This window comes from Hemiscyllium ocellatum, chromosome 35, assembly GCF_020745735.1.
Source record: "Hemiscyllium ocellatum isolate sHemOce1 chromosome 35, sHemOce1.pat.X.cur, whole genome shotgun sequence".
In the NCBI taxonomy this organism is placed as follows: domain Eukaryota; kingdom Metazoa; phylum Chordata; class Chondrichthyes; order Orectolobiformes; family Hemiscylliidae; genus Hemiscyllium; species Hemiscyllium ocellatum.
This window is the reverse complement of record NC_083435.1, coordinates 37,963,637-38,035,725: the sequence shown is the minus strand read 5'-3', so window position 1 is coordinate 38,035,725 and position 72,089 is coordinate 37,963,637. Positions and strand designations below refer to the sequence as shown.

At 43.3% G+C, this 72,089-nt stretch overlaps 1 protein-coding gene, 1 long non-coding RNA gene and 1 other non-coding gene across 7 annotated transcripts; 1 reads left to right on the top strand and 2 right to left on the bottom strand.

The window, feature by feature from the left end:
* Window positions 1-12,118: 12,118 nt before the first annotated feature.
* Window positions 12,119-32,669, bottom strand: LOC132832842 (bromodomain-containing protein 2-like). Of its 5 annotated transcripts, none has more exons than XM_060851025.1 (13): window positions 32,275-32,669; window positions 28,501-28,592; window positions 25,651-25,954; window positions 24,287-24,424; window positions 24,025-24,160; window positions 22,589-22,809; window positions 20,435-20,797; window positions 18,755-18,883; window positions 18,045-18,251; window positions 17,340-17,563; window positions 16,574-16,890; window positions 14,247-14,366; window positions 12,119-13,741 (listed from the first exon to the last, which is right to left on the bottom strand). In XM_060851025.1, the coding sequence occupies exons 3-13, from the start codon at window positions 25,873-25,875 to the stop codon at window positions 13,602-13,604; spliced, it is 2,220 nt and encodes a 739-aa protein (XP_060707008.1). In that variant the 5' UTR covers window positions 25,876-25,954; window positions 28,501-28,592; window positions 32,275-32,669; the 3' UTR covers window positions 12,119-13,601. The 5 variants fall into 5 exon arrangements, with proteins under 5 accessions (XP_060707008.1, XP_060707007.1, XP_060707009.1 ...); XM_060851024.1 differs by lacking the exon at window positions 32,275-32,669 and adding an exon at window positions 30,615-30,704; XM_060851026.1 differs by lacking the exons at window positions 28,501-28,592; window positions 32,275-32,669 and adding exons at window positions 26,337-26,478; window positions 30,615-30,682.
* Window positions 22,959-23,096, bottom strand: LOC132833029 (small nucleolar RNA SNORD10). Its single transcript, XR_009647022.1, has one exon. It is a non-coding gene; the product is annotated as a small nucleolar RNA SNORD10 (small nucleolar RNA).
* Window positions 32,267-38,651, top strand: LOC132832843 (uncharacterized). The gene is made up of 3 exons (XR_009646993.1): window positions 32,267-32,572; window positions 33,513-33,613; window positions 36,374-38,651. It is a non-coding gene; the product is annotated as an uncharacterized LOC132832843 (long non-coding RNA).
* Window positions 38,652-72,089: the final 33,438 nt, after the last annotated feature.

The following is a 72,089-nucleotide window of genomic DNA, read 5'->3' as shown; positions in this document are numbered from 1 at the left end:
GGGCAGGGTAGGTCAGTGAGAGATGCCAATCAGAGGGTTGGTACAAACTTGCTGGGCCAAATGGCCTTTTTCCACATCAAAGGGATTCTATGATTCTGGTTATGATGAAAAGGACATGGCAGAGGAGTTAAACATATATTTTACATTAGTCTTTATGATGGAAGATAGTTTGAGTATTCAAATAATATTGAAAAGATGACGAATGCATTGATTGTAATTTTCCAAAAGTCATTGGATTCTGGAGAAGTACCAGAGGATTGGAAAACTATTAATGTGTCGCTCCTGTTGAAAAAGGGAGGGAGGCAAAAAGTAGGTAACTGTGGTTCGATTAGCCTATTGTTGGAAAAGTATTGGAATCAATTATTAATAATAGCAGAACATTTGGAAAATCATAGTCTAACCATGCAACATCAACAGGCTTCATGACAGGGAAATCATTTCTGACCAACTTATGAGAGTGATTTGAGGAAGTCCCAACCAGAATGGTTAGAGGTGAACCAGTAGGTATGCTGTATTTGGTATTTGAGAAGGCGTTCAACAAGGTACATCACCAAATGTTGTCAAAGGAGCCCACAGCGTTGGAGGTAGCAAATTGGTCTGGATAGAGAATTGGTAAACGGGCAGGAAACAGCAAGTGGGGATAAGGGGTTCTTTTTCAGGTTAGTGACCTGTAATAAGTAGGGTTCCTCAGGGGTCAGCGCTGGCACCATCACTGTTCACAATATTTATTAATAACTTGGAGGAAAGAGAAGGTACTGTCGCCAGTTTTGGAGTTGGTTGTGAGAGGACTACAGTTTACAGAGAGGTATTGGTAGGTTAAGTAAGTGGGCAAAAAGTTGGCAGATGTGGGAAAATATGAAGTTGTTCATTTTGAGAGAATAAAACTGCAGAATGCAGCCAATTGGGGCGTACTTGTACAGAAACACAGAAATCCAGCATACAGGGGCAGCCAGTAATCGGGAAGGCTAATGGAACGTTGGCTCTTATTTCACTGGGGTTGAAGTATAAGAGTAGGGAAGTCTTACTGCAACTGTACAAGGCACTGGGGAGACCGGAGATTATAGTACTGTGAGCAGTTTATTTAAGGAGAGATGTTATTTCATTGAGAGAAGGTTCACTTGGATAATGCCCGGTATGGAGGGAATGTCTTATGAGCAAAGTTTAACGGGCTGGGACTTTACTTCCTGGGAGTTTAGAAACACAAACCGTGGTTCATTGACAGGGCTTGGCAGGGTAAATACTGAGAGCATACTTCCCCTCATGGGAGAGACTCGGACCAGAGGACGCAGATTTAAGGCTGAGATGAGGAGGAATTTCTTCTCTTAGAGGATTGAGTCTTCCTAAATCCTTGGTACAGAGAGCTATCGGGACAAAGTCCTTGTGAATATTGAAGACTGAGATAGATTCGCGAGTGGTCGGGGAATCAGGGGGTTATGGGGAAAGGGCAAGAAAGTGAATGTGAGCAAACCTCAAATCAGCCAATATCCTACTGAATGGCAGAGTAGGCTTTAGGGACCAAACAACCAACTCCTGGTTATATTTTATATGGTCTATGGCCTGAATAGTCCCCCACTGACAGGAAATCGACTAATTCCCAAGAACCAGGTCCAGCAATTAACGGTCAACCAACTAAATTGGCTCCTGCTAAGGTGATAACTGTGATTGTCAGTTAACTATCCAATTCATCATGACCAGTGTTTCTACAATTGTATGGATGGATCTAGGGGAAACTCCAAAATGGTCACAATTTGGTAAGTGAAAACTTGTCACAGAAAAGGAATATTCAAAGTACTTTAAAAGGAGGCAATACGAACTAACAAATTGACTTAATGAATTTGATCAAAGGGAGACAATTGAGAGGTTACTAGAAAGAAAAGGATTTTGTGCAATTTAAACCTGGTACACAACTGTCCAGGAAATAGGAATAAGAGAATGCTAATAAGATATGAATGGGTAGATGAGGCCACTGTTGGAATATTGCGTGCAATTCCGGTCTCCTTCCTGTCGGAAAGATGTCATGAAACTTGAAAGGGTTCAGAAAAGATTTACAAGGATGTTGCCAGGGTTGGAGGATTTGAGCTACAGGGAGAGGCTGAACAGGCTGGGGCTGTTTTCCCTGGAGCATCGGAGGCTGTGGGGTAACTTTATAGAAGTTTACAAAATTATGAGGGGCATGGATAGGAGAAATAGACAAAGTCTTTTCCCTGGGATGGGGGAGTCCAGAACTAGAGGGCATAGGTTTAGGGTGAGAGGGGAAATATATGAAAGAGAGCTAAGGGGCAATTTTTTCAAGCAGAGGTTGGTACGTGTATGGAATCAGCTGCCAGAGGATGTGGTGGAGGCTAGTACAATTGCAACATTTAAGAGACATTTGGATGGGTATAGGAAGGATTGGAGGGATATGGGTCGGGTGCTGGCAGGTGGGACTAGATTGGGTTGGGATATCTGGTCAGCATGGACGGGTTGGACCGAAGGGTCTGTTTCTGTGCTGTACATCTCTATGACTCTAAACCAAGACCAATTACTTGTAATCCCGGTCAGTGTGGGAGTGAGAGGGTGATTCATTATTCTTGGATAGACACACACGCAAGTCAATCTGGGTTTCAGAGGCAGTTGAAGTCACAGCAAGACGTACAGGAAACAAAGAATTTCCTGGTGAGTACTTTTCAGAAGTTTGTGGGTCACTTAAAATATTCTTCAGCATTAATTTTGAGGGAGAAAAGCAGAGTTGAGAAATCAGACATATCAGACAATGAGAGATGCAAAGCAACATAGCGTGCGTTTTAGCGCAAAAGGATGTATGTGAGGCAATGGTAATGATAAACGTAATAGGATGTAGGGGAGTGTTGCAGAACAAAGACATCTTGGGATGCAGGTTCATAGTTCCTTGAAAGTAGAGTCGCAGGTGGATAGGGTAGTGAAGACAGCTTTGTATGCTTGCCTTTATTGGTCAGTGCATCGAGTATAGGAGTTGGAATGTCATGGCACGGCCATATAGGACATTGGTCAGACTCTTGGAATACTCTGTTCAATTCTAGTCTCCCTGCTATCAGAAACTTGAAAGGATGCAGAAATGATTTACAAGGATGTTGCCAGGGTTGGAAGGTTTGAGCTACAGGGAGAGGCTGAATATGCTGGGGCTGTTTCCCCTAGAGCACAGGTTGAGGGGTGATATCATTTAGGTTTATAAAATCAAGGGCGGTATGGATAGGATGAATAGTCAAGGTCTTTTTCCCAGGGTAGGGAATCCAAACCTACAGGCCATAGATTTAAGGTGAGAGGGGAAAAATTTAAAAGGGACGTAAGGGGCAATTTTTTTCAAACAGATATTGGAGTGTGTATGGAATGAGCTACCAGAGGAAGTGGTGGAGGCTGCTACAATGACAGCATTGAAAAGGCATCTGGATAGGTATATGAATAGGAAAGGTTTAGAGGGATATGGCTGAAAATGTGTTGCTGGTTAAAGCACAGCAGGTTAGGCAGCATCCAAGGAGCAGGAAATTCCCCTATAGGGGAGGGGACACGAAGGGAGTGGTCTTTGCGGAACACTGATAGGGGAGGGGAATTTCCGCTACCTCCAAACGGACCCCACCACCAGGGATATATTTCCCTCCCCTCCCCTATCAGCGTTCCGCAAAGACCACTCCCTTCGTGACTCCCTCGTCAGGTCCACACCCCCCACCAACCCAACCTCCACTCCCAGCACCTTCCCCTGCAACCGCAGGAAATGTAAAACTTGCGCCCACACCTCCTCCCTTACTTCCCTCCAGGCCCCAAGGGATCCTTCCATATCCGCCACAAATTCACCTGTACCTCCACACACATCATCTATTGCATCCACTGCACCCGATGTGGCCAACCAACCCAACCACCCCGTGGCTCAACACTTTAACTCTCCCTCCCACTCCACCGAGGACATGCAGGTCCTTGGACTCCTCCATCGCCAGACCATAACAACACGACGGCTGGAGGAGCGCCTCATCTTCCACCTGGGAACCCTCCGACCACAAGGAATGAACTCAGATTTCTCCAGTTTCCTCATTTCCCCTCCCCCCACCTTGTCTCAGTCGGTTCCCTCAACTCAGCACCGCCCTCCTAACCTGCAATCTTCTTCCTGACCTCCCCGCTCCCACCCCACTCCGACCTATCACCCTCACCTTGACCTCCTTCCACCTATCACATCTCCATCGCCCCTCCCCCAAGTCCCTCCTCCCTACCTTTTATCTTAGCCTGCCTGGTACATTCTCCTCATTCCTGATGAAGGGCTCTGGCCCGAAACGTCGAATTTCCTGTTCCTTGGATGCTGCCTGACCTGCTGTGCTTTAACCTGCAACACATTTTCAGCTCTGATCTCCAGCATCTGCAGACCTCACTTTTTATTAGAGGGATATGGGCCAAGTGCTGACAAATGGGACTAGATTGGGTTAGGATATCTGGTCGGCATGCACGGGTTGGACCGAAGGGCCTGTTTCTGTGCTGTACATCTCTATGACTCCATGTAGTATCTTAAAAGGTATGTGCAAGTGATTGAGCAAGGCGCTCGAGTTGACTGAAATATGTAGGAAGTCAGGAATGGTACAAGGGCCCTAGATGACCATGTAAGAAGTGATTCCATAAGACCATAAGGCATAGGAGCAGAAATAAGGCCATTCAGCCCATCTAGTCTGCTTTGCCATTCAATCAAGGCTGATAAGTTTGTCAAACCTATTGTCCTGCTAACCCTTGATACTCAACCTGTCTATCTCAGTCTTAAATATCCTCAATGATCTGGTCTCCACAGCCTTCTGCAGCAATGAATTCCATAGATTCACCACTCACTGGCTAAAGAGGTTTCTCCTTATCTCTGATCTAAAAGGACTTCCCTTTACTCTAAGGCATTGCCCTTGTGTCCTCCTGTCTCCTACCAATGGAAGCATCTTCCCAACATCTACTCTGTCCAGGTCATTCAGTATTCTGTAAGTTTCAATTAGATCCCCCTCATCCTTCTAAACTCTATGTAGGCTCAGAGTCCTCAAACACTGCTCATCTACTAAGCTTTTCCTTCCTGGGACAGTTGTAGTGAACATTCACCAAACACGCTCCAAGGCCAGTACATCTTTCCTGAGATGTGGGGCCCACAACTGCCAAAACTGCCATCATTGCAATTGCCTTCCTAAAACTACTGACTCAACCTGCAAGTTTATCTTAAGAGAATCCTGGACTAGAACTCCCAACTCAATTTGCACTTCAGATTTCTGAATTTTCTCATTTCAAAAGTAGTCCATGCCTCTATTCTTCCTACTAAAAGTACATGATCTCACACTTCCCCATGTTGTACTCCATCTGCCATTTCTTTGCCCACTCTCCTAGCCTGTCCAAATCCTTCTGCAGCCTCCCTGACTCCTCAATACTACCTACCCCTCTACCTATCTTTGTATTGTCTGCAAACTTAACCAGAATGCCCTCAGTTTCTAAATCAGGATCATTAATGTATAAAGTGAAAAGCTGTGGTCCCAACACTGAGCCTTACGGAACACCACTTGGCCGCCATTCTGAGAAGGACCCTTTTATCCCCACTCTCTGCTGTCTGCCTGACAGCCAAGCTTCTGTCCATGCTGGCACCTTGCCTCTAACACCAGGGGGCCTCATCTTACTCAGTAGCCTCCCATGCGGCACCTTGTCAAAGTCCGAACATTTCCTTGGTCTAACTTACTTGATACTTCCTCAAAGAATCCTAGATGTGTCAGGCATGACCTCCCCTTGATGAAACCATGCTGACTTTACTCTATTTTGCCAGACACTTCCAAGTATTCAGAAATTTCACCTTTCACACTTGGTTTCCAGGATCTTATCCATGACTGAGGTTAGGCTAATCGGTCTGTAATTTTCCATCTTTTGCCTTATTCCCTTTTTGAATAGAGGTGTCATATTAGTGATTTTCCAGTTCTCTGGGTCCCTTCCTGACTCTAGCGATTCCTGAATGATCACCACTAATGCCTCCAGTACCTCTTCAGCTATCTCCCTTAGAACACAAGGGCATAGTCCATCTGGTTCAGATGATTTATCCACCTTCAGGCCATTCAGTTTTACTAGCACCTTCTCCTCGGTGATGGCCACCATACTCAGCTCCGCCCCCTCACTGTCTTGAATTTTTGGGATATTACTCATGTCTTTCACCGTGAACACTAACACAAAGTAATTATTCAGTTCCTCAGCCATTTCCTTGTTCCCCATTACTATCTCTCCAGTGTCTCTGCCCAGCAGCCCAATCTCCACTTTTGCCTCTCTTTTGCTCTCTATATTGTGATGGTGCTGCTCCTTTAACATAGTTACGTTCTTGGCATTTTTTTCAAGCGGTCGCAAAAGCAACGATTCCGAAAAGTCTGGCTTGGATGGGTTTTCGGGCCACTTAGATTATAGCTAACAGATACTGCCTCAGGCCAAAGGCTATCAAGTTTTAAAAAGAAACTTATACAATGAAAGGGGAGCGGGCCAGTTCTCCCAGCTCAGCTTTTCTCTGGTTTAGTTTGTTTCTTTTAGCAGTCTGGCTGCTCACTGAAAACAGGCAGTGAGGCTGCTGGTCCAAGAAAAAGCTACACGGAAGATGATGTTCCATGCTGACATCTCCCTTTCTAAGACCCATGTATTTGATTTTAACCTTCTTTTGCCAAGGGGTGTTTATGGGGATTGTTGCAGGAATTTGGAACAGCCTCGGTAAATTGGTATAATCTGTAGGGTTTTTGAATAGATTAAGTTATTCAGGATTTGGTTTTGTTTTATTTGGTAATCTTGTAAATAACTTCTGTTTTGTGTAAAACTAATTGCTTTGACCAGCTGGGATATCCACTTACACCAGCTTAAAACAGCATGCAAAGTTAGGGTCCAGGCTACTGCCTTGAAATGTTTTGAAGACGTCTGGCCTGGTCCATAACCATATATCGAAATAAACTTTTAGTCTTCCATTATATTCCTGGCTAGCTTACCCTCATATTTAACCTTCTCTCCCATTTTTTGTTCATCTTTGTAAGCTTTTCAATCCCCCTGGTTTCCCACTGCCCTTCGCCACATTATATGCTTTGGCTTTTGCTTTTGTGCTATCCCTGATTTCCCTAGTCAGCTGTGGTTGCCTCATCCTCCCTGCACCATGCTTTTTTTCCCTCGGGATGAATCTCTGCTGCGTTTCTTGAATTACTCCCCGAAACTACTGCCATTGCTGTTCCACTGTCCTTCCTGCTAGGCTCCTCTCCCAGTCAATACTACCCAGCTCCCCCCAATGTCTCTAATGGTCTTTATTCAGTTGTAGCTAATGGTCTTTATTCAGTTGTAAAACTGCTACCTCTGATTCTATCTTCTCCCTCTCAAATTGCAGAGTAAGTTCAATCATATTAAAGTCACTGCCTCTGTAGGGTTCCTTCACCTTATCAAGTCTGCTTCATTGTACAATACTAAATCCAGCGTTGCCTGTTCCCTGGTGAACATCACTACAAGCTGCTCTAAAAGGCTATCTCGTAGACATTCCACAAATTCCTTTACTTGTAATCCACTACCAACCTGATTTTCCCAGTCCACCCACATATTGAAATTTCCCCCATGCTCACTATAACTTTGCCTTTCCTAGCTCCTGGTGTTTCTTGTGCCCCAGCTCCTGACTACTGTTTGGAGGCCTGTACGGAACTCCAACTATGGGTTTTGTCCCCCCTTTGCAGTTCCTCATTTCGACCCACACAGATTCTACACCATCTGACCCTACTTCGTTTCTTACTATTGATTTAATTTCATTTCTTACTAATAACATTCAGCTCCCAATCCTGATCCTCCTGCTGCCCCATCTGTGATGCCCACCCTTTATCTGCCAATTTCAATCTGCATCAACTGCAGAAACCTGCATTTTGGAGCTTGATTGATGATGGTGGGCACAGCAACACGTTCAGGAGGCTGAGAGTTACATGGACAGCACATTCAGAAAGGCGGTCACACCATCAGTTGGAGGAAGGAACGGGTGACTGCCATGATGAGGGAGGATCTGCTGAAACTTATAGAACATTGAGATAGCTGGATAGGTTGGACATGGAAATGCTTCTACTTGTAGCAAAGACTGAGATACAACAGCACAGCTTAGAGTGAAGTAACAAACCTTTAGAACGGACATGAGGAGGAATTTCATCAGCCACAGGGTAGTTAATCTGTGGAACGTATTCCCACAGAATGCTGTGGAGGCCAAGTGTATTTAAGACAGAGAAAGATTGGTTATTGACTATAAGGGAAGCAAGGGTTACAGGGAAAAGGCAGGATGGGGCTGAGAAACATATCAGCCACAATGGAATGGTGGACCAGCTTCCATGGGTCAAATGGCCTAATTTTGCTCTTTTATGATTCATGGGCATGTAAATGAATTCACAGAACACTGTACAGGTACATGAGATTGAGATAAAGGAGCATTTTTTAAATTTAAGTTTTTCTAATCTAGCTGTTCAGAGGCGTTATTACACACCTCTGGAGAAGATAGAACTTGAACCAGAGTCACCCAGTCTAGGGCTAGGGGCACTACCACTCTGCCACAAAAGGAGCAGATTGCCATGTGGAATTTTATTATGACTAGAATTTAGAAGCCCCAGTGTGGAAACACACCATTTGGCCTAACAAGTCCAGTCTGACTCCCAAAGAACATCCTATCCAGACTCCCGTCTCTCCCTTATCTCTGTAACCCTGCATTCCCCACGGCTAATCAATCTAACTTAGACATCCCTGGTCACTACTGGCAATTTCAGTCCACTGAATCTGGACATCTTTAAATGGGGGAGCAAACCAGAGTACCTGGAGGAAACCCACACAAAGGGAGCATGTGCAAATTCCTTACTGTATAGACAGCTTACCAACACTGGAATGGAACGAGGCAGCAGTGCTAACCACTGAGTCACCATGCCACCCCAAGTTATGGAATATCAGAGATCTAGCTTAAAGGCGTGCAAGACTGGGTATTAGAGATTCCTGTGTGCTTGGGTGTTCAGAAAAGATGGAGAAAGTAAGTATGAGGTGACATTATAGGTTCATGAGTGCATTACAGAGCTAGAATAAGATGTTTCAAAAGATCCAAGCCGAGAATCAAACAAAAGCTGCAATTTCTGGAGACTGCTTTGCTGAACACCTCCGGCTCCTCATCTTCCCACAGCCGGTCATTTTAACACAGCATCCTGCTTACATGCACACTTGTGCGCGCCCTCAGCATGAGGAGCAATGGATGCAGTCAATGAGGTGGGAGGATGCACAGAATAATTTCTGCTGGATTTGAAATGATCCTTTGGAGTCTTGAATGTAAGTGTGGGGAGGTGGTAGGGGAGAGATGGGATGGGGAAGATAAGAGAAGAGAAAGAAGTGTGGACACAGGTTTTACACCTTGCAAATGCATTGCTCTGCATAGTCTATAGATAACCAGGTGCAAAGGATGTAGAACTACAAATCTGCAAAATAAAAAGATGCCAACATTTTAATAATGATGGGAGACTGCAATTACTTCAAGTATAGACAGATATAGTCAATATACAAGGCAGTGTCATTTGATTGCATGTATGGAGAACTTCCTAAAGCAGTATTCCTTCCAGTCCAACAAGAAAGTGGACCAAGTGTCAGTAGGGAACCATTGACAAGAGATGGTCATGTTTTAGAGTTCAAAATGATGGTGGAGAATGACATGCAACAAACCAGACTAAGGGGGGAAAAGAAAAGAATTAATTGAAGAATAGACTTCAATAGACTAAGAACTGAGCTTTGCAGATTGACTGGAACAAGAGGCTGGCAAGAAAAATCAGTAATGAATAACGGGTTACCTTACAAAAATCAGTTTGGGTGCAGTCAAAGAATATTTCCTCAAATGGGAAACGTAGAACAAGTAAAACCAGAGCTCCTTGGATTACGAAGGAGAGAGGAACTAAGATGAGGAGAAAAAAATAAAAAGTTGCTGGAAAAAAAATCAAGAGAAAGTGGATGAGGTCCTTAATGAATACTTTATATTGGTATTCACAAAAGGAGGACATAGATGGTGACAAGATTAGGGAGAAGTATGTTGATATTCTAGGGTCTGCCAGTATTGAGGTGGTAGTGGAGGTCCTGAAAAACTAAGCTTGGGTGAGTCCCCAGGGCCTGATGTGACCTACCCCACGATATTGAAGGAGGCAAGGGAGGAGATTGCTGGGGCCTTGACAGAGATCTTGAAATCCTCTTTAGCAGCAGGTGAGATCTCAAGACTTGAGAACAGCCAACATTATTCCTTTAAGGAAGGCAAGTGATAATCCAAGAAATTATTGGCTCAGTGAACCTTAAGTCAGTGGTGGGGAGATTACTAGGGGAAGAGTCATGGGGTCAGGATTTACTTGCATGTGGAAAAAACACAGACTTCTTAGTATGGCTTTGTGCAAGGGTCTGGTCTCAAATTTGAATTTTTTTTGGAGGAAGGAAGATTGATGAGGGTAGAGATAAAAACTGGAAGAACGTGGGTTTGTAAATCAAACAAGAATAGTTGGACAAAGGAGTCTATTGTTAGCCACTAGCTCCAATAACAACAAGTAGCACGTAACAGCAGACTGTGATAACAAGGCCTGGTCTGTGGGGTAGGGGACAAGGACAGGGAGGAAGTTTAGACCCTAAAATTATTGAACTGGAGTTTGGATGCAGGTTTGCTTGCTGAGCTGAAAGGTTCACCTCCATTGAACTTGATATTGAGTCCAGAGGGCTGCAGGGTCCCCAAGCAGATGAGATGTTGTCCTTCCAGCTTATGCCGAGCTACGCTGGAACACTGCAGCAAGCCTGAGACAAATGTTGGCCAGGGAGCAGGGTGGCATGTTAAAGTGGCAGACAATGGGAAGCTTGGGTTTTTATGGGGGGCAGACTGTAGATATTCTGCAGTCACCCAGAGGGGACCACATTGTTAGCAGCGAATACAGTAGACTAGATTGTGAGAAGTGCAGGTAAAGCACTGCTTCCAGCTACCAGCTATGTTTCGGCCCTTGGATACTGGGGTGGTGAATGGGCAGGTGCTACACACCAGGCACATGCAGCAGGAAGTGACATGGGGCTGTTGGGGGAGCGGGGAGGAGAGAAAACAAGTTGTTTTCACAAGAGCATTACAGATTAAGGGGCAACCTGCTACAAATAGTTAAAAATTATGAGGCATGGAGAGGGTAAATAAATGAGTCTAGGGATATAGATTTATGGTGAGGGAGAAATTCAAGGAATGAGAAGCAAGTTTGAGTAATAGCTAGCTAAAACATGTTGGTAGGAATAGGTACATTTCAGAGGCATTTAGACATGTACAGGCAGGGAAGAAAGGGCCACAAGCCCACGTTCAGACAAATGAGGCGAGACTAGTTTAAAAATGGCTTCATGGTTGGTACATTGTTGGGGGTGGGGGTGGGGGTGTTGGAAGGGCCTGATCCTGGGTTGCACTGTTCTAAGATCGGGCAGAAATGTCAGATAAATGCTGGTATTAAGTGAGATACCTCCAGAGAAGATGAAGAATGACAATGGAAATTGCAGGGGCAGCAACCATAATCTCTCAAGTCTTCCCTAGACTTGGCGGAACAGAGCCAGAAGGCTGAAAAATCAAATATCATGGCCTTAAAAATTTTAAAGGAAAAGTCCAACAATTACAAGCCAATTTAAACAGTGGCCGTTTAGAAGCTTAAGACAACGATTCAGGGTAGAATTAGTGGAACAGACATTGTCTTGTTTAACTAACTGATTGGCTTTTCAGGGTAACAAAGGCTTGATGAGGGCAACACTTTTGATGCAATACATGTGAACTTTCAGGTTTTTGATAGTATCACAACATATTTGAAAAAGTTAGGAGGAACCTCTGTGGATAGGAGGGGTGTGAAATTCTTCTGTTGGAGGCTGGAACAGGGAGAATGTTAAAGGCCAGTGTCTCAAGCCTTAAATCAAGGGAATTAAGAGTTTGGGGAAAAAGGCAAGAAACAAGTTGATGATTATCAGGCATGGAATAGCAGAATTGACTCAATGCGCCAAATTACGTACTTCTATGTTGTATAGTTTTAACATTTCACATTTCAGCCTCCCACTCAACAGTGCAGATCCAGATCATTAACTCTACATTTCTGACAGGCCCCCAAAAAAATTGTTCAACAAATTTGTTTTAAAGAACACTTTTACTGTACAGGTTTGAGAACTGAAGGTTTAACAAATACACATCGTCACATACAAGTTGTTAACTGCTACATGAGGTCCAATTCTACAAGTAACAAAAAAACGGAGGAACGGACTGTAGAAAAAAACTTTACAGATTAAGATAAAAAATAAAATCACCTTTACATTAAGAAACATGCGTCTCAATTGTGCATCTTCGTATATACAATACTTGTTAAAATCTCACTCTACACTCTCTTGTGACCTGCATCAACAGGCACATTGGTTCAGTCTTTACAATATAAAACATAATTATTTTGTAACAAAATAAATAAAACACCAGGTAACTGGATGAAAAAAAGATTAAATTCAGCTGTCAGCTTTTCCTGTAACCTCTGCAGTAATGAAGACTACAACTAAACTGTACACATTTAAAAACAATCCGTTGCTCCAAGCCAAGTCGTACAACTGAATGAGACAGGGCACCAAGTGAAGGATAATCTAAGACTATCCAATCAGCCTAGTCCAAACCAAAGAGGGAGAGGAAATAAGGTAGGCACATCAAGCAATTGCTTACAGACTGTGCACTGACCAACACTACCATGGTTAAAGCATTACTGCTCTGCATTCAAGTATTGGATGTATCAGAAAAATAAAGCATTGGCAGCACTCAGCATATCTGCTCATGTTCAGCCAGATTAATGCCTTTTCAAAATGCTTCTCAAATTGCCATGCTAACTAGGATCAGTAAACTCAGCAAGAGGAGCCAGTGGCCTCTGGATAGTGGCTGAACAGTGAAGTTGGAGCACAATCCTAATGAACCATCTTCAAGGTGTAACTAAACAAAAATTGTAAAGGAAAGTAGTATTTCCATTGAACATTGCTATTTAACTTGGGTTTCAGAGTGACAGTTCAGAGACCAACAGCTTAAAATGCTTTCAAACTGGGTAAAATAAAATCTTCCAAAACAAAAGTAAGACAGCTTACTGCAACTCTACACATGGGATCAAAGCTGCTCACCCCTCTACAAATATCACATTGGATCCTGCACATGATTTTATGCAACAAAGAGGAGGGTGCTGAGTTTAGAGGCCGATGTCTCTCTTCTTTCCTGACTTTGAGTTGCCTTCCACTACTGAGAACCAGAAAGAACCAATCCTCAGCCTCGAATACCCCTTGGCCCCGGTCTGGCCTTGCACACGGCGTTTTTGGGACAGACGAGTTAAGAGATCTAGCTGATATGTAAGGGAGTGGTGCAATCCTCTACCATGTCTGTCCTTGCGATGCATCGCTTGTGTAGTTTTTTTCTTAAATATAAAAACCAAATCACATCAAACCATGTACACTGCAGTCAGTAATGGCGGGCTATGGGGACAGGCCATCTCCCAACAGTCTGGTTCATACTTCGTCCGACCCCGCAGATTAGTTCGAACCAATCCTACACCAAATTTCCCCCCGCCAGGAACCTGCCAATGATTTTGCCAATTCTAACCAGAGTCAGAATCACTGGTGTCTGATGAACTTGATCCACTGGAAGTGCTACTAGTGTCAGATCCTGAAGAACTGCTGCTGCTGGCGCTGAGGCGTGAAGGGCCTACTGGCTGAACTGGATCTGGCTTCTCAGTTGCTGCAGGAAGAGGGGAAAAATGTTAGTACAGCTATGGATTCGCACTCACTTATTTAAATCCCTTGAATTGCATAAATTAAAAGTTTATTCTGCGTTATTGTGCTCTTCCCAAGACCATCCCCACCAATCTGCATCAATTTACAGCACACTCATTCCTCCCCAAGACCATCTTTTTGACCAGTTAGCTTCTTGTTCCCACCTAAAAAGTAGGTACAAGATCACTTGAGATAGTATTTTCATGTTTGGTTCAGGTCAATTTAAACCAGAGCAATCTTAGAAGGGACTATGCCCACTGCAGCCTGCTCTTCACCTGGCAGTTCACCCCACATTGTGGATCATGGGAGTTTGCAGACCAGACAAATGCAAAAAAAAATTCCATCAAAAGAAACAAGATCTAGTGTATAATCAAGACAAAATCTAACTATAGGTCAAACATCCCAGCATTAACTTCTCCCCAATGCATTTTATGAGAAATTGCTGACAGACATTGGCTAGTGAACAATACCTTTCTTAGGAGGTTTTTTACTAGGATTCAGTTGTCCGCTCACATCCTGCAGCCTTTTTTCTAACTCTTTCTTCTTCTCCAGAGCTAATTCTTCCTTGGTCTTCCCTGCTTGTTTCTTGGCTGGGAGAACAACAGAAATGGCAAATAAAGTTATTTTGCTAAACAGTCAACCGATTGGATGCTAAGAGGACACAAAATCAAAACACTGACATTGAGTTTTATGTTTTACAATTAGTGTCTTCAGAACCACAGCTCAACATTATTTCACACAACTGGCCCATACACTCACTAGGGTCCACCAACTGCTCCCATCCAATACTGTCACCGAGGTACTTAAATGAACTTAGAAGCAGCTGTAGAATTACAGCAACTAAAATAGGTGTTGAGGCCATTGCTGCAAATGGTTAATTACAAGCAGATGTTCTTATGTGAAACAATACCATTGAAATCAATAAACAGTTTTAACTGTCAGATTTCCAAGGGGTTTTTTTCTTAGAAAAATGTGGACATTGACATCTGGCTAGGCCAGCATTCAGTCAGCTCGGGGAAGACTGTAGCGAACACTATTCTTGAGCCTGCAGTGTACATGCAGCCTTACTGACTGCAGTGTACATAGTTTTAGGTGTCGGAAAGGGCAACACTTAAGGAACTCCGGAATTTTGATTAAACGAGTATTGATATGGTTCCAGGTTTGGATGACATGGTTTCGAATCAATTTGCAGTTGGTGTTCCCATGCATCTTTTATCACTACCCTTCTGTGGAGTACAGGCTGCTGGTTTTGAAGATGTTATGAAGAGAGGAACACCAGGAACTGCTGCAGATGATACACACTGCTGCCACTGTTCATTTAATGGTGAACGAGATGCCAATCAACTGGGCTTTGATCTGGCTGAAGTCAAGTCCTAAGGATGAGCAGTATCCAAAGCTAATGGACGTTATTCATTCACATCGACTTGTGCCTTATGATGGAGGACAAGTACTGGGGAGTTGAAGTGAGTTATTCACTGCAGAATATCAACACCTTTGCAGGTCCAGTTCAGATTCTGGGTAACAATAGCTGCCAGGTTACTGGCAGAATGTCAAAGGAGTGATGGTTAGATTCTGATTGAGATGGTCACTACAATTGCCATTTGTCATTTAACAACCCAAGACTGAATGTGTTCTAGGTCTTGCTGCAAATGGATGTGGACTGTTTCAGTGTAAGGATTACAAACAGTGTCAAACATTGTTTGGTGATGATTGCACAAATGGAGAATGATTGAAGCAGTTAACAGTCGGCTCTAGAACACCACTAAGGAACTCCTGCAGTGATGTCCTTGAACTGACATGACTGACTGCCAGCCATAACAGTTTTCCTTTCTTCCAAAGAACCCAGGGTCTCCACCTCCTGCCTAAAACCCATTTCCATCAATTCTAACTACAAAATGGATCATTGATGACACAAATACTGCATTGCTGTGAAAAGCAGTCACTCTCATCTGACCTCAAGTGCAGGCACTTTGTCCTTATTTGAACAACGGCTAAAATGAGATCAAATGCTGTGTGGCCCTGAGAAAATAGGATTGAGTGAGAGTGATTGTATTATGGAATTTTGGAATTAGAGAATATGTAGCTAGGGCATCCAAAACACTTACCACTGCCAGTTAGATGCTGGGATTACACTGGAACAGCTCGCCTCATTCTTGTATAGGCCTTCAGTATTATTGTTGCAATAATGTCAGGGCCTAAAAGCTTTCATGTGGAGGGACTTAGCACTTCCTTGATATTAACAACGGTGAAAGACAGTGTTTGGAGACTAGCATCTCTGCTCTTTAGTGCTTCAGTAGAAAAGATAGTATTTTGGCTAAAGATGGTTGCAAATGCTTTTTTTTAAGCAGATATATCCTGGGCTCACCCACTGTTGAAGGAGGAGTACTTATGGAGCTTAAAGTTCGATTAGACAGAAATTTCCCATGTGGGCCCAAACATTAAAATCGCAGTCAACCCTTACCAGCTGTGTTGACAGTCATACAATTCAAAACTAGGGCATGAGATCAGGGTCTCATTAAACGCTGGTCATTTACACCAGTTCCCATCCAAAGATTCCTGTGCACAGGTTAGTCTGCAAAATGTGGCAGTCTGCAGAAAACCCACTCCTCTCCTCTATAGTAAAAAAGAAGTTACACCCATCCAAATCTCTGGTCCCAAATTGTAAACAGAAAGCAAGTAGCTCAGGAGAACAAACTGCTTCATCTTCATGGTTGAAATGTTTGACTATACAGAAGTTTTGTATAACCATGTGCCCAGAATACCAGCACAGCATTACAGGTGCCCATATTATACTTACAGTAAGGCTTGCGAGGTTTCTTCCGTAAACAGGACATAACATAGCGTTCAAGCTCTCGAAGAGTGGATGGCTTTAGCGTTTCAAAGTCTATCTCAATCTCGTCAGGGTTGGAGTCTCGAAGTGATGGCTCTCGAGATTGGATGATGTGTACCACACGGCCTAGTTTGTCACCAGGCAGTTTATTAATGTCCAAGCTCAACTGCCGCTTTTCATCATATGTCATGGGCCGACAGTTATCTTCTTCTTCTGAATCATAGCCAGGAGGAGGTGGTGGTGGTGGTGGTGGGGGTGGGGGTTGTTTTACCTTCTTGGGCTGCCTATGAACGGTTAGTAAAATACAACTGTAAAAACAATAGCATTAAAATGAATCTAGCTCTACCCTGAAATAAAACAGAAAATTAATTACTGGTCTTTTATCTAGAAAGAACTATCCCATAATAATGCAGTTTCTGTTATCAGACATCTTGGCTTGAACTACAGCACAAAGTACCCCTCGATCTGATGGCGAAGAACATGTAGTTATCTTTAAGCCAGTAGGTGAATGCTATTTTTCATTAGCTGTGCACTTGACTAGTGTCTCAAAAGCAACGCACTTTGCATGAAGTTCAGACACAGATTGAACAATCCCAGAGCATTTACAACGGTTGCTTTACATTCCCCAATCCAAATTTGTAACGTACTCTACTTTAGCAGAGCTTTGAAATATTGAGGGAAGATTAAACAAAACCACTACACTAGGCATCTAGGTCAGTGTGCGTGCACTTACTTATTGTTACTCCCTGAACTGCTGCCTCCAGATGCTTTCTTGGACTGTTTCTTCGGTGCGGCTTTTGATTTGGATGATTTGGACATTTTTTCATCCTCGTCTTTTACTTTGTGCTTATCTTTCCTTTTCTTTTTGTCTTTCTTCTCTTTCTTGTCCCGCTTTTTCTTTGGTTTGGACATAGGAGCCTGCGAGAGGGCAGCTAACTGCTCGTGGACAGCCCTTAACTGTTTAAAAAAAAATGAAAACACACTATTAGAGGATTGTCAATAACATTAACAGGACTCTCATTGCATTTGCAACAACCTCATGGCAAACACTTTGCTAGAATTACCAGCAAAGGATCTATACAGGTTTTGTTGTAAATGTATTAATAACAGAACAGTTGCTCTTTAATACTGAGGAATTAGTACTCTGTACATTTGCGGGCAAGAATGGAACCATAACTCAGGGGAACAAGAAGGACTTGCAAAACATTAACTCCCTGAAACCAGATCTTTATTTTAGTTTATTATAGTTCAATATTGAGAGAGAGAACATGCATCTTTCATGTTTCACCTTTCCAGCTTAGTGCTCATTCTTTTAGTTAACAGAGCACCCAAGTAGTAATGAGCAACGCGGTAAAGAGCACCTAACCCATCTTGCATCTCACAGTAGAAAGATCTTTAAATATTGGTTAATTTAAGGGTTACTACCATTTCTGATTACCTGCTCCTGCAGTTCAGCCAGACGATTAGCTCGCTCTTCTTCTGAATCATCAGAAGTCTCGGTGTCGGAAGAGCTCTCACTGCTGCTGTTACTAGAAGAATCAGATGATGATTTGGACACAACAGGAGGAAGTGGAGTTGGTGCAGGTGGAGGTGCAAATTCTATAGGCTCATCAGGCATCTTGGCAAAACGGAATTCAAAGACATCCTGAAACAATTAAAAAAAAAGGTTAAGGGAACAAATTTCAGAGTACAGCTAATCTGGAATAAACAACTACACCTAAGGACATTTTATTCTTATAGTGAATACACAGCTCTAAAGATATCATGCACAGGAGGGTGCAGACATTTCCTTAAAAACAGTACACAGAAGGACTTAATTTAGTGTCCAGAGGAAAGATAAGCGACATCAGAAAATTGTTTATTTGGAAGTATGGAATGCCGCAACCCCTTGAGAAGGAAAAAGGGCAAGATTTAAAACTCACAGCTCACATTCAGATTAGTTAATTAGATCTTGTTTAGATTCAACAAACCGCAATAATTAATAAGTAAATAAATAAACATTTAAAGCCATTGCAACTATTCAGCTAGTCTAAAAATGTATGGAATCATTAGCCTTCACAACAAAAAGGTTTAAAAAGTTTGGAGAACTCCCCTCCACTTTGTTTAATGAACAAAGTTGGCCTCTCAAAAGTACTAAACTGAAATTACCTGCAGTTTCCTGGCCATGGCAACCACATCATGGTCTGGTGGGTTATACTTGTAACAATTCGAGAACATTAACCGGACATCAGCTGCAAACTCTTGTGCATCCTGATATTCTCGTTCATCCATCTTTCTCTGAAGTGGGTGGGGGAAGATAAAAAAAAAAATCATTTAACGAACTGCACCATAATTAGAAGGGTGCAGTTCTTAGTAAATGGCCCATTCAAAAACAAACTTGGATTTTTCACACTTCCCATTGATCCTAAACACTTTCAAAACCGGACATGCTCTTAACAGAAGATGCATTAACACTCCAAAAGGCAAGTTGCCTATGCCGCTAATTCACTGGGCTGTTTCAAAGATAACAAAAAAAGCTAAATCAAATAGAGTGCCTAGCTAGGTAGGAAAAATACTAACATGCAGAGGACACATTCCACATCTTCCCATAATTAGCTTCATTTGCTGGGAATACAACTTTAGACAGCAAGTGAATTTTACTGACAGGATGCTGAACAACCTTAATTAACCAGATTTCACAGAAAAGCCCAAAGTGTTAGAAGCAACCAATTTAACTGAGGATCTTGTGACCATTAGAACTGAAACAGACTTTACTCCAGTAGTGGTAGAACAGAGACAAAATCCTGTCAGCTACATCACTCGCCATCAACACCAAGTGAAATGGCCTCAAAACTTGCATTTGGTGTTTGTTTGCATTTCAAGGTGCAGCAACCGCTCAGAACCAGACAGGGAGCACCCCACCCCCAGAAGACTCAGGAGCATGAAATAACACAGGATACTGGGAATAAAGAAAGCGCTGTCCTAACACAAGCCAATCTTTTGCACGGTTTCAAACTAGAAACTGTGCAGAGTTTGTTGCTTCACACTAGAAAACAGTTTTACATATCTAAAGGCAATTCAAAATGTTCAATCACTTTAGTTCAATTTACAAGTGTCTAAGAGTTCAGTTGTTCGCAGATTTTGAAAACAATGCAATAGTTTAAATCAGAGCTCTAAGAATATATTACCACCCACAGCTATGATTAATCCAAACTGGACTAGAAATTCTGAGTCTTGTGACTGAAGTTAATGTTCATTCAGTTGGGGAAATACCGCAATGTCCAAAAGCAGTAAATGATGATCTGAATAAAGACTTTAAATGTTTCACTGTATCTGTCCAAGTCACCGCAAATGCTTATAAAGCACATAAATGTGCACACTCCCTCACCCCAAATCAATTTAGACATTACTATTTCTCATCTCCATATTTACTGAGGCTGCTGTGGGAGGAGTTCAGTGGTATATGGTACAGTGAAACCTGCATTTAGCAGTCACCTTTAAGACTGAAGGAAAAAGACAGACAGCATTTAAATCCTGGGCAGTTATCAGAGCTCAACCCAGCCAGTGGAAAGCTGACTACTTTGGAGTCAGTGATTAAGCGTTGATTAATCCAGGTGCAAGTTCCATTCATTTAAAACTGCTAGTTTCGTTTTTTTTAAACAAGCAGCAAATGTAACCTCACAGCAGGCAGCTGCTTACTCCAGAAGCTAGACATTTAATTCAATGAGCAAAGCCTTTGGCTGGGAAAGAGCACCATGAAGACAGGAGTCAGTTTAACGTACAGGTTTCACTGTATCCAGGTACAAACGGTATGGCGTTAAGACAATGTGCTGCTTGGATGCGACATACTTTGATAGTGCTCAGATCCATCGGATGCTTGATTATGTCATGGTAGTCATGAAGCCCAAGAGCTTTGGCGTCCACTGGTTTATAAAAGGGCCAGGCATATGCTGCATGCTTCTTTGACAGCAGCTCTTTCAAGATACCATTACAGTACTTCAGCTGTTCACTTAATTTGCCTTTCTTTGAACTCTGGTGTTGCTGAGAATCTGGCAAGTCTTTTTTTGGTGGTTTGATGGGTCTGCCACTTTCCCGTCTGACTGGAATCTTTGCAGCCTTGCTTTCTGCTACTGATGGGGATGATTCGCCACTTGTCGTGACAACAGAAGTGGTTGGGGTTGTTGTATCTGCTTTCCTCTTTACTCCTTTCTTCTGTAAAAAGGAAAAAAGGCCATTACTATAATCATGTCATCAACTCCCATGATCCCAACAGGAAGGCAACCTACCATCCAAACTGCTGATTTTACTTCAAGCTGGGCACTAAACATGAAAATAAAAGCAGTTACAGAACTTATCCTGGGATCTTAAGTCCCAGTTTGTAACGATTCGTCTGCAGTTTGCAAAGTTCATCCTGTTGGGCAATGTTTCAAAATATCACATACTTTAGTAAGTCTCACACTAGCACAGTTGAGAATGTTATGAGCCCTGAACACTTCACAGGATTTCTATTACATTACTAAGCCTTATACCACCTTAAAACTGGGTAAATTAGCTCAATTGGCTAGATGGTTGGATTGTGGCACCAAATGGTGCCAACTTCATGGTTTCAACTTCCATATTGGATGGGGATACTGTGAAGGCTTATTTTCTCAGCCTCCCCTCTTGCCTGAAGTATGGTGTCCCTTCAGGTTAAACCATCACCAGTTGTCTCTAACCGGAAAGCAGCCCCAAGGTCTGTTAGGATGATGGTGACATTAATGCTACTTAGGTAGGCCTGTCTGTTGTAATGTTTCAGAAACTGGTTGCCAGCTATATTTAACAATGGAGATACACTAAACATCCAGTTTAGATGGGGCAGGATAGGCAGAAGAGGAAAAACCTATCAGACCAACTGGAAGCTTGTCAAAACACACTGCTTGAGTCACGTTGAAAAGAATTACACTGACACCAATTCTATTCCATTAGCATTTAAGCAGGTTCAAATACAAGACAATTAGAGCCAAGTAGATAACAGGCATCCATAACACAACACTGATCATGAACACATTCATTGTCAGCTATAGCAGCCTTGGGCCTTCTCCCACTCAGCACATATTAGGAGTACAGTTACTTCTGAAACCACCCATGGACTAGAATCACTACCTTAGAAACGCACTGCATTATTTCAAAAATGTATTAGCAATGAGAAATTAAACGCTCTAATTATTCGAAGTTCCAATACTACTTAAATCTATCAGAACCACCCCAGTAAATAACTATTTTCTGTTTACTCACATTTAACATGAAAAGTCCTCAGCCCAAATGCAAACAAAATGCAGAAGTCTGAGCAACATGGTATCAGGTTCAGCGATGTGAGAATATGATAAGTGAGTGCACAACAACTGAACTACTGAGGGTGGAAATCTCATTTCACCTTGGCCTTGAGGATCCCTGCTCCTCAGAAGAGATCCACAACCCCTCCATCATGCAGATCAAGAAATTGTGTTGCCAGACGGCCAAGATTCCTCCACACCCCAAATAGCAGCTCAAGGTTCCTTAATAGTGGTTTGTAGTCTGCACTGGAGTGCTCCCCTCTTCACTTAAAATCAAAAAAGGAAGACTGAAAGAGCTGTTTTGGAACAAGACCTAGCTGTGACACTTCCAATACAAGTGGCTAATTTCAGTTACTGGTATATTCAGTCAGGGAGAGGAACAGTGAATGCACTCACACTGCCTTCTTTAAGAAAGAAGATTTCTCCTGGTTAAGCTCTCCACAGTGGGACATTAAGTGTTTCCAAATCCATGGATGTTATCTAACTCCATGTTGCTTCAGCACTTGGTTTTTAGTTACAGAATTTAAGTAAACTACAAAAAACTCCTAGTTTTGATTAGAAGCAAAAGATTTAGATACACAAAGCCATAAGGCATACCCATACTGTAAGAAAATTTACAGTGTACAAATCTGTAACAGCAGTCCCAAACGACCAATCTAATTTGCAGGTATTCTTTCAGAGTCTGGCTTACCTTGGTGACAGGCTGTGCAGGGGGTGGTACTGAGAGTACCGACTGAGGGGGAGAATGTGAGGGCTTATGCATAATTGGTGTAGAGATGACAGACGTCTGAGACACATCAAGAATAGGTGTGGGCACTTCTGGTGTCGGAGGAGAGTAGGCTGTTGGTTGAGACACAGATGACACCATTGGGACCTGAGACACAGTCACTCCTCCTGGGACTGAGGGTACCCCTGTGAAAAAGAACCCATTAGCACTAAAGAGGAGAGTTTCTATCGTGCTGCAGCCATACAATATCAGACGCAAGAAAGATTATGCCCTGTCCAAAGATATACCTCATCTTGCCATCTTGACACTTCCAAGTCTTATCTCTAGAGCAACCATTTTCAGAAGTGAATAGCATGATCATGTTCCCAGAATCGTCTAGTGACCAACATTACTCACAGACAAAACGTCAGCAAGGTGCCAGGTACTAGACAATTACTAGGATCAGTTGACACGCATGGAATCATCATAAAATGGTGCAGCATTAAAATAAACCTCTCCATTCTCATTAACAGCAATATAAAATTATGATAAATAAAATGGTGATCAAACCACAAGCTTTTTTTAAAATGGAGGCATTTAAATGCAATATCTATGCACACTAGGAATGGAGTTACATGAATATACCAGTTGCAGCCAAGACTGCTCAAATACAGTCAGCAAGGTTTGATCCAAAGGAGAGAAAGGCAACCAAACTCAGTTCCCAGAGGCAGTAATTCCAGGTTACATAATAACTTCAGATAATTGGGACTTGACATTCTTTCATCCTGTCATCCTGTGGGGGTTTTGCCAATTTGGCATCAAATAGTGATCTATCACTACCTGCTAGGTGATGGATAAGTAGGCTTCAATCACAGTAACCTGTTTGTTTTGGTTCGGACACTGCACCATTAGGCAAACAATGCCTGGATTTGACCCTGCAATAATGGAAGTGCTCACATTTTAATGACTGTTGTCTGGATGTTTAACAGAGTGGGTGACAAAGATGTCCCTGTACGAAGACAAAAGTCACCATTCTGCCCAAAAGTAAAGGGCCACAATTCTACTTTCAAACTTGCGGTAAAGATTTAATTCCTTCCGGGGTTTGTGCGGGGTAAATAAGAACTTTTCCTTTTGTGCATAGTTTATGGTGGTGGTCAGAAACTGTGAAGTTAAATGTTCATAATATTCTTCATCCACTTCACTCATATTGCAAAACTCAACCTCACTTATATAAAAGTAGGTCCACCCAACCAATTTTCAAAAACTTAAAAATCATATTCTGACCACAAATACTAACAAATTCTACATCTTAATGAGAATTCTGTTTGCTAAGAACTCACTTAGTGCGGATACAGTCTAAGTAATCAATTTGTGCACTAAAAAGATGATATCCCTCCAATCTAACATCCTGTGGATCATACCTCCTGTTTTACGACCCTTTGACTGCTTGGATTTTGGTGCAGGAGTTAATTCCACTTCCTCCTGGGGCATCTGCGCCACCTTCTGCAGGAAAAGCTTTTCCAGAGTCTGAGCCATCAACACAATGTCATCCGTAGGCTGTTAAAGTCAAATAATTACATCAGGGAAAATTATATAGCCATGCTTTTGAATAATTAAACTAAATCAGGATGTTGAGAAAAGCAGGTGGGTTAACAGAGCACCAATGAACAAACGCAAATTTACCTTGTTGTAAATATAACAGTTAGTGAACATTGTGTTGAAGTCCTGCATGCACTCACTGGCACTCCAGTAATAATTATTTTCTAAACGCTTCTTAATAGTGCCCATGTCCATTGGCTGCTTGATTATCTTATGGTAATCCTGTAACAGAATAAGGCTTAATAAAGTGCTTCCAGAGAATGTTGTCAAGATATATTGTATAAACACAAGATCAAAAGATGACAAGTTGGCAAAATGAGCAGCTCTATTCAAATCACAAGATACAGTAACCCATCAACATGTAAATTTGTAAATCCTAGTTAAGTTTATAAAAAGCAAACTATTCCTGCTATTTCAAGTGCCTATCTTACTCTAGTATTAGCACGTTACCAAAGCTGACACTTCAAGTAGTTAGTGCCATAGTTTCAAAAAAGACTGTTCCAAGCACATGGAAGCCATCGGGGTGCTTTTTCTAATCAGCATGGAAGTGCTTCCAACCTCCCCATCACCACTTTATCAGTCAACACCATCAGCACAGATCAAATAGCCTCAAGTAGATTTTTTTTGCTAGGTTGTCTGTTGCAAATAACTGTCACCTTTCTTACAACAAAATCTCAAAAATATTAATCTCCTGTTTAATCTCTTGAAAAGAGTGACCTAAAATTGAAAGACTTGTCAAACACAAAATTGGTTGAAATTTGGGGCCACTGACACACAATGTTCCAAATTGGCAGTCATTTTTAAAAACAGATGAAACATAATAATCCGTTTACCAGCTTCCAACATAAATACCACTCAAAAAAAAGGATTTCTAATCTACATGTTGTCCACAAATGCAGATCCTTTCAAACTGATAGCATAACCACATTCCATCTCCCTGTAACCAACAGTTAGAGAAAACGCAAGAAGGCAGCTAATTATCTGACAACATACGATCATAAAGTGACAAGCCATGAGACCTTTCACTCCTCATAGGAAGCACTACTGCTCAAGTTTACTACACAAAGCAGGGAAATCCCTGCCTTAGTAAGAGACAAAGAAAATCTACAACAACTACTTTATCTCATGTACCGAAAAGTGTTACGAAATTGAAGCATGATAATATTTCACATCAATTTAATTTCTAGTTTGAATTAGAAAAACACTTGCTTGGAACAATGGCCTTGAGAACCGCTTAACAAACCCAGTACGGACAAATCATTTGTCTAACCGGTCATAAGTTGTCTTACTTTGGGAGCATGTTTCAAGAATTTTCATTGTCACTTCATTCTCTAAAGTGCAGTATTCACAAACCCCTACGTATCAAAACATTATTAATCCATTAGACAGCAATTAAGACGTCAAAACTTTGGCATGTCACAACTTGCCCTCTAGGTATTTGCACTCACCGGGAGACTGAGTTTCACTGCATCCACTGGTTGATAGAACGGCCACGCAAACTGGTGTTTCCAAAGGGCTTTCATCAGCACTTTCTGCATGTACTGAACCTGGTTCGTCACTCGGCCAGGTTTCTTAGGGTTGGAAACCTCAGGTGGAGGAGGACTAATTACAAAATTGTTCTGAGAATGAATTGAAGTAGACATTGTGGGACTCTCAAAATCTTCATACAGCATAGATGGCTTGCGGATGCGCTTCCCAGACCCTGGATCAGCAGACAGCCCAGTTATCCCATTACCAGCGTCCCCCTGCAACCTTCAATAAAGATAGAAGAAAAACAGTTCAATATTCACTGCATTAAATACTGAAATGCAGTTTTAACATCTTTATAAAATCATGCAATTTTCACCCAAACTAAAAAAGGTATACTTATTTCACAAGGATAATATTCAACAGGCTGTTCAAACCAGACTATCCCTCCTCCCATGCTGCTTATATACCACATCTACACTGCACATTGCACCAGAACACAAAATGCCATGTCAACCATAACCACACAAAAAAAAACCCAGTATCATAATCAATCCAAAACATCATTCCCAGTGTGTTATTGCTATCAGCCTCTTGGGAACTACTTCTCTAACCTGACTCAGTTGTACTGGAGCAAAAATAATAAAATAAAATAAAAAATACCAACCACTAGGAATCAGGCTAACAGTTGCTTGAATTTGAGGATCACTACAGAGAGGCAACTACATAAAGGCCTGGCTGTAGATAGTCTTCTCTGCCGTCAGTACTGGTCAGTTCTGATAATTCTAAGTTCATCATGGGAAAGTTTGCTATAAGAAATAAAACAAAAACAGAATATTCAAACACCTTTTTGAAAAACAGAGTTTTGTCACTTTTGAAATCAGGACACTAATCCAGCAACAGGCCAACATGACCACCTTGAATAAACTGGAGACAGTCAAAAGAATATGACTTATTGGAACCAGATCACCAAGCATCTTTAAATCCACAGATAATCTGGGATTTCAAGACTCCATGAATCCCAAAGAAAACAGAATTTACACTACAAAGCAAGAGTTTACTGGGTTACTTACTCAGTCCAAGAAAGGTTAACAGGTGAAACATACCCTAACTCAAAAATACTCAAGAAACTGAGCCCTTGATAGGGAAATAACTCCAAAATAAACATCCTCTTTTGCTTCCTCATATCCATCACAAGCATCCATTTTTCTCTCCTTACTCCAAACGGTCAACAGGTTCCAACATTGTTATTTGACAAGTTACTCAAAATGGAAATACCCAACAGTTGCACTTTTGACAATCCAATTAGTTACACAGACCACATTTTCTATTTTTAAGAAGTGCCGTTGGGATAACTTCAATGGATGTATATCAAATTAAAATTCCCACATTGTCTTTTAATGCAGGAATAAAGGGGGGAAAAAGCTCATGAATTCTTCACAAAACTGATCAATACTTTATAATAATACATGGGTGACTCATTACTGCAGTCAAAATATTCCATCCTGAAGAACACTTGGGAATGAGTCAAAAGAAAACTGGATTCCACCCATTTTTAAATGCTGAATTACAAAGCAAAAATTGTAGCCTGAATGAACAGCACAATAACTCAGTATGAACTGTGGCATTCTGAAGTGAATAGTTCCAACTTTGCTATACCATCAAAATGCAGTGCATACAGAGAAAGCACAAGCTTCTAGCAACATCAAGTCACTATCCGCTAACAATCAGCAAGTAACGAACCTTAAATGGGCACTCTGGAATTAGGACATGGTCAACAGTTCACCTTCAACAAAGCAGCTATTCTGTGTGCAGTGAGAAGTTCAAATATTTTTGCAGCCAATATCCAGTAGTTATAAAGCAGCCTGAAAATACTGTATTACAAATACATGAAACACTAACTTTCTTAAATCAGGATGCACTAATGGGAAACATCTGGATTAGAGTGGTGCTGGAAAAGCACAGCAATTCAGACAGCATCCGAGGAGCAGCAAAATCGATGTTTCGGGCAAAAGCCCTTCATCAGGAATGCCAGAAACATCGATTTTCCTGCTCCTCGGATGCTGTCTGAACTGCTGTGCTTTTCCAGCACCACTCTAATCCAGAATCTGGTTTCCAGCATCTGCAGTCATTGTTTTTACCTAATCAGAAACATCACTTGCTCAGTGCTATATGACCATTGTTTCACTGGCCACTGATGTGACCATGAATTAATGCACCCACTGATTAGTACAATCCACTTATGAAGTCACTGGTATATTAAACTAACCCAACTTAATATTTTGCATGGTGAATCAAGCCATTTTCTCTTATTACAATAACCTTCCTCCTTTCTAGTGAAGGATGCAACATGTTTCCTGCAATTCGTTCTCGCAATCACACAAGATGCACATCACAGCAGTGACTGGAGTCTTACATTGCATCTTATTCCTCAGCAAGGTTGGCAAGACCACCTGTTTAGTCTTACCAGCTAACAATACCAGAACTCCTTTGAAATGAAATGCAAAGAACCACTTGCAAACTTAATAGCATAGCACAGCAGCTTTTTACCAAGGCAACCACTTAAGGAAACATAAAAAGGTTGCTCATCCACAGAAACAGACAACAGTGGAGTCAATAATGACAAAAAAATGCAGTTCCCTTCTGCTACCAAATCCTTCAATGAAACCCTATCTTCATTTATGGAAGATTAACATCTATTTATTCAGTATTGAAATCAGACATGGCAACAACCCAAGCTATAAGAATCTACAGTTCATGTTTTGAGAGGAGGGGTAAGGATTTAACTTGTTTTTAAATTTGAACACTGAAAGTCTGACATGGACACTCACTCAATATCTTGACTGTGCCTTTACTGCTTCTCACATCAGCATAAGAAAATAAGACTTGACAGAATCCATTCCTAAGACATGTGCTCCTTGGGCTAAAAAAAATTAAAAATAAAATACTGCAAATGTTGGAAATCCAAAGTAAAAACAAACTTGCTAAGTCTGGCAACAAATTGGTGAAGGCAGAAACAAAATTAACACTGAATCCAACGATTCTTCAATGGACTCAAGACATCAAGTTTGTTTCTCTTTCCATAGATGCTGCCACACCTACCAAGTTGCTGCTTGGGCTAATCCATTGTGATTACTAAAGCACAAATACAGAATTACAATAGTGTCAGAGGTTGACCTAGGAACAAACAATTAACATTCAATAACAGACAAACAAATAATAAAATGTATACCCCTTCAAGTTAAAGCTGAACAGACTGCAAAGAGAATTACGAAAAGGTTATAGGTATGAAACATTTAGAAAATACAAATCACTGCAGAAAATGGAGACCTTGTTATGAATGAATTAAACAAATTAAAAATAAACTTCCCCATATTACTAATTTTAGTGTGAATCACCCAACCCTTAATTTGGTAGGATGAAATACACACCTCAAGCCAAAACTATACTGCTTATTTTGGCATATGTGGGTAGAAATAAAAAAATTCTTTCAAACAACAGAACAGAGGAAAGATAACGACGTTGGTGGCCACCTATTCCTCATACTTCTGGCAGAATGAAAAAATAAAAATCAAAATATTTGCTTAAGAATGTAGCAAATAAACAGGCTAATCTTCCAATGAAGATTACTTGCTGCCCACTTGTACAAACCACTATTTTTTGTTTGCCTACAATTTAAAAGTGGATATAAACCATGGATAAAAGTGCATAATATTCAAACAATAAAGACACCCCTACTCTACTAATTCATTAAATACACAGGTAGGATGCAGGCAATAAAGCACCCCATGACAACCTCATTTAAATGTTCTGCCACACACGCCCACTCTGCTGCAAGTGACATCAGATACGTTTCCACATGGCTACTTTGTCCAGGAGCCCCTCCCTCTTTTCCTCAAAAACACTTACAATTGTTTTGATTATCTAAAAATCCTGCTTAATGAAATCAATCTACACTGCAGCCAAAGATTACAAACTGTACAAATACATACATGACAAAGAGTACTTAAATTTAAAAGAAATAAAAATGAAACAGCTCAACAAGCCAGTTTGATCATTTTTAATTTAGAGGTAGATAATTAGTACAGTGGAAATAATCGAATACTGAGTAATACAGCACACTATTAAAGAGCGTCTTGCATCAGTCCCTTCATTTAAAATGACAAGTGATGTGTACTGGAACCATGTGCACTTGTGACAAAAATGTATCATGCTGAGCACCTTGAGATTAAACAAACTATTTTCTCATCAAGTTGTTAGAATCTGATCTGAAAAATATCCACGTCCAGGAATAAGAGGGCCTAAAGGCAGATGTTACAAATATTAAAACGCGATTCCCTTTGTTCTGTTTAAAGTAAGGCCATTCCACAAAATAAATACCATTAAGTATTCCAACACTTTAATTGAGATGGGCAAAAATGACAATGACGACAGATTCCCTGCAGTTCATTCAGATCCCAGGACTTAAACGCAAAAAAAAGCACGAGGAATGCAGATTCTTTGAATCGCTGTTATTCTGTAAAACGTAGTTGAGGCATCCTTCAAATGTAGGATATAATACAAGCTGCATTGCCAAGTTAGAGCAAAAATTTGAAAGTGTGATTAAAAATAAAAGAAAACCCATAGCTGCAAAACGGAGCAATAATAAATTTGGGGGCAGATAAGCCTAAATAGTTTGGTAGAGGATTTATGATTTATTAATTTGGAGATCGCTCCCCACCCTCCCGGTCGTGACCCCCGCTTCCCTGCATCCCAGCCCGGATGTGTACTGTATGTATACTGTTTGTGAATGGCAGAAAATGGCGGCCCCGGCTGCCGGGCCTGCTCCTGCTCCCTGGGCACTCTCTCTCTCTCCGCCTCCGGGATTTTCTGCCTGCTTGCCCTTGCATTTCTCTTCAATACTGCTTCCGTTACACGGCCGAGGTCCTGCACCGCTCTCCCGTACCTGTCGAGCCCCGGATGAGTGGCCGTTTCCATCAGATGCCGCCTGATTGCGCGTCCACTCGGTTCTCTCCCCACGTCTCTCCCTCTCCGGTTTCGGCAAAAGCAAATGGCGCCGCGACGCTGCGAGCCCGCCCTTTTATACCGCCCACCGCCCGGCAGCCGCTGCCCATTGGCCGACCCCAGCCAGCGGCCCGCCCGCCAGTCACACGCCGCCGCCCGCCATTGGCCGAGCGGCAACACGTGAGCACGGCGCCCAACGCCGAGCGCGCTGTCATTGGACCGTCCTGCCGAGTCACGCGGCTGGGCCGGTGGCGGCCCTCAGCCGAGGGGGAAAGAAAGGACAAGTCAGCCATTACACAACAGGGAGGGAACACTGACACACGTTACACCCTGGATGGAGTAGGAGGGGGGACAAGGAACACTGCACCAAGGGTACAATCCAGCCTCCCTAATGCGATACCCGTGCAGGGAACAATACCTCCCCATATGCTGGGACTCCCTCCATGGGTCTGATCAACATGGAGTGTCAGCTCCCCTCCCCCACTCCCTCCCCACCCAGCCCAGTCACTACACCGCCTCCTCTCTCATAGCTGCTGGAAGGAATGGGGTAAACAGATTGTCTATTTTAAAAAAAAGAGATTGGACATCCCCTTCCCGGTCCAACACACCCTATAGGAGTGAGGGGGGTGTAAACAGACAGGGTGCCGGGGTATGACACCAGGCCTCAGGGGGAGTGGGGGGTGACAGACAGCAACAAGGGCCCGCCGCCATCTTTGGGAACATTACACAGCGAAAAAGCAAACCCAGCTGAACGGGGAGGACAACACAACTGGCACCGGAGAGATAGGGAGGGAGGGTGTGTGTGTGTCGCAATCAGCCCAAGCCCTCCCTCCGAGGCAGCTACCTCATCCTACAGCTCCCTATCTTTTTCAGAGAGGAGCCAATCTGCGGGACGCCGTGTGTGTGTGTGTGGCGGGGGGAGGGAGGGAGAGAGAGAGAGAGACATCTGTAACACGTAATCCTCCTCCTTCACCCCCCACCCACCGCCACCAAGACAACTCCCAATTCAACCAGCCCTTCAAAACAAGTCACCTCAACAACATCAAACACCCAAACTCAAACTGTGGGCGTACTAAAATGGGGGAAAACATTTTGGGGGAAAGAAAAAGCCTATTGCTCGCCCCCTGTACTTTGGTTTTTTCCAATCCATCCCCTGAACCAGGCAACTTGAGAAAAAGCTTAAGAACTTGCTCGTTTAAAAAGAACTATGCTTTCAAAGCCAAAATTTCCAACCTGGCCACTATTTTTGTTTAAAAAAAAACTGGCCTTGGCCTCTATTTTCCTGTTAGTAATACAAAGACTGCCTACAAGCAAGGCAATCTAACAAGGTTTATTTTGACTTTGCAATTCCCCCTCCCTCCCCCCCCACCACACAGGATGGTTGTTTTCCTAAAGGTCGGTGAAGTGTGTATTTTTAATGTCGCCGTTAAATTCCGTTAAGATCTGAGGAATTTGGAATTGAATTTGAAATTTTCCTTCAGCTTCCATTTCCTAACGGCTGCCGCTCCAGCAGCTCGACGGCTAATTGGCTACGGCCGGTCACATGACCCCGCAGCCTCCCCTCGCCGACAACTTGCACCAAAATCGAGCCCATTTCTCACCTTTCGCCCGCTATCCGATCTCCCAAAGCCTCGGCCGCGTCCTCCTCCATCCCTTGCGTCGAACCTGGCTCCGGCCGCCCGCTTTTAACCGCCTTTTGCCCTCCATTTTCCACCAAATGTTAACAAAGAAAATCTCCGGCTACGTCAGCGCTCGCCCCGCGGGCGCCCGCCCATTGGACGCCCCGCGGTCACGTGACGCGCCGCCGGCTTTCAAACACTTTTTTCTCGCTCGACGGCCACCGCTTTCCAGCCTTCCTTCCTCGAAATGCAGCATTGGCGCTTCGGTGCATCGACTCCCGTGAGTACCGAGTCCGCAGCAGGCTCCCTTTTCGTGTTCTTTAACCCTCTCGGGTGTCTCGACTGTGATGGCGGCTTCGGGTTAATGTCGGCGTGGTCCCGCTGGAGGGCGGTCTGCGCATGTGCAGTGAGTGGGGGATGGGCAGCGGGCTCGCCGTGCGCGTGCGCAGTAGCCCCCTTCCCCCGCCTTTATTGCAAGATTCTTTCCACCTTTGTCTGTGTTGAGCTTCAGGCTGAACTTAGTTCGTCTTTCTGCTTGTTCATTGTGTAATCCAAAATCACAAGTTACACTCTTATCAGATGCATTGCAAAGCTACATGTAATTTTTCCCCTCCTCTCCCATCCCTTTCCTTAAAGTAGTGCACACAGCAGATAAAAGGTGTCCTCACCCATCTTAGTCACTAGAGCATTTGCCCAGAAATATCTGACAACGCACTAAAAGATTGCAGCTGCTGCTGGCTTGTTCACCTAACCCATCTCAAGATGCAGGAAGGGACTTTAATTGCATTCCTTTCATGCCAATTAAAAATAAACCTGAATCTCTGGCTAGCAGAAATAAAGATACAATCAGGAAACAGTGAGAAACTATTAGACAATGCTGAGGGTATCTCTTGGGTCCAGTGCTTGGGCAATATCGCACTGCTCCTTTGCAACATTAAGACTGGGAAACAGATCATGTCCAGTGACTTGGGCTTTATCACATGTAAATGTAATTGAGGAATCAAATTTGCTGTTAGTCATTATGCAATAGTGATTTTGAAACTTTCAACAATGGTCGAGGGTAGATACCATTTGATGATGACATATCAAAGCAAGAGTAGACAATTTGGTTTTATAGAGTCTTTTTCCCTGGATACGGGGGACCAAAACTAGACGGTATAGGTTTTAAGGTGAGAAGGGAAAGATTTGAAAGGGACCTGAAGAGCAACTCTTTCACACAGATGATGGTGTGTATGGAATGAGCTGCCAATGGAGGTGGTCGAGACATGTACAATTCAAAAAGCATCTAGATGGGTACATGAATAAGCAAGGCCAAATGCAGGTAAATGGTACTAGATTAATTTAAGATATCTGCTCAGCATGGACGAGTTGGACCAAAGTGACCGTTTCTATGCGTATAGTTGTATGACTAAGCAAAAGTGAGGATTGCAGGTACTGGAAATCAGTCTAGATTAGAGTGGCGTTGGAAAAGCACAGGTCAGGCAGCATCCAAGGAGCAGGAAAATTGATGTTTTGGGCAAATCCCTTGCTTTTGCACAGAACGTTGATTTTCCTGCTCCTTGGATGCTGCCTGACCTGCTCTGCTTTTCCAGTGCCACTCAAATCTATGACTCTAAGCCTGCTTCACCACTACAAGAAAATTCTTTGACATTAAATTCTATTATCCTGCTTTCCCATAAATCCTTCATTTTGGAGTCAAAGAATGAATGTTCACACCCTGATCATGTGGAATTGTTAGTCCCTTGAGTACCACCTCTTCAAACAGAAGGAAATATGTTCCAAACGAAGAAAGAGATAACTGTACCAGCCCAAAATGACACTAATGAACATGCTGAGCTACGAATATTTTCCCTACTCTATTTAAGTCAATACCCATCCCAATATTACAATTAACATATCACATAGTAGCAAGGATTTAATCAGTAAATTATAATACAAGTAACATGTTTAATCAATAAATTATACCAAATAATTACATTCAGTGAGCGTCTAATCACCAGATTAAATGAACGTTATAAGTGCAGAGACAGTCAATAACATTTTTTAACAAAATATTGTATTATTGAAATTCTACTTGCAAAGCATGATGACTGAGACACAATCTCTCAAGTACAGTAGTTATAACATAACACAGTGATACTCTAGTCACTAGACAGTAAATATAATATGCTATAGTGAAGATATTGTCACATATCAGTGCGGACCCATTCACTCAATTACAGCAAAGAAAACAGTCACCCATGAGGGTATAGTCAGCAAAGTAAATAAATATAAAGCACATGCATGAAGATTTAATCTCCAAACCACTGTTAAAGGACCAATTCAACAAGCACAAAAAAATACAACATATCCGAGAGAAGTCAGGCACTAAAATGCAGTAAATGAACTGTATGCCAGTGATTATGCAGTCACTAATTTACAGTGAATATAACACAGCAGTGTTTATCAAATCACAAAACCAGCCAATGAGACACTAATGTTTATTTAGTCATTAAACTACAGTGAATATAACATCTTATAATCCTCTAGTCACTAAACTATAACAAACATTATACACCAATGATTATCCAGTCATGTAACAGCGGTGATTACAACCCTCATGACACACGACAGCTTGGTCAGATAGACAGAATGAAGGCAAATCAAATTTAAATCGGACAAGTGTGAGATGAAGAATGTTCGGAGGTACAACAGGACAAAGAAATACACAATGAATGCTAGGACACTGTGAAGTGCAGAGGATCAGAGGGACCTTCATATGTATGTCCATAGATCCTTGAAGGCAGCAAGACAGCTAGATAAGGTAGCTAAAAAGTTATAAGGGATACTGATCTCTTTTAGTCAAAGCTTTGAATACAAGTACAGAGAGACTATAATGGAGCTGTATAAAATGTTGATTAGGCTACAGCTGGATTGCTATGTGCAGTTCTGGCTACCTCCCTATGGGAAGGAGGTCATGGCTAATGTGTGAATGGAAGAGATTCACCAGGATGTTCCCTGGGCTGGATCAACTCAGCTAGGAAGAGAGATGGGATAGGGTGGCATTTGCTTCAAAGCAGAGATGGCTGAGGTGGAATCTGATTGAGACATACAACATTAGGGTAGAAAAGAAGAAACTTTTCATGTCAGTAGAGGGATCAACAACAGGGATAAATGGATTTGAGGTAAGGAACAGGAGCTTTACAAGTGATTTGAGGAAGAAACGTTTCACCCAAAGGGTCTATCTAAAACTCCCTGCCTGAAAGTGTGGTGGAGGCAGGAACACCCGCTATACTTAAGTATTTAAATTACCAACTGAAATGCCAGAGCATACAAGGCTAATGTTGGAAAGTGGGATTGGCGGTGATAGATGCTTGATGATGTGAGCGAAATACTTTAAATTGACAGAATTTTACAGCACTAGTGTCATATAAACCACACCATTGAGGATTCAGTCTGTAAAATACAGTAAATATCACCTTTTCCAGCAAAGCATCAAAATTAGGAACTAGCACCTCAGGATTTTAGTGAAGATTGTGGGACCATTGAAGATAGTAGCAGAAAAGAAATTGAAATGGTGTAGTCATTCATTACAGTGAGAGAGAGAGAGAGAGAGAGAGAGACAGAGAGAGTATGTGGGAAGCTTAATGAAGAAGACAGAACTGCAAGGAGGGAGAAGAGGAAGGCCTAAGCCCTAATGGAAGGTTATAGGGATGAGAGATTTAAATGCAGTGGGATTGAAAGAGGAATGGATGGCCAATAGGAGGATATAGAGAAGGTTGATCAACCAGCATTGTGGTGACCTCAAACAAAATGGGAGAAGCCTAGAGACAAAGAAGTGAGAATCCAGTCACTAAAATATCATAACTCACACCAGTGGAGATTCAGTCACTAAACTGGAGTAAATTAGCACACAATCAGCTGAGAACTCCCTCCCTATAGTAAATATAACACTTAGGAATTACACTTGGATCCCTAAATTACAGTAACTGTAGCACACAAGGGTGAGGATCTTGTCACAAACTGCAGTAAGTCTAAATGATTTAAACACAATTGAGTACATAGTAGGCTAATGTGCTTGTTGAATTTGCTCCTCAAACAGGTCTTGGCTGATGTCATCAGTCTTCAGAAATCTGACTCCAGTCATGAACGTGCTGCGTAATGATTGAGCTTCTGAGGTCAGGAAATTCAAATATTCATCATTCTCTGGATGAAGAAATTTCTTCTAATTTCAATCTGAAATGGTCTCTCCCTTATCCTGTTCATATCCACCCTTGTCCCCTGGTTCTTGACTCGCCAGCCAGGGGAAATAACCTGTTCACATCTACCCTGCCATGCCCTGTACAAAATTTGTAAGTTTCAATAAGATCACCTCTCATTTACAGTCGTCGAGATATACAGGATGGAAACAGACCCTTCGATCCAACCCATCCATGCCGACCAGATATCCCAACACAATACAGTCCCACCTGCCAGCACCCAGCCCATATCCCTCCAAACCCTTCCTATTCATATACCCATCCAGATGCCTTTTAAAGGTTGCAGTTGGACCAGCCTCCACCACATCCTCTGGCAGCTCATTCCATACACATACCACCCTCTGTGTGAAAAAGTTGCCCCTCAGGTGTCTTTTATATTTTTCCCCCCTCACCCTAAACCTATGCCCTCTAGTCCTGAACTCCCCCACTCCAGGAAAAAGACCTTGTCTATTTACCCTATCTACGCCCCTCATGATTTTTTAACCCTTTATGAAGTCACCCTTCAGCCTCTGACCCTCCAGGAAAAACACCTCCAGCCTGTTCAGCCTCTTCCTATAGCTCAAATCCTCCAACCCTGGCAACGTCCTTGTTAATCTTTTCTGAATCCTTTCAAATTTCACAACATCCTTCTGATAGGAGGCAGACCAGAATTGCATGCAATATTCCAAAAGTGACCTAACCAATGTCCTGTACAGCCACAACATGACCTCCCAACTCCTGTACTCAATACTCTGACCAATAAAAGAAAGCATACCAAACGCCTTCTTCACTATCCTATCTACCTGCGACTCTACTTTCAAGGAGCTATGAACCTGCACTCCAAGGTTTCTTTGTTCAGCAACACTCCCTAGGACCTTACCATTAAGTGTATAAGTCCTGCTCGGGTTTTGCTTTCCCAAAATGCAGCACCTCGCATCTATCAGAATTAATCTCCATCTACCACTTCTCAGCCAATTGGCTTATCTGATCAAGATCCTATTGTAACCTGATCAACCTCCTTCGCTGTCCACCTCCAATTTTGGTGTCATCTGCAAACTTATTAACTATACCGCTTGAGCTCATATCCAAATCATTTATGTAAATGACAAAAAGTATTGGACCCAGCATTGATTCTTGTGGCACTCCACTGGTCACAGGCCTCCAGTCTGAAAAACAACCCTCCACCATCACCCTGTCTTCTACCTTTGAGGCAGTTCTATATCCAAATGGCTAGTTCTCCCTGTATTCCATGCGATCTAACCTTGTTAACCAGTCTCCCATGGTGAACCTTGTCGAATGCCTTACTGAAGGCCACATAGATCACATCTACTTCTCTGTCCTCATCAATCCTCTTTGTTAATTCTTCAAAAAATACGCAATCAAGTTTGTGAGACATGATTTCCCATGCACAAAGCCATGTTGACTATCCATAATCAGTCCTTACCTTCCCAAATACATGTACATCCTTTCCCTCAGAATTCCCTCCAACAACTTGCCCACCACCGACATCAGGCTCACTGGTCTATAGTTCCCTGGCTTGTCCTTACCACCTTTCTTAAATAGTGGCACCACGTTTGCCAACCTCCAGTCTTCTAGCACCTCATTCTGTGACTATCGATGAATCAGAAACCTCAGCAAGGGGCCCAGCAATCACTTCCCCAGCTTCCCAGAGTTCTCGGGTATACCTGATCAGGTCCTGGGGATTTAGCCACTTTTATGCGTTTCAAGACATCCAGCACGTCCTCCTCTGTAATATGGACATTTTTCAAGATGTCACCATCTATTTCCCTTCATTCTATATCTTCCATGCCCTTTTCCACAGTAAACACTGATGCAAAATACTCATTTTGTATCTTCAATATTTCCTCAAAACGATTTCACCATCCAAGGTATTTATCTGGTAAACCTCTATTGCAATCCCTCTGTGGTTATGTTAGGTAAGGACATCAAAACATACCATGGCCAATTACTTTCAGCACCTGCATGCTAATGTTTAGGGAGAACAAGGACACCTAGGTTCCTTTGATCACCACCACTTCCCAACCTCCCACTGTTTAAGAAAAAATCTCGATGAAACCTTCTCAGGTTCTGATTGACATGGACTATGAATCAACACTTATTGGCACTGGGATGGTGAGGAGAATAAATATTTGAATTGTAATGTTTCACTTTGTGAATAAAACTTAAAATGATTAAAGATTGACTTGTGCTCTGCTCCTTCATCAATTGGCTATTAGTTGTGAGGATCTGGTCTCTAAACTGCAGTAAATGTAATCCCAAAGAGAATCTTATCATTAAACTATTGCTTATGTAATGCACACCGGCGAGTTTCCAGTCATAAAACTTCATTAAGATTTTTATTAAAGAGCTGTAATATTGCAATGACCAGTGAGGATCCAGTCTCTAAACTGCAGGAAAGAATCTTGGACCAATGAAACTCCTATTACTAAACTACTATAAATATAATGCTAATTGCTGATAATTCAATCTCAAACATAACATCCCCTTTGAATCGAATTGATAAATAATACCAAATGGAAAGTAAACATAATATACCAGTCAGGATCTAAATCAGTATATTATTTAAAACGCAACATTTATGGATGAGTTCAGTCATTCCTGATGAAGGGCTTTTGCCCAAAACGTTGATTTTCCTGCTCCTCGGATGATGCCTGATCTGCTGGGCTTTTCCAGCACCATTCTCATAATAACTCTAATCTCCAGTATCTACAGTACTCATTTTCACTCAGTCATTAACCATTCTAGTTGTACTAGTTGAGGATCTACTGGCTGAACCATATATATGAAAGCATGTCAAAGTCAGATTATCTGTTTGTTATTAAATTGCCACTGTGAGAGTTTGTTAATTGAAAACCAGCTGCCATGTCTCCTTCATGACAACAATGACCCTACTTGGAAAAATGACTTAATTGATTGCACAGCCCTTTGAGTCATCAGGGAGTTGTGAAAACCACTACATAAATGCAAGTCTAATGCTTTTTCTTCAAACATAAAGGTCACACATAATAATCTAAATTAAAAGAGTGTAAATACAAAACACCAATCAGAATCCAATCATTAAACCTATGTAAATATAACACACACTAGTGAGGACATTATGAATTAACTATAATAAATGTAAGCACTAATAAACAGCAAGTTACTAAACCACTGTCAATATAAAGCTGAATGGTCAGTATCCAGTTGCTACAGCAAATATAACAGGTACTGGTGAAGTTCTGTTCCAACGCTACAGTAAGTATATCGGTGATAATTTAGTCAGGAAACAGCAAGGTATAAAAAGCACAATAATAAAAAAAACTATGGTAAATACAATGTACATCAGTGATTAACTATGGAAACTATTACACTCACATCGGATATACTTGTAAACTACAAAAATACCAGTGAGCATTCCATCACTCAGTCGGGGAAAATTGTTTGCTGGTTGGAGTCATACTTAGCACAGAGGAAGATGATTGTGGTTATTGGTGGTCAATCATCTCATTTCTGCAGAGGTTCCTCAGCATAGTATCCTTACCCAAACCACCTCCATCTGCTTCATCAATAACCTTCCCTCCATCACAAGGTCAGATTATACAATGATCAGCATCATCCATGACTTCTCAGATGCTGAAGAAGTCTATGCTGAAATGCAGCAATTCCTGAATAAATTCCTGAAGAAGGGCTCATGCCCGAAACGTCGATTCTCCTGCTCCTTGGATGCTGCCTGACCTGCTGCGCTTTTCCAGCAACACATTTTCAGCTCTGATCTCCAGCATCTGCAGTCCTCACTTTCTCCTGAATAATATCCAGGCGTGAGCTGACAAGTGCAAATATTATTTACACCATCCAAGGGCCAGGCAACCTAACCATTGCGCCTTGACATGGCCGGAAGAAACTTTTCCTCTTGGTGGAAAGATAAATAAACCGAGGGCATAGATTTAAGGCAGGTGGGTGAAAGGGGATGTGAGGAAAAAGGTTTTCACTCAAAGGGTGGTGGGAATCTGGAACTCCTGTAAGAGTGGTAGTGTTGGGGATGAAATGAATTACTGCAGCGAATGAAGTTAGGAGAGATGGAAGCCCTCATCATAACATTTTAGAAGTATTAAGGTGTACACTTGTGATGCCAGAGCATCATGTGCTGGAAAATTGAATTAAAATAGTTCAATGTTTGTTTTTGACCAATGCCAACTTGATGGGGTAATGGGCCTTTTTATGTGCTGTAGACTTCTGATGACTTTATGACACTACCATCACTGAATTCCCCCACTATCGTTGACCACTGAACTGGATCAGCCATTTCCTGATGAAGGGCTTATGCCCGAAATGTTGACTCTCCTGATTCTTGGATATTGTCTGCCTGACGGGCCGTGCTTTCCCGACACCACGCTCTTCATCTGCAGTCCTCACTTTCTCCCAGTCATATCAATACTGTCACTACAGAGCAGGTTAGAGGATACAAACCTTGCCGTGGATAAGTCATTTCCGGACTCCACAAAGCTGGTTGGGTGCAGCTCCAACAACACTCGAGAAGCTCGACATCATTCAGGATAAAGCAGTCTGCTTGACTGGCACCAAATCTCAAACATCCACTCCCTCCATTATCAATGCTCAGTAGCAGCAGTAGTGTGTACTATCTACAAGATACACTGCAGAAATTCACCAAACATCCTTAGAGACACCTTCCAAACCCATGACAATTTCTATTTAGAAGGAAAAGGGCAGCAGAGACAAGGGAATACCACCATCACCTGCAAACGCCCTCATAGACAGTCACCATCCAGATTTGGAAATGTACCTGTCCTTCATTATCACTGTGTAAAAGTCCTGCAACTCCCCCCCTGGCAGGTTATCTTCCAATGGATTGTCTCAAGAAGGCAGCTCACCTTCTCAAGGGCAATTCGGGATGGGCAATAAATGCTTTCCCAGTTAATGAGGCTCATATCCCATGAATGAATAAAAAGAGCACATACTGGTGATTTGCCTGTCAATAAATACTGATAATTAGAGCACTCATAAATATGGATCTAGTCCCCAAACTATAAAAATAATTATTACAGTAAACAACAAACTAGTGACAATTTGCTTTTAGGTTACATATCACACTCTCTCATCATGATTCAGTCACAAAACTGCAGTAAACATAACCACGTAAGCATCTATTCACTAAACTACTGTCAGTTGAGCGCATATTCATAAGAAATCAGCCTCTAAACTATATCAATGAGAATCTATGTGCAGAAGTACAGTAAATATAACATTGCCAAGAAAGATAACTAAACTGTGACAAATTTCAATCATATCACTGGGTCCCTGGATTATAAAGGAAAATAGTGAGTTTCTAATGCCATGTACAAACTGGTGTGCAAATATAGAACAATGAGAATCAAAAAGAACACTCACATGAACTTGTATTCAATACTAAATATTAATATTAAATAGTCCAGTGAGTTGGCAAGTCTGTGAACATTATGGAACCAAAAGTATGATATGCTTAGGAATTGCAAGCATACATTTTCTTGAAAGAATCCACGAGATTCACTGAAAATTCATTGATGAAGGATCTAGTTGTGGTTTATTGCAGATGACTCGTGGGCAGTCACACACTAGTATAAACAAGTAAGACCTTGAATCAACATGAAACAGAAGGCCAGACATCTTATGACAAAACAACTAAGAGGATCACATGAGAAAACAAACAATATGGAGTTAGCTCTGTGGAACATAGACCAACGAACAACTGGTCACATGCCCAGGAGACAGCAGACCAATCAACAGTTGATCAACAACCCTGAAGGCCAATCAAGTGACTTCGAAGGGTCGAACACAAGAGCAGTTGTTGTGCAACAAAATGATGGAGCCTGGCCGCGATTGATGAAGTGAGACACTCAACTGGGAAGGTGTGCTGAAACCACAACCAGTTTTCATCACATTGGATCCAAATGACCAGCACTCAAATGAGCCTGATTAAAGGTAAAGAAAAAGGCGCTATAGTCCCACTCTTTCATGAGAGAGAATTACCTCTGCTGGTAGTTTAATCTGAGAGTCACCATGCCTCAGGTGAAGGACAAAGTAGTCAGGCAGGAGGCTGGAAGAACACAGCAAGCCAGGCAGCATCAGGAGGTGGAGAGGTCAACATTTCGGGTGTAACCCTTTTTGGCACAGCTGAGAAGGCAGGGCCTTCACATTGACCTTGTCCGGTATGGCAAATGAATGAAGTTATTGGCTTATTTCTGCATTGCAAACCAGCTGCTGAGCTAAACTGACCCCAACTAGTCTGGCTAACTAGTGGGTAAGTACATGTTTCAAAATCAGTATTTGGTTTTAAGTTTAATTTGATGGCAAGAGAGCTATTGATTTACAGTAAAACATTGTTAGTTTTGATTCTCAATCTCTCAGATATTACAGTAGTATAACCAACTCACTGTAATTTCATAAAGAAAAATAAATTTAAGTATAACATTCATCTGCAATGGTTCAGTTCAATAAATGACCTAAAGTTAACAGAAACAAGGATACAGATATTAATTTGCAATAAATGAAGTGCACCTTGGTGAGTGGCCAGTCAATACATTACACTAAATGCAGTATATACCAGTGAGGATCGGTTCACTCCAAAACCTCCATTAATAAAACACTTAATAGTGAGGATCCAGTCGCTAAAACATAGAGTCATTTTTTAAAAAACCATTGAGGTTCCAGTCAATCATTCTACAGTTAAAATAAATAGACCAGTACGGATTCAGTCACTAAAACCTACAGTGAAGACACATACGGTTGAAGATCCAGTCAATAGAAACGAAGGTTCAAAAAAGCACACAGAGCTTCCAGTGAGAATCCAGTCACTCAGAGCTACACTCAATAAAATACACACAATTAAGTCCCAGTCATTAAAATCTATAACAATCAAAGCGCCCTTGGTGATGGATCCAGGCACCAAATACTACACTAAATTGGTCCAGTGAGGAATCAGTCACGAAAACCAAGGTTAACTAAAACATTGTCCGGTGAGGATTCAATCGCCATCATTCACTAAATAAAACACACATCAGTAAGGGTCCAAACACACTTAACAAATCAAACCACCCTGAGGATCCAGTGAATAAATCCACAGTAAATAAAACAACACCGACCAGTGAGTATCCAGTCACTAACAATTTCAATATAAAATACACACTAGTCCAGAACCTGTCACTAAAAACAATCTACTGGAAGTGAAACGCACACCAGTGAGCATCCAGTCAGTAAAACAAACAGGAAATAACACAAACAGTAAGGAAACACTCACTAAAATCTACAGTAAATAACCACACGTGTAAGGATACAGTTATTATAAACTACAGTAAATAAAACACATTATTGAAGATAGAGTCATGAAAAACTACAATAAGGAAATCAGACACCAATGAGGTTACAGTCACTATAAACTACAGTAAATAATACACACAAGGTTATAGTCATTATAAACTATGGTAAATAAAATACACAGGAGTAAGGATATAGTCACCAAAAACAGTAAATAAAATGCATAGAGGATACAGTCACTGAAAACTGCAGTAAATAAGACATACCAATGAGGATTCAGTCACTAAAAATGACAGTAAAAGTAACACACACACACACGAATAGAGTCACTGTACAGTAAATAAAACATATCACTGAGGATACAGTCTCCAAAAAAATGTGAATAAAGCACACACTGACGAGGATACAGAGTCTATCAATACTAAACAAAGCAACCACCAGTCACTAAACTACAGTAAGCAAACCACACCAGTGATGATATAGTTACTAAAAAAACTACAGTAAATAAAACATACAGTAATGAGGACACAGTCACTAAAAACCACAGTGAATAAAACACAGCAATGTGAGATAACTCACTGACAACTACAGTAAATAGAACACACAACAGTGAGGATACAGTCACTAAAAAACTGCAGTAGATAAAACACAGACCAGTGAGGATGCAATCACAAGAAAACTACATTAAAAAAAGCACACTAATGAGGATACAAACACAGAAAACTATACTAAATAAAATATATGCCTGTGAGAATACAGTCACTAAAAACTACAGTAAATATACCACACACCAGTGAGGTTACAGTCACTAAAATCTACAATAAATGAAACACACGCCAATGAAGACACAGTCACTAAAAACACAAGAAATAAAACATCTTGCAGTGAGGACACAGTCACTGAAAACTACAGTAAATAAAACATGATTTGGAGATGATGTTGGACTGGGGTGTACAAAGTTAAAAATCACACAACACCAGGTCATGGTCCAACAGGTTTAATTGGAAGCACACTAGCTTTCGGAGCAACGCTCCTTCATCAGGTGATTGTCAGGTAAATAAAACAAAGTGAGGATACAGACACTAAAAGCTACAGTACAGAAACCACACATCAGTGAGGATACAGACACTAAAAGCTACAGTACAGAAACCACACATCAGTGAGGATACAGTCACTATTAACTACAACAAATAAAACACATACCTAAGAGGATACAGTCACTGTAAACCACAGTAAATAAAATATACGCCAATGCTAATAAGGTCACTATAGACTACAGTAAATAAAATACACATGAGGATACAGTTACCAAAAACTACATGAAAGCAAACATAGTGGGGATACATTCACTATAAACTACAGTAACAAAAATGCACACCAGTCACCATAAACTGCAGTAAATTAAACACACACCAGTAAGGATACAGTCACTGAAATCTACAGGAAATAAAACAGATACTAGTGAGACTACACTCACTAAAGACTACAAGAAATAAAACAAAAAGCAGTAAGGATACAGACATTAAAATCTACAGTAACTAATACAAGTAATGAGGATACAGTTACTGAGAAGAATAGTAACTAAAACACAATGAGGATAAAGTCACTAATAACTGAGGTAAATAAAACACACCATTGAGGATTCAGTCACTATAAACTGCAGTAAATGAAACCCGCAGTGAATAAAACACATCGTAGTTAGGACACAGTCACTGAAAACTGAAGTAAATATAACAAATTGGATATAGTCACTGTAAACTACAGACAATAAAACACCAGTGAGGATACGATCACTATAAACTACAGAAAAACAAATGACACGCACAAAAGATGATACAGGCATGATAAAATACAGTACATCAAATACACAGTAGTGAGGATACAGTCACTGAATACTGCAGTAATACAAACACACAGTGAAGATACAGTCACTATGAAGTACAGTAAATAAAGAACACACCAATGATGAAACAGTCACCAAAATCTACAAGAAATAAAATAGAAACCAGTGAGACTACAGTCACCAAAGACTACAGCAAATAAAACATACAGTAGTGAGGGTACAGACATTAAAATCTAAAGTAATACAAGTAGTGAGGATACAGTTACTGAAAAGAATAGTAAATAAAACACAATGAAGATAAAGTCATTAATAACTGCAGTAAATAAAACACCACCAGTGAGAATACAGTCACTAAAAAACCTCAGTAAACAAAAGACACAACAGTGAGCATACAGTCAGTATAACCACAGTAAACAAAGCACACACCAGTGAGGATATAGTTATGAAGAAACTACAGTAAATAAAACACACACCAGTGAGAATATACTCACTGAAAATTAAAGTAAATAAAATAAGTGGTAAGGATATAGTCACTGAAAAAAGCAGTGAATAAAACACACACCAGTGAGGATACAGTCAGTAAAGAATTCCAGTAACCAAAACACACACCAGTGAGGATACAGTCAATATAAACTACAGTAAATAAAAGACACTAATAAGAATACAATCACTGAAAAGTACAGTAATTAAAATGAACACTAATGATGATATTGTCACTAAAACTGCAGTAAACAAAACACAACAATGAGGACACATTCAATTAAACCTACTGTGCATAGAACACACAGCAATCAGGATACAGTCATTGAAAGTTGCAGTAAGTCAAGTAGATAACAGCAAGAAAACAGTCACTATAAACTACAGGAAATAAAACACACAAGATTGAGGATATGTCACCAAAATCTGCAGTAAATCAAACACTCACCAGTGGGGATACAGTCACTATAAACTACAGCAAATAAAACACACTATTTAGGATGCTGTCACTGAAAACGACAGTGAATAAAACATCACAGTGAAGGCACAGTCACTGATAACTACAGTGAGTAATACAAATAGTGAGAATACAGTAACTGAAAACACCAATGAATAAAACACATTGTAGTGAGGACATAGTCACTGAAAACTACAGTAAATAAAACATACACCAGTGAGAATACAGTCATCGAGAATACCACTAAATAACTCTCACACCAATGAGGATGCAGTCACTAAAAACTACAAGAAATAAAACACATACTAGTGAGGCAACAGCATCAAAAGACTTTACTAAATAAAACACACACCAATGAAGATACAGTCACAATGAAACATAATAAAACCAGTGAAGCTGCAGTCACTAAAAACTCCAGTAAATAAAACAAGTAATGAGGTACAGTCACTGAAAACTACAGTAAATAAAACACACCAGTGAGAATACAGTCACTGAAAACAGCAGTAAATGAAAGGCAAACCAGTGAGGATACAGTTACTATAAACTACAGGAAATAAAATATACACCAGTGACAATATGGTCACTGAAAATTATGGATTTTTAAAAAAAATTGTGAGGATAAAATCATTGAAATCTACAGTGAATAAGACATACTTGTTGGGATACAGTCACTAAAAACTACAGTAAATACAACACAAACATAATGAGGACACAGTCACTAAGAACTTCAAAATACACAAGAAGAATATATTCACGAAAACTACAGCCAATAAAACACACACCAGTAAAGGTTCAGTCATTATAAACTAGTGAATAAAAAACACCACCAGCAAGAATACAGTCACTACGAACTACAGCAAACAAAAACACTGATGAGAAAACTACAGTAAGTAGAACACACACCCATGTGGATAGAGTCAGTTATTCTACAGTAAATAAACACACCAATGTAGACACAATCACTAAAAACTAGTGAATAAAGTAGATAGCAATGAGGATACAGTCACTGAAAACTGCAGTAAATAAAATTCACAATAGCGCAGATACAGTCACTAAAAACAACAGCAAATAAAACATACATCAGTGAGGGTACAGTCACTATAAACTACTGTATATAGTTTATATATAAAATACACAGCGAGGCTAGAGTCAATGAAAACTACAGTAAATAAAACACACACCAGTGAGGGTACAGTCATTGTAAACTGTAGTAAATAAAACACACACTAAAGAGAATACATTAACTAAAACCTACGATAAATAAAGCACATAATAGTGAGGATACAGTAACTGAAATCTACCGTAAAACAAACACAGTGAGGATACAGTCACTAAAAAAAGCAAAGTAACCAACACACACATCATTGAGGATACAGTCACTATAAACACCATAAATAAAACACTCACCAATGAGAGTAGTCATTATAAACCTCAGTAAATAAAAGACACTAATGAGGATACAGTCACTGAAATCTACAGTAAATAAAATACACACCAACGATAATACCATCACTAAAGTACAGTGAATAAAACAAAGATAACACAGTCTCTAAAAACTACAGTGTATAAAACACAAAGTAATTAGGACACAGTCATTGAAAACTGTAGTAAATCAAATACATATCAGCAATCATACAGTCACTATAAACTACAGGAAATAAAACATATACCAGCAAGGATATACTCTCTATAAACATCAGTCAATAAAAAAAATAATGTGAATGCAGTCACTGAAAAGTACAGTAATTAAAATGCACACAAACGATAATACTGACACTTTAAAAACACAGCAAATAAAATAAGGGCACAGTCACTAAAAGCTACAGTGAATATAACACATAGCAATTAGGATACAGTCATTGAAAATTGCAGAAATCAAATACATAACAGTAAGAATACAGACACTAAAAACTACAATAAATAAAACAGTCCAGCGAGATTGCAGTCATTAAAAACTAGAACAAACAAAAAAAAACACACCACTGAGGATACAGCCACTATAAACCACAAAAAAAACATACTAGTGAGGCTGCAGTCACTGAAGACTACAGTAAATAAAACACAGTGAGAATACAGTCACTGAAAACAACATTAAATAAAACAGAGACCAGTGAGGATACAGTCACTAAAAACTGCAGTAAATAAAAGACAAAACATGAGGATACGGTCAGTATAAACTACAGTAAATAAAATACACTAATGGCAGTACAATCATTGAAAAGAACAGTAATTAAAGTGCACACCAATGATAATACTGTCACTAAAAACCACAGTATATAAAGCACAACAGTGAGGATACAGTTACTAAAAACTACAGTGAATATAACACATAGCAATTAGGATACAGTCATTGAAAATTGCAGTAAGTCAAATACATAACAATGGAAATACAGCCACTAAAAGCTACAGCAACTGAAACACACATCCACGAGTTAGTCTCCAAAACCTAAAGCAAACAAAATAACATGCTAGTGAAGCTTCAGTCACCAAAAATTACTGTAAATAAAACACATAGCAGTGAGGGTATAGTCACTGAAAACAGCAGTAACTAAAACAGACATGAATGAGGATCCAGTCACTAAAAACTGCAGTAGGAAAAAGACAAACATGTGAGGATGCAGTCACTACAGACTAATTTAAATCAAACACATACCAGTGAGGAAATGGTCACTGAAAACTACAGTAATTAGTTAAAAAAATTGTGAAGATAAAGTAACTAAAAACTACAGTGAATAAAACATACTAGAAGGGATACAATCAGTAAAACTATAGTAAATACAATACAAACCCAATAAGGATATAGTCACTAACAACTACAGTAAATACAGCACATATCAGTGAAGATACAGTCAATATAACTACAGTAAACAAAATGCACACCAATGAGGATTCAGTCTGTAGAATCTACTGTAAATAAAACACACTAATATGGTTACAGTCACTAAAAACTAGAGTGAATAAAACAGATAGCAATGAGTATACAGTCACTTAAAACTACAAATAAAGCACACACCAACGAGGATACAGGCACTATTAACTGTTGCAAAACAAAACACAATGAGAATCATCACTGAGCACTACAGTAAATAAAACTCTCACTCATGAGGATACAGTCAGTAAAACCCAAAGTAAATTTAAAAAGTCAATGAGACACGGTCACTAAAAACTACAGTAAATGAAACAGTCAGCAATTAGAATAGTCACTGAAAATTGTAGTAAATAAAGCAGACATAGTGGGGATACAGTCACTATAAATTACAGTAAACAAAACACATACAAATGAGGATACTGACACCAGAAACTACAGTAAATAAAAGTAATGAGGCTACAGTCACCAAAAACTACAGTAAGTAAAGCACACCAGTGAGATAGAGTCACTATAAACTATAATAAATCAAACATACACCAGTGAGGATACGACCACTGAAAACTACAGTAACTTTTAAAAATTTGAGTATAAAGTCACAAAACTACAGTGAATGAAACATACTAGTGGGGATACAGTCATTAAAAACTATAGAAAATACAACACAAACTCAATGAGGATACAGTCACTAACAACTATAGTAAAGAAAATACACACCAGCAAGAATACAGTCACTAAAAATTACAACAAATAAATCACACACCAGCGAGGATACAGGCACTACAAACCACTAAATACATTGCACACCCAGAAGGAATCAGTCTGTAAAATCTACTGTAAATAAAATACGCCAATGTGGACACTGTCACGGAAAACTACAGTGAATAAAACACAGAGCAATGAGTATACAATCACTGAAAGCTATAATAAATGAAATACACATCAGTGAGGATACAGGCACTATAAACTACAGGTAATAAAACACATGAGTGAGGATACAGGCACTATAAACTACAGCAAATAAAACACACTAATTAGCATAGTTACTGAAATCTACAGTAAATAAAATGCACACCCATGAGCATACAATCAGTAAAACCTACAGTAGATAAAACACACCAATGAGGACAGTCAGTAAAAACTACAGTGAATAAAACATGCAGCAATCAGCAAACATCCATTGAAAACTACAGTAAATGAAATACACATCAGCAGGAATACACTCACCATAAACTACAGCAAATAAAACACAATAATGAGAATAGTCACTGAAAACTACAGTAAACAAAACACACCCACGAGGATACACTCACTAAAACACACAGTGAATAAAGCAGATAGCAATGAAGATACAGTCACTGGAAACTGCAGTAAATAAAATACATAACAGCCAGAATGTAGTTGCTAAAAGTGACAGCAAAGAAAACACACGTCTGTGAGGGTAGAGTCACTAGAAACTCCTGTACAGAAAACACACACCAGTGAGGGTACAGTCACTATTCACCACAGGAAACACAGAGTGATGGTACAGTCACTAGAAACTACTGTACAGAAAACACAGTGAGGGTACAGTCACTACAAAGTACTATACAGAAAACACATACCAGTGATGGTACAGTCACTAGAAACTACTGTACAGAAAACATACGCCAGTGAGGGTGGAGTCACTATAAACTCCTGTACAGAAAACACACACCAGTGAGGGTACAGTCACTAAAATCTACAATAAATAAAACAGACACCATTGAGGGTACAGTCACTATAAATGACAACAAATAAAACACACTAATGAGGACAGAGCCACTAAAAACGACACTAAAGAAAACACAGTGAAGACGCAGAAACTATAAACTATAGTCAAGTAAACATACACCAACAAGGATACAGTCAGTAAAATCTACAGTAAATAAAACAAACCAGTGAGGGCACTACCACTAAAAGCCACAAGAAAATAAACACATACCAATGAGGCGATAGTCACAAAAGACGACAGTTAATAAAACACAGACCAAGTGAGGACACAATCACGAAAAATTACAGTGAATCAAACACACCTCAGTGGGAGCAAGTCACTGAAAACTACAGTAAATCAAACACAAACCAGTGAGGATACAGTCTCTAAAATGTACAGGAAATAAAACAGTCACCTGTGGGGATACAGTCACTATGAATTACAGCAAATAAAACATACACCAGTGAAGATATAGTCGCAAACATATCAGTGGGATACAGTCACTAAAAACTACAGAAAATATAACACAAATCGAGTAAGGAGACAGTCACTAATACCAAGAGTAAATAAAATGCACCCCAATGAGAATACAGTCACTAGAACAGACAAGAAATAAACTGACATCAGTGAGGCTACCGTAATTAAAGATAGTGAATAAAACATATTGCAGTAAGAATACAGTCACTGAAAACAATCGCAAGTAAAAGACACACCGATCCCCACCTTACCTGAGCTTCAAAAAGCTTTCAAAAAAGAATTAAATAAGCAATACATCAGTGAGGATCCAGTGACTACACTGCATTAAATAAGCTGTAGACCAGCGAGGATCCAGTGACTACACTGCATCAAATAAGCTATACACCAGTGAGGATCCAGTGACTACACTGTATTAAATAAGGTATACACCAGTGAGGAGCCAGTGACTACACTGTATTAAATAAGGTATACACCAGTGAGGATTTAGTGACTACACTATTAAATAAGATGTACACCAGTGAGGATCCAGTGACTACACTGCAATAAATAAGCTGTACATCAGTGAGGATCCTGTAACTACTACTGCATTAAATAAGCTGTACTCCAATGAGGATCCAGGGATTACAGTGCATTAAATATGCTGTACACCAATGAGGATCCAGGGATTACAGTGCATTAAATATGCTGTACACCAATGAGGATCCAGGGATTACAGTGCATTAAATAAGCTGTACACAAGTGAGGATCCAGTGACTACACTGCATTAAATATGCTGTACCCCAGTGAGGATCCAGTGACTACACTGCATTAAATATGCTGTACCCCAGTGAGGATCCAGTGACAACACTGCATTAAATAAGCTGTACATCAGTGACGATCCAGTGAGTACACTGCATTAAATAAGCAATACACCAGTGAGGATCCAGTGACTACACTGCATTAAATATGCTATACCCCAGTGAGGATCCAGTGACAACACTACATTAAATAAGCTGTACATCAGTGAGGATCCAGTGACTACACTGTATTAAATAAGCTGTAGACCATTGAGTATCCAGTGACTACACTGCATTAAATAAGCTGTACACCAGTGAGGATCCAGTGACTACACTGCATTAAATAAGCTGTACACCAGTGAGGATCCAGTGACTACACTGCATTAAATAAGCTGTACATCAGTGAGGATCCAGTGACTACACTGCATTAAATATGCTATACACCGGTGAGGATCCAGTGACTACACTGCATTAAATAAGCTGTACATCAGTGAGGATCCAGTGACTACACTGCATTAAATAAGCTGTACACCGGTGAGGATCCAGTGACTACACTGCAATAAATAAGCTGTACCCCAGTGAGGATCCAGTGACTACACTGCATTAAATAAGCTGTACCCCAGTGAAGATCCAGTGACTACACTGCATTAAATAAGCTGTACATCAGTGAGAATCCTGTAACTACTACTGCATTAAATAAGCTGTACACCAATGAGGATCCAGGGATTACAGTGCATTAAATATGCTGTACACCAATGAGGATCCAGTGACTACACTGCATTAAATAAGCTGTACACCAATGAGGATCCAGGAATTACAGTGCATTAAATATGCTGTACACCAATGAGGATCCAGGGATTACAGTGCATTAAATATGCTGTACCCCAGTGAGGATCCAGTGACTACACTACAATAAATAAGCTCTACCCCAGTGCAGATCCAGTGACTACACTGCATTAAATAAGCTGTACATCAGTGACGATCCAGTGAGTACACTGCATTAAATAAGCAATACACCAGTGAGGATCCAGTGACTACACTGCATTAAATATGCTATACCCCAGTGAGGATCCAGTGACAACACTACATTAAATAAGCTGTACATCAGTGAGGATCCAGTGACTACACTGTATTAAATAAGCTGTAGACCATTGAGTATCCAGTGACTACACTGCATTAAATAAGCTGTACACCAGTGAGGATCCAGTGACTACACTGCATTAAATAAGCTGTACACCAGTGAGGATCCTGTAACTACTACTGCATTAAATAAGCTGTACACCAATGAGGATCCAGGGATTACAGTGCATTAAATAAGCTGTACCCCAGTTAGGATCCAGTGACTACACTGCATTAAATAAGCTGTACACCAGTGACTACACTGCATTAAATAAACTGTACACCAGTGAGGATCCAGTGACTACACTGCAATAAATAAGCTGTACACCAGTGAGGATCCAGTGACTACTCTGCATTAAATATGCTGTACACCAGTGAGGATCCAGTGACTACACTGCATTAAATAAGCTGTACACCAGTGAGGATCCAGTGACTACACTGCATTAAATAAACTGTACACCAGTGAGGATCCAGTGACTACACTGCATTAAATATGCTGTACACCAGTGAGGATCCAGTGACTACACTGCATTAAATAAGCTGTACCCCAGTGAGGATCCAGTGACTACACTGCATTAAATAAGCTGTACACCAGTGAGGATCCAGTGACTACACTGCATTAAATAAACTGTACACCAGTGAGGATCCAGTGACTACACTGCATTAAATATGCTGTACACCAGTGAGGATCCAGTGACTACACTGCATTAAATATGCTGTACACCAGTGAGGATCCAGTGACTACACTGCATTAAATAAGCTGTACCCCAGTGAGGCTCCAGTGACTACACTGCATTAAATAAGCTGTAGACCAGTGAGGATCCAGTGACTACACTGCATTAAATAAGCTGTACCCCAGTGAGGCTCCAGTGACTACACTGCATTAAATAAGCTGTAGACCAGTGAGGATCCAGTGACTACACTGCATTAAATAAGCTGTACCCCAGTGAGGCTCCAGTGACTACACTGCATTAAATAAATCAACCAAAAGTGAAAATCTAATCATGGAATACTGCACAAAATCAAATGACAACCAGTGAGGATTCAATGACTACACTGAATTAAATAATCCACTAGCCAGTGAGGATCCAGTTACTAAACTAAATTATATACAACTCTTGCAAGTGAATATACTAACAGCACTTTGCAATCCTTTTGATCTCTGAGCTGCTCCTTAATATGGCCCTCTGACATGACTTTCTATCCTTCCAGCTGGTTTGGAATATTCTCCCACAGAAACTCTTACCTTCCCTGTGTTTCTTGTGTCTAACTCTTGTACTGATTGTGTGCAGCGCTCTGCATTACTGACTCTGCTAGTCATTTTCTCACTTCTCAGGGTGAAAACAGAAACTTTTTCTCCATAATGATGGTTTCAGGTGCCATGGCTCACAGTTAAAATCCATTAAACTGGAGCAATAATAACAACAGTAAAGATCCAGTCCCTAAACTATATCACTTATCACACATACTGTTCAGAATCTCATCACTAAACTACACACAAAAAAACAGTAGCAAGATCCAATCCATAAACTACATTATATGTGCCAAATACCATTAAGGATCTAGTCACTAAAGAGTATTAAATATAAAATGCACACGTGACGATGCAGTGAAACAAATATTGCAGGTAAAATTACTTTCCTGACTGATGATCTGATTGGTAAAGAGAAAGTCATTCATGAGAACCCAACATAATGGTCATGTACGATGGACCAATCACTCAAATACAATAAATATAATCCACTAGTCACTAAACCTTACTGAATATAATCCATATGATGAGGATTCAGAATCTAGACTACAGCAAGTCTCATGTAGACCAGTGAGGACCTGCCTCTGTCTACAGAATAAGCACAAAACATGCCATGGAGGATCCTACTGCTGAATGCAATACGTCACAAAAACCAGTTCCCACCAGCAAACAACAGTAAATATAATCCACATCAGTAAGGATCTAAACTGAACTACGTAAATCTTATACTTACGTCTCATAATTTAATATCCACCATTGGAACATCCCAGTGAGACTGTGGTCACTGTTTTGAAGATGCCACTTGCATAGAATTTTCCAAAACATGTTTGACAAATTGAACCCACTACTTCCTGTTTCCATAAGGGGTGGTGTTTTGGCAGCGAAAGTACTTTTAAACTTTTTTTGAAGAACTTCCTTAGCCTCCCAGAACACCATTTCACATTTTCATTAACCAAATATATCGGCTTAAATAGTTCATGAGAAGATAGTCCTTGCAGCAGTACAGACCGGAGGTGTGTATATGTCCTGCTGTACTGCAGTCACCGGGAATTTCCTGGGAAGTTTCAACTTCTGATGGTCAATGACCCTGCATCTGGAACTTTATGAACAAAACTCCAACTCAGAGTTAGAGTTTGAGCCAGGGTTTGTGATGTCTTGGATCGTGTTTTCGGGTTTCTTGAGTGGGAGTGGGAGCAGTCCCAACCCATGGTCCACACAGGCACCAATGACATCGGTAGGAAAAGGGATGGGGATCTGAGGCAGAAATTCAGGGAGCTAGGGTGGAAGCTTAGAGCTAGAACAATCAGAGTTGTTATCTCTGGTTTGTTACCCGTGCCACGTCCTAGCAAGGTGAGCAATAGGAAGAGAGAGCAGTTGAACACGTGGCTACAGGGATGGTGCAGGAGGGAGGATTTCGGATACCTGGATAATTGAGGCTCTTTCTGGGGTAGGTGGGACCCCTACAAACAGGATGGTCTACACCTGAACCACAGGGGTACCAATATCCTGGGGGGGGTAGTGAGGAGGTGATATTTGCTAATACTCTTTGGAAGGGTTTAAACTAATTCAGCCAGGGGATGGGAACCTGAATTGTCACTCCAGTGTACAGGAGGTTGAGAGTAGTGAGGTCAGAGATATGGTTTCAAGATCACAAGAGTTCACCGGCAAGCAGGAAGGTGATTTGAAGCATGTCTACTTCAACGCCAAGAGCATCCGGAATAAGGTGGGTGAACTTGCAGCATTGGTTGGTACCTGGGACTTTGATGTTGTGGCCATTTCGGAGACATGGATGGAGCAGGGACAGGAATGCTTGTTGCAGGTCCTGGGATTTAGATGTTTCAGTAAGAACAGAAAAGATGGTAAAAGAGGGGGAGGTGTTGCATTGTTAGTCAAGGACAATATTATGGTAGTAGAAAGGATATTTGAGGACCCATCTACTGAGGTAGTATGGGCTGAGGTTAGTAAAAGGAATGGAGAGGTCATCCTGTTGGGAGTTTTCTATAGGCCTCCGGATAGTTCCAGAGATGGAGAGGAAGGGTTAGTAAAGATGATTCTGGGCAGCAGTGAGTGTAACAGGGTAATTGTTACGGGGGACTTTAACTTTGTAAATATTGACCGGAAATACTCTAGTTTGAGTACTTTAGATGGGTCAGTGTTTGTCCAATGTGTGCAAGGCCACATTAGATTTGGTACTGGGTTATGAACCTGGCCAGGTGTTAGATTTGGAGGTAGGTGAGGACTTCGGTGATAGTGACCACAATTGGTTATGTTGATTTTAGCGAAGCAAGGGGATAGCATATACCACAGGGCAAGAGTTATTGCTGTGGAAAGGCAATTACGATGGATTTCGGGTGCATAGAATGGGGAAGGAAACTGCAGGGGATAGGCACCATTGAAATGTGGAGCTTATTCAAAGAACAGCTACTGTGTGTCCTTGATAAGTATGTACCTGTCAGGCAGGGAGGAAGTGGACGAGCGAGGGAGCCTGGTTTTACTAAAGAAGTTGAATCTCTTGTCAAGAGGAAGAAGAAAGCTTACATCAGGATGAGATATGAAGGCTGAGTTAGGGCACTTGAGAGTTACAGGGGAGCCAGTAAAGACCTAAAGAGAGAGCTAAGAGGAGCCAGGAGGAGACATGAGAAGTCATTGGCAGATAGGATCAAGGAAAACTCTAAAGCTTTCTCTAGGTATGTCAGGAATAAACAAATGACTCGAGAAAGATTAGGGCCAATCAAGAATAATGGTGCAAAGTTGTGTATGGAATCCGAGGAGATAGGGGAAGCACGAAATTAATATTTTTCATCAGTATTCACACTGGAAAAAGACAGAATACTGAGGTACTGGCTACTAGACAAGACGGGATTGAGGTTCACAAGGAAGAGGTGTTAGCAATTCTGGAAAGTGTGAAAATAAAAGTTCCCTGACCAGATGGGATTTATCCTAGGATTCTCTGGGAAACCAGGGAGGAGACTTTGAAGCCTTTGGCTTTAGTCTTTATGTTGTCATAGAGTCATAGAGATGTACAGCACAGAAACAGACTCTTCGGTCCAATCCATCCATGCCGACAAGATATCCCAACCCAATCTAGTACCCCCAGCCAGCACCCGGCCCATATCCCTCCAAACCCTTCCTATTGATATACCCATCCATCTGTCTCTTAAATGTTGCAATTGTACCAGCCTCCACCACATCCTCTGGCAGCTCATTCCATACATATATCATGCTCTGCACGAAAAAGTTTCCCCGTAGGTCCCCTTTATATCTTTCCCCTCTCACCCTAAACCTATGCCCTCTAATTCTGGACTCCCCCACCCCAGGGAAAAGACTTTGTCTATTTACCCTATCCATGCCCCTCAATTTTGTAAACCTCTATAAGGTCACCCCTCAGCCTCCGACGCTTCAGAGAAAACAGCCCCAGCCTGTTCAGCCTCTCCCTATAGCTCAAATCCTCCAACCCTGGCAACATCCTTGTAAATCTTTTCTGAACCCTTTCAAGTTTCACATCTTTCCGACAGGAAGGAGACCAGACTTGCATGCAATATTCCAACAGTGGCCTAACCAATGTCCTGTACAGCCGCAACATGACCTCCCAACTCCTAGTCAATACTCTGACCAATAAAGGAAAGCATACCAAAGGCCTCCTTCACTATCCTATCTACCTGCGACTCCACTTTCAAGGTGCTATGAACCTGCACTCTCTTTGTTCAGCAACACTCCCCAGGACCTTACTATTAAGTGTATACGTTCTGCTAAAATTTGCTTTCCCAAAATGGAGCACCTCATATTTATCTGAACTAAACTCCATCTAGACTGGCTCATCTGGTCCAGATCCTGTTGTAATCTGACATAACCCTCTTTACTGTCCACTACACCTCCAATTTTGGTGTCATCTGCAAACTTACTAACTGTACCTCTTATGCTCACATCCAAATCATTTATATAAATGACAAAAAGTAGAGGACCCAGCACCAATCCTTGTGGCACTCCACTGGTCACAGGCCTCCAATCTGAAAAACAACCTTCCACCACCACCTTGTCTTCTACCTTTGAGCCAGTTTTGTATCCAAATGGCTAGTTCTCCCTGTATTCCAGTGTCCCTTGGAGAACCTTGTCGAATGCCTTACTGAAGGTCACATAGATCACATCTACCGCTCTGCCCTCATCAATCCTCTTTGTTACTTCTTCAAAAAAATCAATCAAGTTTGTGAGACATGAGTTCCCATGCATAAAACCATGTTGACTATCCCCAATCAGTCCTTGCCTTTCCAAATACATGTACATCCTCTCTCTCAGGATTCCCTCAAACAACTTGCCCACCACCGATGTCAGGCTCACTGGTCCCACACACCAGGAATGATCTAGCAACTGCTCCCACACACTGGGAATGACCCAGTATTTGCCCACACACCAGGAATGACCCAGTCACTGCTACCTCATACAAGCGATAATCCAATCAATGTCACTATACACAAGTGATGCTACCTTCCACTCTCCGTGATCTAGTCACTGCCACCTGACAAAGATGTTGATCCAATTACAGCAATGATAATCTAGCTGTGGAACTATTGTGATTATCACACACCAAGAATGATCTTGTCACTAAACTACAGTGAATATTATCCAGCCCTGATTATTCAGTCCCTGCTTTATAGTGAATGTAATATATCAAAGTGAACAAAACGCAGGAGCGTCGACTACCCACTAAAGGACAGTGTGAACACGAGTGATCCTTGAAACAAGAATCCACAGTGAAGACATGTGTGATCACCTGTTCCCTGCACAAAATACACACTGTGTAAGTAGCAGCTACATTACACTAAGTATCACATCCTAGTGGTTATTCCTTCACAGTTGGGATTATCTCATCATTAAACCTCAGTAAATGCGACAGTGATTATGTACACTCTGCACTACATGAATGTAACATCGTTGTGAATCCTTTGTGATGAAGCAGTTGGTTAGCTCAGTTGGCTGGATGGCTGGTTAATGATACAGAGTGATGCCAACAGTATGGGTTCAGTTCCTGAACCGGCTGAGGTTACAATAACCGACTGTTTTTTCCCTCGGCTAAACCATCATCGAGCATCTCTCTCTCTCTACTGAGCAGGCAACTGTGTGGTCAGGTAGGACTACAGAACATTTTTAAAAATCAGGAACTAATCAACTGTAGGAAAAGCAGTTGTGATTATTTCATCATTAAACTACCATGAATACAGCACAATATATGGTTCATAAACTACCATAAACCTTATACAGTCAAGTAAAAGTAATGTAATGAATATAGCACGAGAAAGTGAATAATGCAGTGATGATTACCTAGTCACTAAGCTGCAGTGAGGAGACACTAATGAGGATCTTGTCATAGGGCAATGGTAAATACTACACGCTCATGAGTAGCATGTCATTAAACTACTGTGGATTTAATATATTAGTGGTCTCCTCTTCACATACTACACTGAACAAAGTACACCAGCTAGTCAAAGCTAAATTACAATAAGTGAAACAATAGTCATTATTCCTTTACTAAATCAGTGAATATAACACAGTTGGGATTATCACATCATTAACCCTCAGCAAATATAACAGTGAATATGACACAGCAGCGATTATGTCGTTACTTAACTAAGGTACAGTAATACATGAGACAGGATGTACTGGCACTGGGGGGGGAAGGGAGTTCAGTAGGTTGATTCTGGAGTTGTAGGGGTTGGCTTCTGAGGAGAGATGGAGTAGTCTGGGACTACACTCTTTGGAATTTAGAAGAATGAGGGGAGATCTTATAGAAACATATAAAATTATGAAGGGAATAGATAGGATAGGGTGGTTGTTTCCACTGGTGGGTGAATCTAGGACTAAGGAGCACAGCCCCAGACTAGGAACAGAGTTAAGAAGGAAGGTCTTCACCCAGAGGGTTGTGAATCTGTGGAATTCCCTGCCCAGGGAAGCAGTTAAAGCTTCCTTGTTGAATGTTGTTAAGATTTTTGAACAGCAAACAAATTCAGGGTAATGGTGACTGGGCAGCACAGCCGAGTCCACAAAAAGATCAGCCATGATCTTATTGAATGGTGGAGTAGGCCCAGGCCTCCTCCTGCTCCTAGTCCTTATCTCATAGTCCCACAAGGCTGCGCTCTCAGTGCAGAGTTAACTGGTCTAACATCTTCGGCGAGAAGATGAGGGACCTTCATGGTATTCTCAGTTTCACTCAATTCATGTCACTCTGAATCACAAACCAGCCATCCAGCCAACTGAGCTAAACTGCAGAGATTGTAACATAGCCGTGAGTCTTTGGTAATTAAACCAATGTGAATATAACACTGTTCATTTCCCAATGATAATATTAAACACTAAAGTATATGTAGTAACTAAACATGTGATCTGCTAATGTTTATTTTTTTTAGATTAGATTCCCTACAGTGTGGAAACGGGCCCTTTGGCCCAACCAGTCCACACTGACCCTCCGAAGAGTAACCCACCCAGACCCATTCCCCTCTGACTAATGCACCTAACACTACGGGCAATATAGCATGGCCAATCCACCCTGACCTGCACATCTTTGGAAGTGTCAAACTGAAGTGATCATCTCAGTCCAAAAGTACAATAAACAGGACACAGTGCTGATTACATCATCAGGAAGCTACAGTAAATATAGCAATGCAAAATAAAAATAACACACATGATTATCTACTCAGCAAATATAACCCAGCAGTCACTATGTAGTGAACACACTGCTGTGAATATAACATACTCCATGGCCAGGCCCCTGATGGGGGTTGTTAACCTGGGCCAGAGAGTCATGCCTGACAGATAGAAACGGGAGTCTCGCCACAGGGAGCGGAGTGCGTCATTTCCCCCTCCAACTTTTTTGATTTAGTCCCTGCCCTCCCCTTCACTGTTTTGATCACACAGCATTGCCCTTTGATGTGAAGGGCACTGCTTTGTCACAGGCCACTCGGGTGTTTTCCCTGACTTGAGCTGGATCAGTGTCAGTGTGTGGCTGTGCAAGGACTCTCCTCCTTGAAGGTGTCAGAGGTGAAGGGGACTATCCCTGAACCAGCTGCCCCACAGAGAGAGCTGAAGGAAGAAGGAAGAAGAAGAAGACAGAAGGAGGAGGAAGAGGTGGAAGGAGGTGAGAGCTTTTGGAGCTGCAGCCTGGGCCTCGGCCAGGTCAAGGGAGTGTTACAGCTGACCTGGGGCCCACTCCCACTGCTGGTCTCTGGGCCTGCCTCCACCACCGCTGCCTGGGACTTACCTGGGAGTCCCTCCCCAACAGGTCTGCCTCCACCGCTGGAACCAAGGGCCTGCCTGGGGCTCGCCTGAGGCCTGCCTCTACCACCGCTGCCTGGGACCTGCCTTGGGCCCCTTCCCACAATCTCCACCACTGCTGCGACCTGAGGCCCACCTCACCACTGTTGCCCGGGACTCAATTTTGGGGCTGCCTGGGATTTGCCTTGAGGACCCTCCCCAACAGGCCTGCCCCCCCACCGCCGCAACCAAGGGCCTGCCGAGGACTTGCCCGAGGCCTGCCTCCACTGCTGTCGTTGCCTGAGACTGGTCTCCACCATCGCTGCCTGGGACTCGCCTTGGGCACCTCCCCAAGACCTCCGCCGCTGCTGCTGCCAGAGGCTCACCTCCACCACTGCCGCCTGGGGCCTACCAATACCCAGCTGCAGGTTATGGCGAGCCCAAAGGTCGCAGGGCCCAGCCGGACCTACGCCGGGGTAGCCGCTGCCTTAGACTCAGCTGTCCCAACCCCGGCAGCAAACGCAACCCCCTTCAGGCACTTAATGTCTGGGGGTAAAGGCCTATCCCCACCCCAATATGACCATCAAGGCCTGCAGTAAGGCCATGGGTAGTGTGGTCGGCCCACTGGCCATCGTCGCTGCGGCCCGCATGTACAGGAAGGCCGTATTCTTTCTTAAGACCGAGCAGGCGGTCCACCTGGCCGTGGAGAGGGGGCTCACTGTGGGCGGGACACATTTGCCAGTCGACCCTTTGGAGGTCACGGCCCAGAGAGTCATGATCTCCAACGTCCCGCCCTTCATTTCCAGTGAGCTCCTTCTTCCCCACCTCAACACCTTGGGGGAGATCCGGTCGGGTGTCCAACCGCTCCTGCTCGGTCTTAAGGATCCCGCCCTCTGTCACGTATACTCCTTCCGACGCCAGGTGTTTATTTGCCTGGCCCGGGAGGAGGTCACGGAGGGGTCACCATCCTCCACGAGGGCGCGGCGTACCGCGCCTTCTGGATGGCGGACGGTGTGCGGTGCCACCTGTGCCACGAGGTGGGGCATTTTAGAAAGAATTGCTCCACCCAGAAGGCTCCCCGGCCCACACCAACGGCTAGGGGTGGTGCCGCCGCACCCACTCCCACTCCCCCGAAGTCAACACCATAAGCCCCGGCACCGGGGGCTAAGCCGGAGGCTCCCAATACCTCAGCCTCTGGCAGGGAGGGGGGTGAGCGTCAAGCCGCCCACGGGGAGACCACACTATCCCCATCCCCATCCCCATCCCCTTCCCCTTCCCCTTCCCCTCCACGTAGCCCACAACCCGCCCTGTCCCGCCCCAACAATGCCCCTGACCCCCAAACCCGTACCTGATCCTGGCCCCACTGACCCTGACCCCCACCCAGTTACAGAAACCCCTGGAGTTTCAACACCTACCCCTGAGCCCCACCCCACCCAGCCAGCCACCCCCTGGCACTAACCTGGGGGGAACCACCGCTGCCCTACCTCCTGCTGCGACTGTGTCTCTGGGCCCCTGCCCCGCCCACCATCACCTGATAAACCAGGGGTGGGGCAGGAAGTGACACAGCTGATCCTCCCCACCCAGGCCACACCCCCTGTCTTCCCCCAGGCAATCGTTTTCTGGGAAAGGCGGGGGGGAGGGACATCAGGCCCCATGACCACCAAGGCGGGCGGGGAGGGGAAGACTCATAACTCTCCCTCACCCCCACCCCTCTCTCTCTGGGGAAGAGGCGCCGGCCCTTGGAGGGGGGAGAAATCCCATCAGCGTGCCGGCGGCGCTTCCCCTCTCCAGGGGATGAGCCGACGGTGTCTCCCCACTGTCCTGCACCATGGCCTGACCTGCCCAAACCCCCAGGGGGCGACAGCCGGGCCTTCCACCGCCATAAGTCCTCCAGCCCCTGGGGAGGATTTTAATAACAACACGGGCCATGGTGCAGACGACAGACTTTTATTCACTGCTGGGTCGTCGAGCGGTGGAGGGGAGGAAGGTGTTATCCTCGCTCCTCCCTCCCAGACTGTCTTTCCGGGGGCCTTGGCCCTGGGGGAGGACCTTTTCCCCGAGGAGCCGGGCGTCCCGGTGTCGGGAGAGGAGCGGGGCCCCGAGCCTCTGCCGCCCGGCGACCCGAACTCAGGGCGTTCCGGGAAGGGGTGCGCTGAGGAAGGTACTGAAGGTGACCCTGGGGGTGGGGTCACTGGAGGTTTGAGGCCAGTTGGCGGTGCCGGACCAGCCCCCATCCTCTCGGTGGGGGAGGGGTCGGTGACCGAGGGTGACCTCCCGGAGGAGGGTTCTGGATCGGTGGCGGACAACGGGGACGACGCGAAGTCCTTCAGCGACATTTTCAAGTCTCAGGTGACCCCCACCGATCTCCCCCTCATCCCCCTCGAGGAACTCCGGGAATTTGTCAAGGAAACTCGGAGTCGCCGGGATAGAGCCCAACTGGCGCTCGACCGCTGGAGCTCCTTCGAAAGAGTGTACTGGTCAGCCCACGCTGCGCACCAGGCGCCTGGGCTTGACGTCAATGAGCGAAAGCGAGTCAGGAACTTCCTGGGAGCACTCCTGGTGAGGGCGAGGGACTTCTGTGCCCCTCTCTCGTCCTCCCAGTAAATATGTACATAGTTTTTGATAACTGTTTACTGGTGGTGGTTGCACTATACTTCCAACATGGAGACAACTATAGCCAGCCTCAACATCAACGGCAGCAGGGAGTCACAGCGCAGATTCCAGACCCTCTCGGTCCTTCGGGACGGGAGGTACGCGGTGTGCTTCCTGCAAGAAACCCACATTACCCCGGGAGACGAAGCTACCTGGCTCCTGGAGTGGCGAGGGGGGGTCTACATGAGTCACCTCACCCGCAGATCTGGCGGGGTGGCTATCCTGTTGGCCCCGCATTTTCAGCCGGAGATCTTGGGGGTCAGGGAGCCAGTGCCAGGCCGTTTGCTTCACCTGACGGTTCGGCTGGGGGGCGCGGTGCTTCACTTGGTGAACGTCTACGCTCCCCTGGCCGGGCCGAGGCAAGCGAGCTTCTTCGAAGAAGTGTCCGCTCATCTCGCTTCCATCGACGAGAACCAGTGTGTCGTCCTCGGGGGAGATTTTAACTGCGTCCTCGAGGACAGGGACCACGGCGGTGCCCGCACGAGTTCGGTGTCGGGGAGGAGGTTGGGGGACCTGATCAAGTCCTTGGACCTGGTGGACGTCTGGCGGAATCTCCATCCTGACTCCATCGCCTTCACCTTCGTGAGGCCTGGGGTCGGAGCGTCCAGAATCGACCGCCTGTACGTTTCGCGGGCGTACGCCTCCTGTTTTCCGAAGGCCTCCACGCGGCAGGTGTCGTGCACGGACCATCACCTGGTGTGGGCGGAACTCCTTCCGTTCGGCGCCAGGTTGGGCTCCGCGTACTGGCACTTTAACAACCTGCTGCTGGAGGACGTGCGGTTCCGGGACTCGTTTCGTCGTTTCTGGGTCGGCTGGAGAATGAAGCGGGGAAGCTTCCCCTCCCTGAGGCTATGGTGGGACGTGGGCAAGGCTCACGTCCGCGTCTTCTGTCAGGAGTACGCGAGGGGGTCGACAAAGAGGCGGAAATCCAGGATCGGGGAGTTGGAGAGGGAGAGGGAGATGCTCGACCTGGAGTCACGCCTCGGTCAGCCCGACGCGGACCCGGCCCTGCGCGGGGTGTACGAAGAGAAGAAGGCCGCGCTCCGGGACCTGCAGCTCGTCGGGGCTCGGGGCACGTACGTGAGGTCGCGGCTCCAGCTCCTCCAGGACCTGGACCGCGGCTCCCCCTTCTTCTACTCGCTGGAAAAAAGGCGCGGCACCCGTCAGCAGCTCCTTGTGCTGCTGGCCGACGACGGGTCCCTCGTCTCGGATCCGGAGGGTATCAGGGCCCACGTCCGATCCTATTACACGGCCCTGTTCTCTCCGGATCCGTCCAGCGAGGATGCTCGCAGAGTTCTGTGGGAGGACCTGCTGCAGCTCAGCCCGGAGGACGCCGGAAGGCTCGACGCTCCCGTCACCTTAGAGGAGCTGACCGGCGCCCTCGACCGGCTCTCGAGGGGCAAATCCCCGGGGCTGGACGGGCTGACTGTGGAGTTCTTCAGGGCGTTCTGGGACGTCCTGGGGAGCGACTACGCACAGGTCCTGGGGGAGTGTCTAAATGCCGGAGAGCTGCCCCTTTCTTGGCGCAGGGCGGTCATCGTCCTGCTGCCAAAGAAGGGGGACCTTCGTTCCTTGAAGAACTGGCGTCCGGTCTCCCTCCTCAGCACGGACTACAAAATCTTTGCCAGGGTGTTGTCTTCTCGCCTGGCTTCCGTGCTGGCCCACATGATTCACCCGGACCAGTCCTACATGGTCCCGGGCCGGAGGATACACGACAATGTCCATCTGGTCTGGGACCTGATCCATTTCTGTCGACGGGCTGGTCTGCCAAGCGCCTTCCTGTCTCTCGACCAGGAGAAGGCGTTCGACAGGGTCGATCACGAGTACCTGCTCGGGACTCTGCGGGCGTTCGGGTTCGGGACGCAGTTCGTCGCCCGGATCCGACTTTTGTACGCCGCCGCAGAGTGTCTGGTTAAAGTTAACGGGTCCCTGACGGCGCCCCTTCGCTTCGGGAGAGGAGTGCGTCAAGGCTGCCCCCTGTCCGGCCAGCTGTATTCCCTGTGCGTGGAGCCTTTCCTGCGCCTCTTGTGGAGGAGGTTGTCGGGGCTGGTTCTGCGCGGCGCGGGCACGGGGGTGGTCCTCTCGGCCTACGCGGATGACGTGCTCCTCACTTTCACCGACCCGGCTGACCTGGGGAGGATGCGCGAGTGCCACGCCGTGTACTCAGCAGCGTCTTCCGCCAGGATCAACTGGGCCAAATGTTCCGGGCTACTGGTGGGTCCGTGGCGGGTGGACTCCCTGCCGGAGGAGTTTCGGGGGTTCAGCTGGAGTACCACCCATCTCCTCTACCTGGGGGTCTACCTCAGCCCGACCGAGGAATCCTGGCCGGCCAACTGGCAGGAGCTGGAGGCCAAAGTCTCGGCTCGCCTAGGCCGCTGGACAGGACTGTTCCGAGTGCTATCTTACAGGAGCCGAGTGCTGGTCATAAACCAGCTGGTGGCCGCCATGCTGTGGTACCGGCTGGTCACTTTGGTCCCTCCTCCTGGCTTTGTCGCTGACATCCAGAGAACGTTAGTCGACTTCTTCTGGGACAAAAAGATGCACTGGGTCGCTGCGCAGGTTCTGAGTCTCCCTATTGTGGAGGGCAGTCAGGCACTGGTGTGCGTCCGCACCCAGGTCGCGACCTTCCGCCTTCAGACCTTGCAGCGATACCTTTACGTCGAGCCTCCTCCTAGGTGGTGCGCCCTGGCGACGTATTTTTCCCGCCAGGTGCGTAACCTCAACTACGACATGCAGCTCCTGTTCGTCGACCGTGACGGTTTGGAGGTCGCCCTCAAGGTGCTGCCTGTCTTTTACCAGGACCTGATCACTGTCTGGAACATGGTCGAATTGCGTCGCGCCTACCCTCCGGCAGGAGTAGCGGCTGTCGTCAGGGAGCCGTTGCTCAGGAATCCACACCTCCGTGCTCGCGGGTTCGAGTGGCTGTCGGAGGGGAGGGCCGTGGCGGCGAGGGTGACCAGGGTTGGGGACGTGCTGGGTGCCGGGGGCCTGGGCTGGACGTTGCCGCAAGACATAGCGAGCAGGGCAGTGGTAGACGTCCGGTATGTGGCCACCGCCATCCGACGCCTTAAAATGGCGGTGCTCGGACCCGACGTAGTGCACCAGTTGGAGGACGCTCAGGTGTGCGGTGGGATCCCGTCCGCGCTCACCCCTGCCTGGACGGAATTTCACATTGGCCCCAAGGTCCCGTACTTCCCGCGGGAGCCTGTGCCCCACAACCTGAGCCACCTCCGAAATTTTAATTTTGTCCCATTCAAGGACGTTAAAAGGCGGGTCCTGTACAGACTGCTGCTGCACACCGTCCACCTCTTCTCCCTCATCCACCACCCGGACACGCCCTGGCATGCCCATTTGCCACCGGGCGGTGGGGATCCCCAGTGGAGGGCCCTCTATGCTGGAGTCCTCCCCCTTTCTCTCGGGGATCTGGGGTGGAGGGTGCTGCACGCAGCAGTCCCCTGCAACCGCAGATTGCGGTGGTTCACGGACTCCCAGCCCAACTGCTTGTTCTGTGGCGCTGTGGAGTCCGTGGACCATGTGTATGTTGGGTGTGGGCGTTTGCACTCCCTTTTTGATTTTCTGAAAAACCTTCTCCTCTGTTTTTGGTTGCACTTCAGCCCCACGCTCCTGATCTTCGGGCACCCGGTGCGGAGGAGGGAGGGCAGGTCTGAAGACCTCCTCGTGGGTCTGCTGCTGGGCCTGGCCAAACTGGCCATAAACAGGTCCAGGCAGCGGGCCGTGGAGGGGGTCATGCGGGCCAACTGCCTGCCCCTCTTCCGCGGTTACGTTAGGGCCCAGGTGTCCTTGGAGAAGGAGCACGCGGTGTCCACCAACACCCTGGAGTTTTTCAGGGAGAGGTGGGCGCCGCAGGGAGTGGAGTGCATCATTTTCCCCTCCAACTCTATTTTGATTTAATCCCTGCTCTCCCCTTCACTGTTTGATCACACAGCATTGCCCTTCACTGGCCACCCGGGTGTTTTCTTATCTTCCTGGTCGTGGAAATTGAATAAAGATCTGTGCATTTTGTGTCTCTCACCTGCACAGAAAGAAAAAGAGAAGAAAAAAAAGAAGGCCTTTGAGAAGGTACCACACAGGAGGCTACACAGTAAGATAAGGGCCCATGGTGTTAGAGGCAAGGTGCCAACATGGATAGAAACTTGGCTGTCTGGCAGACAGCAGAGAGTGGGGATAAAAGGGTCCTTCTCAGGATGGCAGTGGTGTTCTGCAAGGCTCAGAGCTAGGATCATAGCTTTTCACTTTATACATTAGTGATCTAGATGAAGGAACTGAGGGCATTCTGGCTAAGTTTGCAGACAACACAAAGATAGGTCAAGGGACAGGTAGCATTGAGGAGGCAGGGAGGCTGCGGAAGGATTTGGACAGGTTAGGAGAGTGGGCAAAGAAGTGGCTGATGGAGTACAACATGGGGAAGTGCACTTTGGTAGTAAGTATAGAGGCATGGACTGTAAATGGGGAGAAAATTCAGAAATCTGAAGTGCCAAGAGACTTGGGAGTTTGTGGGAGTCTCTTGAGGTAAACTTGCAGATTGTTTTTTGCCTCCCTAACTACCGACTCAATGTTTTTATTCATCCCGAGAGGACTAGAATATAAAAGCAGGGATGTACCGCTGAGGCTCTATAAGGCTGTGGTCAGGTCACATTTGGAGTATTGTGAGCAGTTTTGGGCCCTGTATCTCAGGAAGGATGTACTGGCACTGGAGCGTGTTCAGAGGAGGTTCATGAGAACGGTCCCAGGAATGAACAGCTTAACATATGAGGAATGTTTGAGGACTCTGGGTTTGTACTTGATGGAGGTTAGATGAATGAGGCTGGGGGGGGGGTGGAATCTGATTGAAACATACAGAATACTGAATGGCCTGGACAGAGTGGATGTTGAGAAGATGTTTCCATTGGTAGGAGAGACCAGGACCTGAGGGCACAGCCTTAGAGTAAAGGGAAGAGCTTTTAGAACGGAGATAAGGAGAAACATCTTCAGCCAGAGAGTGGTGCCACAGAAGGCTGTGGAAGCCAGGTCATTGAGTATATTTAAACAGAGGTAGATGAGTTCTTGCTTGCCAAAGGGATCAAAGGTTATGGGGAGAAATGGGGGATTGTAAAGCCTATCTGCCATGATTGAATGGTGGGGCAGACCCGATGGGCCCAATGGCCTAATTTCTGCTCCTGTGGTCTCATCCCTGGAGTGTGGAACCAGGCCTTTCAGCCTATCAAGTCCACACCAACCCTCTGAAGAGGATTCCACCTAGACTCATGCCCTGCCCTTTCCCAGTAACCCTGCATTTCCCATGGCTAATCTACCTAGCTTGCACATCCCTGGACATGAGGGGCAGCAATAAAATCTTTCACATTTATGATAATTCTGGTAACAGCATGGTTTGATTTCTAGTGCACTACTCAATGAGGTGCAACACTCCAGTGATGATAACACACTCATGATTAGATAGTTAACCTACAGTGCACATATCATCCCAGTGATTATCTGGTCAATAAGCCACAGTAAAATTAACACACTAGTTAGTATCTAGTCACTAAATTACAGTGAATGTAACACAGCAGTGATTACAAAGTCCACAAATGACAATGCATGTGCTACACCAAGTGAATATCACACAGCAGTGATTATCTTGCTAAACTGTTCTGCCCAGGACCATCAGAAACTAAAGCAAGTTGTGAACATGGCCCAGTCCATCACACAAACCGACCTTCCATCCATTGACTCCATCTACGTTTCTCATTGCCTCAGAAAGGCAGCCAACTTCCCATCCCAGTTCTAATCGCTTCCAACCGCCTCTGACAGGCAGAAGATACAAAGCTTAAACACATACAAACAGGTTCAAGAGCAGCTTCTTCCCTACTATTATTAGATTTCTGAATGGACCTCTCAAATTTTAAATTTAATGTTGATCTGGCTCTCTGTGCACCTTCTGTGTAACCGTAACATTGTTCTCCTCGCTCTTTTCATCACCCTATAATTTTTGTACGTTATGATCTGCGCACAAAACGAAACTTTTCACTGTAACTAGGTACATGTGACAATAATAAACTAAATCAAATCAAAATACAGCAGGTAGGAAATGGGAGAAATTACCCAAAATAAACTCAGTCAATTCTGGCAAATTCCCTGGAGGGCTTTTCTCTGTGAGACGTAAGAGTTTTCACAGGCTGTCATTACCTATGCACCAGCCCCTAAGATATCCCACTTGTCATATTCCCCAGTAACTCTTGGTGGACATCCCAGGACTCCTGATGCCTGCGCCACTTGTGCACTGAATCAAGTGCTGTCAGGCTGGTGTTACTGTCAATGGCCCCAGGCATGTCCGACAAAGGGGAACTGGCTCTTGCTTTGCAGGCAGGTCCTGGTGGATGGGGCAGTGCAGAGGAGGACCATCATCTTCTCCAGGACAGGCAGAGGAGACCACAACACCAGATGCTGCCAGCCTGTTCTGAGGTTGTCATCAGGATCAATGCTATAGCCACAGTCTAGAGACTAGCAATCCCACAAAAGGATAGTGACCATGATCAAATCCACGAGCTGGGTGCCAGTCCCAATGCACAAAGTCTCCTTGCAGTAGCGTTGAAAGGAAAGGTGTCAGTGTGCCCCAAAGTACAGCAATAAATTGCAGGACTGTTTTACAATTGAATCAGAGATGCATCATGAGGATACAATGAGATTGATATGTATTGGATGCCTGTGATATGGGCTACTTGCAGTCGCTGTCCACTGAGTTTATTCTAAAATCTGCAAAAAGTAGACAAATAAGTTTCTGATTTAAATGATGCAGTTAAGGATATGGAATTTTTCAGTCAACTCTGTCTTGCTGAACGTATTTGTATTCAGCTTAAACCAAACCCAGTAAAGATCTCCTGGTATCACAAGGAGAAACTGACAGGCGTCTTTATGATGCATATTGATGGTCTTAGAATTTGAGCAACATGTAAAATGAAAGTAGAATTTAAGAAAGAACGCTAGGCTTTAAGAAGCTTAATATATCTAGGGTTAGACATTAAGCAGAATAATTCAGGAGTGACTTTTGATCAACAGTCTTATTTCGAATATGTTAATCACACCCTGGCAAATTGGCCTAGGTCCTCACAGAGAGATGATTTTTACATCGAAGGAAGAAACATGCAGAAAGTGAGGACTACAGATGCTGCAGATCAGAGTCGAAGAGTGTGCTGCTGGAAAAGCACAGCAGGTCAGGCAGCATCCGAGGAGCAGGAGGATTGACGTTTCAGGTATAAGCCCTTCATCAGGAATGACACATTTCAGGCTGCTTGAAACATTGATTCTCCTGCTCCATGGATGCTGCCTGACCAGGTGTGTTTTTTCCAGCACCACACTCTTTGACATCCAAAGAAGAAACA

Excerpts from the sequence above, each read along its gene's own strand:
- LOC132832842 (XM_060851021.1), bottom strand. The coding sequence starts at position 32,324 with ATGGAGGAGGACGCGGCCGAGGCTTTGGGAGATCGGATAGCGGGCGAA. Across the intron at positions 20,798-22,588 it reads CTGCACAGCCTGTCACCAAG|AAGAAAGGAGTAAAGAGGAA; the intron begins GTAAGCCAGACT and ends TCCTTTTTACAG. Across the intron at positions 17,564-18,044 it reads TGGCTGAACTGCAGGAGCAG|TTAAGGGCTGTCCACGAGCA; the intron begins GTAATCAGAAAT and ends TTTTTTAAACAG.